At 42.4% G+C, this 70,955-nt stretch overlaps 4 protein-coding genes, 1 long non-coding RNA gene and 1 pseudogene across 5 annotated transcripts; 1 reads left to right on the top strand and 5 right to left on the bottom strand.

The window, feature by feature from the left end:
• LOC128439702 (bromodomain adjacent to zinc finger domain protein 2B-like) overlaps positions 1–12,360 on the bottom strand; it is a 14,341-nt pseudogene extending 1,981 nt beyond the window's left edge.
• A 9,675-nt stretch (positions 12,361–22,035) lies between these two features.
• LOC128439701 (bromodomain adjacent to zinc finger domain protein 2B-like) lies at positions 22,036–33,108 on the bottom strand. The gene is made up of 27 exons (XM_053422092.1): positions 33,028–33,108; positions 32,775–32,913; positions 32,119–32,179; positions 31,351–31,459; positions 31,086–31,187; positions 30,542–30,752; positions 29,919–30,011; positions 29,774–29,835; positions 29,450–29,515; positions 28,985–29,050; positions 28,621–28,671; positions 28,387–28,419; positions 27,470–27,535; positions 26,975–27,115; positions 26,275–26,526; positions 25,643–25,866; positions 25,120–25,194; positions 24,836–25,004; positions 24,654–24,716; positions 24,421–24,565; positions 24,195–24,340; positions 23,822–24,089; positions 23,498–23,653; positions 23,183–23,337; positions 22,854–23,029; positions 22,356–22,623; positions 22,036–22,155 (listed from the first exon to the last, which is right to left on the bottom strand). Exons 1-27 carry the CDS (start codon positions 33,106–33,108, stop codon positions 22,036–22,038), a joined length of 3,498 nt encoding a protein of 1,165 aa, XP_053278067.1.
• A 4,624-nt stretch (positions 33,109–37,732) lies between these two features.
• On the bottom strand, positions 37,733–38,949 carry LOC128440801 (reticulon-2-like). Its single transcript, XM_053423644.1, has 4 exons — positions 38,884–38,949; positions 38,744–38,790; positions 38,565–38,623; positions 37,733–38,440 (listed from the first exon to the last, which is right to left on the bottom strand). Exons 1-4 carry the CDS (start codon positions 38,939–38,941, stop codon positions 38,365–38,367), a joined length of 240 nt encoding a protein of 79 aa, XP_053279619.1. The 5' UTR covers positions 38,942–38,949; the 3' UTR covers positions 37,733–38,364.
• A 2,076-nt stretch (positions 38,950–41,025) lies between these two features.
• Positions 41,026–44,645, bottom strand: LOC128439700 (reticulon-1-A-like). The gene is made up of 6 exons (XM_053422091.1): positions 44,530–44,645; positions 43,852–43,990; positions 42,177–42,246; positions 42,037–42,083; positions 41,858–41,916; positions 41,026–41,733 (listed from the first exon to the last, which is right to left on the bottom strand). The coding sequence occupies exons 1-6, from the start codon at positions 44,643–44,645 to the stop codon at positions 41,658–41,660; spliced, it is 507 nt and encodes a 168-aa protein (XP_053278066.1). The 3' UTR covers positions 41,026–41,657.
• Positions 44,646–44,667: 22 nt separating this feature from the next.
• LOC128440619 (uncharacterized) lies at positions 44,668–45,368 on the top strand. Its single transcript, XR_008338547.1, has 2 exons — positions 44,668–44,844; positions 44,925–45,368. It is a non-coding gene; the product is annotated as an uncharacterized LOC128440619 (long non-coding RNA).
• Positions 45,369–52,910: 7,542 nt separating this feature from the next.
• LOC128439699 (bromodomain adjacent to zinc finger domain protein 2B) lies at positions 52,911–66,054 on the bottom strand. Its single transcript, XM_053422090.1, has 20 exons — positions 66,016–66,054; positions 64,932–64,997; positions 64,786–64,851; positions 64,594–64,659; positions 64,291–64,431; positions 63,586–63,834; positions 62,954–63,177; positions 62,493–62,519; positions 62,210–62,444; positions 62,027–62,089; positions 61,794–61,938; positions 61,568–61,713; positions 61,195–61,462; positions 60,871–61,026; positions 60,556–60,710; positions 60,227–60,402; positions 59,728–59,995; positions 56,898–57,050; positions 54,279–54,392; positions 52,911–53,027 (listed from the first exon to the last, which is right to left on the bottom strand). The coding sequence occupies exons 1-20, from the start codon at positions 66,052–66,054 to the stop codon at positions 52,911–52,913; spliced, it is 2,874 nt and encodes a 957-aa protein (XP_053278065.1).
• Between the last annotated feature and the right edge of the window lie 4,901 nt (positions 66,055–70,955).

Below are 70,955 nucleotides of genomic sequence, written 5' to 3'. Positions count from 1 at the left end.
ATCATAGAACGAATTCCACCTGGTGGTGTAAAGTACAAGCAGCTTCTTAGCAATAACATCGTTGACAATCTCCGAAGCCACCGTTGACCGACTTGCCTTGTTCCACAGCCCTGCGCATTTTGTGATAGCATTTCTGTAGATAGATTTCGTTTCCATCTTTGACATTAGCCACTTATCGACATCAGTGCATGAGATGAGGTTCAATGTGTGCGATGCGCATCTGTAATGCGGGGGTAAAACCACGTCATTGACATCGACAACATTATCTAGCATATCCCCAATGTTTGTAAAAGTCGCCTCATCCTCCTCCAAATGATCTTCAGTGTCTGACTCAGGTGGCTGGTACATTTGAAACGCCTTGACAAAATTAGAACCATTGTCAGTAACCGTTGCTGTCACTTTGAAAGATAGGCCATAGGATGAGTGGATGTTGTCTATTTCGGTTGCAATAATGTCATACGTATGTCGGCCCTTGAATCTCTGGCATGCCAGGGCTGATTTCCCACGTAGCATGTTGTTCGGATTAATCCAGTGTGCAGTTACACCTAAGAAGCTTTTATTGTAAGCAGTCCAGATGTCTGCTGTGGTAGAGACATGTTGTAAATCCTCAAATGTTTTTTTTTAGCTCGACCTGCATTTTCTCATATTCTCTGTCTAAATAGTTGGAAAACGTCTTCCTGCACATTTGCCTGGTCCCTGAGCCTCCATTTATCACTGGAATTTTGCTTATTAGTTGCCTGAAGGCAACTGACTCGACAGTTGACAGAGGATGCATGTCATCGACAACATACCTAGAAATTAATTTATTCAGCTCTGCCTGGCTTATCGGCTGCACTGCAGTCCGTGTAAAGTCTGGCCTTGGTTGTTTGCATGCAGTTGCGCCTTCAGCATTCGTAGGGCTGGGGTCTTTAGCTACTAGCTTTGTCGAAGCGTGTTGTTTCAAAAGGTGCTTCATAAGATTTGAATTGCTATTCTTAGATGTGGATAGCTTATTTCCACCTGCACATAATTTACAACTCACCACTACATTTTTGTCTTTAATCTCGACGAGCGAAAAGTAATGTCCATACTTCCAGGAGAGAAAGCTAATTCTATCCGCACCGGCCATGATGTGGTTTAATGCTCATTGATTGATTCGAGCTCTCACGGAGCGGACAGATTTAATAGACACACCTAATCTCTCGCTTCCGCTCCGACCATAAGACATAAACACCTGCCGTACAGCTGCGTCTTCATGACGGTAACAGCAGGACACAACAGGACGTCAGCTGTACGGTTTCCCTACCTTACGGACGGTTTATCCTCGTTTAACGCCCCTCGCCGAGCGGAATGAGGTACGAAGCTGGTTTAAGTCCCTTTGCTACATGTACCGCGGAACGGGAGTCGCTGTCACGTTAACCTGTCAAACTTGCCTACCGCGGTTCTTTGTTTGTTTAGCTGATTTTAAGGTGTTTTAACGGTTGTATTTGTATTTTTGTAAATGTTTGTTTACTTGTTGTCTTCTAGTTTTACGGTGTTTTCTACGGCGCCTCGATGTGATGTTTAAATAAAGAGCCGTGACTCATCACCAGTCACGGCAAGTGTTAAGTGTAATTGTAACTGCGTTACTTGATTAAAAAAAATACTTCGTTACATGCTTGTTATCGCTAAAAGTAGTGGAATTACAGTAACGCGTTACTTGGTACCGCGTTACTCCCAACACTGGAAATTACGTACGCCACCTTGGAACGTTCCGTCTGGAAAGCTAGAGCTGGAGCTGGAGCTGGGACCGGAGCTGGAACAGTACTCGGAGTGATGAAGGTGTCCAGACGATCCATGAGAAACTAACCTGGCTGTGAATGCTCTCCTGGCGCTCCGACATCCCCTGCATCTCGAGGTGAACTGCATTAAATTGTTCCTCCGTCTGCTGCAGTAATGGTGCCGGCAGGACAGTGCGCCCGGAACCGGAGTCAGCTGAATCCATTTTATTGGCCAGTTCGTACTGTAGGGAGTGCAGACAGGTGTGTGGATCCAATAGCACGACTCAGAGACACAAGAAGGTGCAGTTAACCAACTTTACTGTTGAATGTTGGTACACGTTAAGGCAGTCCAAACACGGGTACAAGAATCCAACAGGAGACAGGCAGCGGCAGAGTTCGTAATCCGTAAATCCAGCAGGGAGCAGACACCGGCAGAGTTCGTAATAGTTTCGGTCCAAGGTCGGTACACGGGAAGGCAGTCGATCACAGTGCAGAGTATCCGGCAGGGAAAAGGCAGAGACGTAACTCGTTAAGTAGGCAGTGATCGGTAACAGGAAAGCTATCAGGAGTAAATTCTGGAACGCTAAGAACATGGAGAAACAAAGACGAACTGGCAACGCAACACAGGAACACACAGACTAAATACACCGGGTGATGAGGACCAGGTGCAAACAATCAGGGAGGAGCTGACAATCACCCAGGTGGAACGCCGGGTTCACACCGGACGCGGAAGCGACGCCGAAGCGAGGCGTAAGCGCAGCGCCAATCCTCTGGCTCCCATCCACTCCCATGTTAAACCGCAGCGCTGAACACACCGGAGGCTGAAGCGTAGCGTTGTGCCGCGGCTGCCTAGCGCCGTGAAGCGATCGTTTCGGCGTCGAGTCTATTTTTTCCGCTTGACGCGAGCGTATCGCGACAGGAAACACACTGAAAAATGATTTTAAACGATATAGATGACATATTTTATATGATAAAAATGATCAAATATGCATCCCATACTTTGTATTCACGTTCTGTTGTCTTGGAGTTTTAATTTTACCACTTTTACCAACCACATTATTTAATGTCCCCCTCTGCCCATCCACTACAGCCACACAAGCAGTCATAAAGATAAAAAAGAGAGGGGGGGAGCTACGTATTCTCCACATAGGCTTGAGTGGAGAATACGTAATTTACCCTCGACACCCGACATTTACCGGAGCTAACAGCGGAGAAGTTCTTCAACATGGATGACATTAAATTAATCATTGAAGTGGAGAAGTAACTTGAGTTGTTGATTCTCAGCATATGTTGTATACAGACAACACCAAAAAAGACACATCTTGGGACGCTGTTGCAGTTAATGTTGGAGCAACAAGTAAGTATATGGTTGAAAAAAATGATTAAATGCCGTTTTTACTGCAGGCTGATAACAGCAGAAGTATGTGATATTATTAGTAATGCTTCGGCGTCGCTACCGCGTCCGGTGTGACCAGCCAAGCGCCGGCGCGCCAGGGATTAGCGCTTACGCCACGCTTCGGTGTCGCTTCCCCGTCCGGTGTGAACCCGGCGGAACACACACACGAGGGAGGGAGTGAGGAGTCTGAAACGAGAGGAGAGGTGAGTAAACAATAACAACACATAACAGAAGAATAAGTTATAAATATCCAGCCAACTTAACTTAATAATCAGGGCTGGAGATAAAACTATGCCAGTGTCTGGAGAGCGAAGCGCGAAAGGGAACCGAGGGGGTCGAGGAGGTGGACACCATCATCTGCGTACATTTCCAGATTAGAAAGAGAAAAACCTGTAACATGTCTTTCTCTTTAGTTCAAATTAAGGAATAAGTGATATTTTTCCTTTATTTAAATACTTCAAACAAAATGTGACCATGGATCGCCACATGGGATTTAATTTTATAGTTATAAATGTGTGTATAATTTTTTGTTATAACACATAAACATACCTGACTTGGACATTTCTAAAAGAGCTTGTCATTGCTGTAATGTACTGGTATGTAAAAATATATTTTTGCTCTGTTTATCAAAGAAAAAAATAAAACTAACATGTTCTTTTACATGCTATGCACATTTATATAATGAGGTCTATTCTATTCTGGATACCTGAACCTACAAAACACAAGGTTTATTGGAATTTTTCTATTACCTCCGTGAAGGAGGTTATTTTTTTCACCTGGGTCTGTTTGGTTGTTTTTGTGTTTGTTAATGGGATTATGCAAAAGAAGTTCATTCAATTTCCATGAAATTTTGTGGAGGTCTGGGATGAACCCATTCAATTTTTTGTGTGAATCCAGGATTTTTTAAACTTTCTTAAAGATACAAACCCGCTCACTGCATGAAATATTATACTGATAGCTGTTTTATGTTTTAAAATATTATTTAAAACATAAATAGCACCGAACAGTAGGAGACAGTGGGAGGCCCTATTGTATTTCGAAGGATTTGTATTTCCCTTCTTGGCTTTTCAGGGCCTAGACATGCTCAAATTCTTACCAAAGATTGCAGGAAACTCAAAAATTAGAAAAAGTTTTTGTTTTCTGGAGTAATTTGAAATGGGCGTGGCAAAATGGCTCAACAGCGCCATCTAAGGAAAAGCCCCTCAGTTAGTGTGAGCGGGATTTATCGTTCAGAAGGTTGGCGGTTCAATCCCCAATCTTCAAGTGTCCTTGACAAGATCCTGACCTAAATTTGGCAGAACTTCTACCATCTATTCATTGCACAATATCTTAAATTATGTACATAAAAAAAAAAAAAAAGATATTTAATTAAATTTATTAATAAATTAAATTGAAAAAAAAGATTAAATTAAATTAAATCAAATTACATTATCCTGCGCAGTCCACCTCTGTACATGAAGTGCACAGTCCTTTTCTGGGAAGGAGCTGCAGGTGTTGAGTTATTTTCATGAACTAAACAGTGTTGAACTTGAAGATACTGATCATGGAGTGTTTGTCCTTTCACATTGTACAATCGGCTTTATTGCAGCTCATACATATCAATTGTGTCACAGGTGAAGAGAAGGCCTCCGACACCAAAGAGGACAAGATTTTGAAAAGTTGAAAGTATCACAATGTGAGTTTTATTTTTCCCTCAGGAGCTCAGCCACTCGTTTTGCAAAGAACTCTTTCATCCTGATTCCTGCTCGTCCGATTGATGAATCGTCCTCATTGAATTTCTCAGAGTTGTCAAACACCAGGTTGACATCCATGATGAAGTTCCCGAAATGTAGGTACCTGCAAAGATTGGAAATGGTTTAAATGTAATTCAGAGGCAGCATTAAAATCAGAAAAGTAACTGAAATAAAGGATGTATGAATGTATGTCTAACACAATCGTACTGGTTGTTGTTGAGTTTATTTCGGATCGTAGAGAAGTCCATGGGCTTCTTAATGAGTGTACAAGGATGATTGGACATGTCATCACAGCTCACCTAACTAGATGACCAACAACAGTCCCCTGACCAAACCACAGTAAGATTCTTTAAATCTGGACTTTTTGAGGGATCTGCACACGCACATAAATACCAGTCCCGTTTTTTTCACGAAGATCCATAAATCATTCTCTGAGAAATGAGCAAAATGTTGCGAAACATCCTCTCTTGCAATGTTAAAGTAAAAAATCCACAACTTAATCTAATCTGATTGGTTCCTCCTTTGGTCACGTCCCACTCCCCCAATGTTTGCGCTTATAACAGTGAGATGAAATAAATGCGGTTTTCTATCCATGCAGTGAGAATGCGTTCATACCTACCGGCACATTTCAAGCCAATCTCTGTCGTATTAGGCCAGTTTGGCTCTTTTGGGACAGGGCCCACGGCTGTCAAGCTCGTCCCTGCCTCGCTTTCCTCCCCCCAAAGGTCGGTTATGATGCTTCAGACTCCGGAGTAATTGAGCGTTCTTCTGAAAGAGGGGACATAAAAACGACTGGTGAGGAGCCACGCGGAACAAATACCGTGCAGATTAATTAAATGGATGTGGACATGTGGAACAATAAAGATATCATCGGACAGTTGAACAGATTGCAGCTCGTTGATCTGCACTGCTTGTGGACTAGGAGATTGTATTAAATGAAAGACAAGAGAAAAGAGTCTCAGGTTTACTTTTGCCACGCAAATGTGACAGAACCATTTGCCGTCAGGAACTGTGGGGATCTTAGGCCTGTGGCAGTAGGTGTGGCAGCCTTTATCAGAGCCGTGACAAAGTTTTGATAGCGAGAGAAAAGAGGCATCACTAACCACTTTCTTGACGGGGCGGTCCCAGTCGATGGATTTCTTCAGCTGCTAAATACAGAGCGACAGCTGAGCCGAGCTGCGGACTTCTTCGAGGGCTTCGTGCCACAGGCTCATCCCAGGAGTCACCTCCTCCTCCCTGCTTTGAGGTTACAGAGAGTGAGTGGAAGTATTACAGGACAGCATTACATACACAAGCAGTGACTTCAGGGAAATCAGTGAGTAAAGATAAACTGTACATTGCACATTGAGGCTGTCGGTACTTCTTCGACTGGGATGCATCATGCAGAGGAAAAAACTACTTATCATACAGACACAGGCACAGTGATATTATTCTGTTTGGTCTGAGGGTTCATTTCTCTGTAGGTACCTTCGATCGATGTTCTCCTCCAGCTCTGACAGCCTCATGACAGCTATATCAAGAGGATTGTTAGGCCGCCTGGTTCCTCTTTGCCACGTGTTTTCGGGAGCTGGAGAAGAGAGGAGCTTGTCCTCTCGATAGACCAGATCCTCCCTCTTTGACTGGGGCTTAGGGTGCATCCAGCCCTGAGGGACACAGAGTTGATATATGGTGTTTGGTGATAAAGTAAGGACCCGAAATCCTATCTGAGCACATACTGGAGAAATAGTCTTGAAATTAATCTGGGATATTTATATTTGTATGAGCTGTAAGTAGACAAACGTTCAGGATTCTTTTACCTTGATCTGCAGACCGGCAAAGACGACTCTCCTCTCCAGAGCCTCCACCTGCTGCAGTAGGCGGATGTCCACCTCCATCGCCTGCTCCTCCACACACCAACTCGCCACGGTTTTCTCCCTCACCTCCTGTTTCTTCAGCTTCACCACATCAAACGCTGCTCCCATAGATACATACAAACAATAGAGCAAATGACTGTCTATGAAAAGCAACATATTTATACATATTAATTTGGGAGCAGGTGACATGAACATTTCAAATAACAGTATGTTTTGTATTAAAGATAATTAAAGTGAGCAGAGGAGTTGTGGACACACCATATTCACTGTTGGCATAGAGCTGGGTCAAATACTCCATATGTTCTTGGAGCTGTTTCTGTAGGACCTTCTCTCTGATGCCTCGACTGTGGAGCGCCTCCACCAGACTGTGTAGCTCCTGCACGTCTGACACTCGCCACCAACCATGCAGCATCTCTGCCAACCAAAGAGAGAAGTATTGTTAATTGCTTAATTTTAGGAGCATAAGAAGGTTGCAGAGCTGAGTGACAGTCATCACAGCATGTACTCCAGGACTGTCTGGGCAGTGATGATCTTTAGTCCAGCACATTTCACTTGTGCTTACTGGCAGTGAGCCATTCTTACCCTTAGGGATGGGCTGAGGTGTGGGGTAGTCCTTAGCTGCCTCCACAGCAGGAAACAAGGCACAAGGTGGCTTGTCACACAGGGCCTCTGGGTTCTCAAGCCTGTTGACTGTGTGGTTAGTCAGCTGGAGGTCAGGCTGGGGGCTGGAGGTTATCCAGGGGCTGCCTTTGAGCTGGGGGGAACACAGTGGATATGGCCCTGAAGAATCTGTTTCACCTGCAGGTCCCTGCAGAGTGGTTGCAGGCGGGGGGCTGTGGGATATCCCCGTCTGAGAGGAGGGATGTAAAGGATTACATGCAGTGGAAAGAATTTTAGCAGAGCTACTGTTCTGGTGTTTGTCAGAATGTGTGTTAAAAGATCGATCCTTTTTGACCACTCCCTTGAGGAAGATTTTGAGATCGTCTTTGCCCTTCTGGCTCTCTGGTGTTGGGCAGAGCACCCACTCCATCTCTTTCAGCTGCGCCTTCTTTATTCGGATCACCTGAGCCGTTTCCTGTTTCTCCTTCAACTCTTCATAGCCTGAGTAACATTTAAAAAATCAGCTCAAAGTGCATATCAAACATAACAAATCAAATGTATATTTCAGTATGAGTTTTCACCTTCGCTGCTCTCCATGCCCTCAACAAAGATGCCGCCACACTCTGGGAGAAGCCAGTAACGCCTCTTGTAGAGGTCCTGTCCAATCATCATGGAGCGCTGTGATTGAGAGGAGCATAGCAGCTCCTGTGTGATCTGACTCTGTTGCTAAAGAGACAGAAAACAGAGGTAGAATGGGATTTCTTTAATCCATCAACTAGCTCTTCCTGAGAAAATGAATGTGGGTAAAATTTACCATGCATAATTTCTCGATCTGCTTCTCGAGCTCCTCCATAGTGGCAGAGTTCACACTGTCGTCCTAGATGAAAAGATCTCATTAGTGGGAGGCCAGTGGACTGACTGACATTAACTAGAACAAACACTGAATGAGCCACTGGCAACAGTAAAAAAAAAGAAGAAGCATCATGCTGTTACTGACCTCCTCCTCACAAATCTCTGCTTTCGCCCCTTTCTCCCCTTCATGATCTTCTCCCTCCTCGTCATCTTCATCTCCTTGGTCCTCGCAGTCGTCATCGAAGGTGAGGCTGTTATCTCCGCCCACACTGCTGTCTCCCTTCTTAGTCCTCTTGGTGTAAATGCTCCTCAGTCTTTGAACGCAGAAATGTACAGAGGAAAAAAAAAAATATATATTTATTCACAAAAAGATTTGAAAAACTTTGCACAGAACCTTCTGGTAACAACTTGGAATGAGCATGTTCTCACTTGCGGAGCTTTCCCTGTACAGCCCGCTTCTCCTTCCTCAAGTTGTCCATGTGATCCATCTTCTTGTTGATCTCACTACAAAGTCACATTGAAAATCATGCTTCAATTCTTAGATTGATACATTTGCAGGCCACTGCAGCGGGCAGGAGATGCCTTTCAAAGTGTTGCTGGTACTAATGAAAGATTAATAAAGCATAGTTTGATGCAACCTTTTGAAACTATCCATCAGACCATGATTTGTCATATTCCTTTTGATACATCCGTTGTTTCTTCACAATTTGAGCCCTCATGAATAAAAGATGACTATTTTCTGCTCTCAGGCAAAGAGATTAACTGAAGCGCCAGGCACATAATAAACACTTGTTTAAACTGTGCACGCAATCAACTTTACAAAATAAAAATGGCTCATTCAACACAAATTTAACAACACTGTTTTTTCCTCCATCTTTTTGTTATATTGTGAATATAAAGTGAGATATGTGAGGATTAGAAGGAAATGGATCCCTCACCTGATCACAGCTTTACTGCAGCAGAGCTCATCACAAAGGAACAACAACATGGATGCCTTCTGAGACGGTCTGTGGGCCTGAAAAGCTTTAGTTCGTAGACTGAGGGCCAGAGCAGCTGACTTTGTCTGATCACAGTGAGCCTCCATGTAGATCTGCAGGATCTCAGACACATTGTCTCTGTTGATCTCCACATCAGTCAAGTTTTGCCCTAGACAGGTTTTGCTCTAAAAGAAAAAACATTGATAAGTTCAGTCAGTGTGTTTAATAAATGTTTCTCCACCTACTTAACGTGAAGTGTAAGTATTTGTGTATACTACAATGTCAAACAGAACAGGAACAGAACCCTAAAGTGCCAACATGTACTTTTACAGAATGTATTAAACTAGAGTGTCCCTGCTGTCAGGTCTTCCTTTAATATATTGAATACAAATACATCTCTACTTTTGAACTACTGCAGTGGTTTTGCGTCAGCTACAGAAATGGTGAAAGTCAATGTCTAAAGCAATTAAATGGGAAACCTGTAAAAAGTTACGTCTGATCACTATGAATGTGTGTGTGCATAAATACATGATTAACAAATCCTTTACAATTCAACAACTGTATAACTACTACACTGACAATGACAGACTCACCCTGTGACCTGCAGGTATCCCTGGATCCTGTACGGCTGAGGAGACCATGCCCACCAGCAGGTCTTCTACTTTCCCCATACTGCTCCCGGTGTTAAGGAAACCCTTTTGAATGACTCTTAAGTCGAGGTCGTTTACATTTTGTAATCCCAGGACCTTTCCAAAGGTGTGTACAAACTGCAGCACCGCCAGGCAGTCTGATAAGGTGCTTCCTTGCACTACCAGACCAGGGATTCTTGAGAGCACTGGAAGACTCTGAAGAAAAAAAATTGAAATAAAGCTAAATGTTATATTATACTTTGAAATGATTTGTAAATCTATCTGACCCAAGTATTTCTTCTTTCAGACTATTGGTAAAATGTGTTATAAATACAGTAGAACGTGTTATGCTTTCAGTAGCCACTTGGTGGCAGTACTCTGACTTATACCTGCCCTCTTAAATCAAACATAGATGCTTTCAGTGATATTAAGCATCTATTTTTGTATGTGACAGTAAAACAATGAAACCATAAATTTGTGACAACATATAATCTTCATGCATATAGCTCCTACAGTGATTATTCTGATTTATTTCCTATGTAAAAAAAACAACACATGCCTGGTTGAATTCTAAATCTCTCCACAAACATGTATGATGTATATTCCACAGATGCAGACTATCTGTGGTAATATGTACGCACTCTGATGTACGGACTCTCTGTGCGTGAGTACCTTAAGATCGGCCAAACACATATCTTCGTTTGGCTTCTTTAGAGCCTTTGCTTTTTCCAGCTCCAATCTCCTGATCTGGAGTTTCCTCTCCTTGTTCATCCGTTTCTCCTCCATCTGCTGTTGCTTCAGACGCTCTTTCTCCTGCAGCCAAGAGATCGTATTATTCCCATTGATATTGATATTGGTATAAAAACACAAACTAGGAACTAAATTACCACAGTGTTGAAATCCTTAAAAAAATGAACATTTCCCAGAGATTTAAAACTAGTGAGGAAACATCTGTGTGAATCAGCAGTTACTGACCTCTGCCTTCTTACGAATCACCTCAGCCTTAATGAGCATCATCTGCTGCTTGCGCCTTTCCGTCTCCTAGCCGAGCACAAACACATTATTTTCTTTCTGAAACGCAGTTTATATTATACTATAAAGACAAGGGTCACAGATGGAGATTTAAAACTAGTCAGTAAACCACTGTGTGAATCAGCAGTTACTGACCTCTGCCTTCTTACGAAGCTCCTCAGCTTTCATTAGGATCATCTGCTGCTTGCGCCTTTCCGTCTCCTAGCCGAGCACAAACACATTATTTTCTTTCTGAAGCGCAGTTTATATTATACTATAAAGACAAGGGTCACAGATGGATATTTAAAACTAGTGAGGAAACATCTGTGTGAATCAGCAGTTACCGACCTCTGCCTTATTACGGATCTCCTCAGCCTTCATTAGGATCATCTGCTGCCTGTGTCTCTCCGTGTCCTAGCCGAGCACAAACACATTATTTTCTTTCCTCAATACAGTTTCTATTATACTATGAAGACAAGAGTCACAGATGGAACACACTATGGAACACTTGACATGCACAGAAGAAGCGTCTGCATAAGTCAAACTGTCACAATGATGTCCTAATCAACATGCTGCATATTGCACAGTAGTTTAAGTGCAAGACATACACGGCATTTAAAGCAAATGGAACATAGTGATTAATAACATGCAATCAAGGGTAGTGATGCACACAGAAAGCATAAACTCAAAGTTACAAACAGCCATTATTAATCTGGCAAGTAGCAGACTGAAAGCTGGTACAGGCCAAGAGTTTCAGATCAGCATGCAGAACAATGAGTGCGTTTCAAATCAACAATGAAGGAATTTAAAGGATTAAATTGTATATCTGATTTATTTATTGTGAAAAGCTGTAAATAATACTACTTCACTCACAGCTGCTAAACTCTCCCCACAAACTAGATACATCACTGTATATTGACTTTTCCAAATGGGACGATAGATAAGTCTTGCTCACATGCTGTGGTGAAAAAGGTATTTTATCCAAAACAGAATTTAACAAGTAGTCAGTGTTCTTTAGGTGTATCATAAATCTTCTCATCCTTGCAGTGTTAATTTCGTTGACGAAAACGATAACGAAAATTATTCGTTGACGACCCTTTTCCCATGACGAAGACGAGACGAAGACGTAACGAAAACGGATCTCCGAAAATAAAAACTATGACGAAATCTATTTTAATTTTCGTTGACGAGACGAGACGAAACGAAAATGTTGGCGGTTGACGAAATCACAATACATATTTTTTCTAAACTTGCATGCACCTAACATCATTGGTTGAATGTTGCCGGCCATAGCGGTACTCCACGCCCTCTTCCAGACATGCCCAGACATGCAGGTGAAGCCCTAACGAGTTACGACTGATTCAACATTGTAATGATGGCCCAAGCACAACCGCAAGCGTCTGGAAGGAAAAAAAGAATGGATATTTGGACACACTTCAATTATATTGAAATGGAAAAGAAAACCCAATGCACCGTAATAACGGGAGAAAAATCATGCGGTTTTAAAATGAGTGGGAAGAACACGACGAACCTCAAAAGGCACCTGAAAGCCCACCATCCTGCAGTTCATGCCACGGTAAGTTCGCTACTAACTGTCAATGATAACTTTTAACAATTCGCCTTGTTTAGGAAAACGGGAACATTGCTACGCTGTTATTTAAGGAGCACGGGTGGACCCGCCAGGCTTTGTACGGGCCCTCGCCGCCCGGCCAATTAACAATAAACGAATAATATTTGCTAAGACCGATAATCCTGTCATCGGTTGCACCACGTATGAAATAATATATATGTTAACGAAATAAACCCAGATAGTTTGCGTACAATATTCTGTATTGACAAGAAACACCATCACCCCCACATAGGGGAGAGCGGGGTAATGTGGGACATCTTTTACATTTGCTCCCCTCTAGGCGGGCTAAAATGATATATCAGTAAAATTTACACATTTCCAATTAATTCAGGATGTGTTCTAGGAATGGAAATGATCAGAATGTCTTCAGGACAAAGGGCAGGGAAAATATTATTGTTTTTAAAAAAGTGGTCTTGTGTCCCACTTTACCCCAGCTACGGGGTAAAATGGTCCACTTGCTTTTTCCACTTTAAAACTACCAAAACAACACATGTTGTAATAGTTAAAATCCCGAAAGCTAGATTGACAACCACTAATATCGGACTAGTAACAGAATCATGGGGATTGGTCAATTAAGCACATTTATGATTAGTATGATTCATGTGATCTCTTGCACACCCTAGCATCCCTGCACATTGTTTCTCTGTCCAATTGGCAGGGGAAAGGGATATTGTTTTTCTCTGCGTATTCAAATACCAGTTCACAGCACTTAACTGGAGCAAGGCCATGGAACTGGTCAGCTAGTTGTTTCAAGTGTTTGGCTCCTCCTCCATCTCATCTGTGAATATTCTCTTTACCTCACCCCAGGCTACTGGTTTTACTTTCCCTTTCTCTTTTTTCTTTATGAATCTTTTGAGGGTTGTCTTGTCAATATTTCTATCCCTTCCAGCTTTTCTTATGGAATGAGACAGTGTCTCACTTTACCCCACAGCCACCGTTTTAGAAAAAACAACATCTCTTATCAATTCAGACTAATCTTCAGCTAGCATCAGTCACATGGTTTTATATGTTGGAAGTTCACCAACATGTATGATATAAGTTTTTCTACCTGATTCAATTTGTTTTGACACAATTGTTGATTAAGTTCAAAGCAAGAAAATTTACTTTTACATGCAAAAAAAAACATTTTTGTGAAAAAACATAATTTCCACAGCACCACCAGCTTCTCCTTCATGGCAAGGGGAGAATGGGAGGGGCTTGAAAACATAATGGTCAAATGACCACAAATGTGTTCCGTTGCCTAGATACAGGAGGTGTCTCACATTACCCGATGTCCCACATTACCCTGCTCTCCCGTACTATATGGACTTGTGCCCGCAGACAAAAGCGGACAAATTAACATAAACCCCCTATTAAAAAAAATCCCATACATCAATATTTCCCCAACCCCACTCTCCACTGTCAAATCTAGCCGTCTAGTTAAATCAGTTGGTTATCAGATTGCACAGCAATTCTTATGGAGGATATGTGGTTGATTTAGCTATAAAGCCAGGTACGCATAGTAGTTGTATTGTTCCATCACATCATTTAAATCTTTAAAATCTAGTTTTGATATTTTCTTATATTTTAATGATAACACTGTTAATTAAGCATTGCTGTAAATTGATTATTTGCATTTTATCAATTTGAATTCAGCTGTAGGCATGTACTATGAGATCTGTATATATCCTAGAGACTAATTGTATCCACAATTTTTTCACCTAGATCCCAGAAACAACAATACCGGAAAAACAGCATGATTCAGAGAGGATGGGGACCAGTATTCAAGCGTTCTTCTCCTCACAATTGAAATATAGAACCGACTCAGCCGAACAACAAATTAATGAAGAGGCGATTGCCCAGTGGATTGGACGCACAGGCCTACCTGCCCGCTCGGTTGAGGACGAAGATTTTGTCCAAATGATGCAGTCTATTGATAAGAGGTTGACCGTACCCAAAAAAGCAAAGATAACAAATTTAGTTGATAAACTTTACATTGCCGAAAGGGAGAAATTTCAAGACAGAATTGCCACAGCACGCAAAATCACAATTGGGCTTGACATATGGACAAAAAAAGGGCTCACAGCAGCATTCCTTGCCATTAGTGCATGCTATTATTGCACTCAGCAAAACAGGGCAACACACATACTGCTGAGGCTTGAGCAGATCTCCCACCCCCACACTGCAGAGTGTATAAAAACATGTGTGGACCGATGCACAGAGGACTGGGGAATATCCAAAGAAAAAATTCTGACTGTTATAACAGATAACGGGAGCAACATGGTTGCAGCCTTCAAAAACGAAGAGGATGACGAGCCCAGCTCTGAGGATGAGGAAGTCCAGAACAGTGATGAAGAATCTGAGGAGGGTGAAGAAGAGCAAAGGTAAATTATTTTAGTTTGTAGCTGTTTTAGTAGTAGGCTAGATATGTCTGTCATTGAGCTATATTTGGTTATTTATCTATGGCGTTATGATGATGTGTGTTAATACATTGCACAGTGTGATTGCATTGTGTTACTCATAGCAATTTAATTTCCCTTGGATGATTAATAAACTGCCTTTTTGACTTCTCTCTATTTTTGTCTGTCTCTCTTATCTAGGTACGGAGCCATAAAGAGGACACCCTGTGTGGTACATACGCTGCAACTCGTGGTGAACATGATCCACAAGGAACAAAGTGTTAAAAGACTCTTTGATAAAGTAAGAGGACTTGTCAGGCTATTCCGCAAGTCATCTGTAGCAACTGAGCAACTGCTCCAGCTGTGTGGACTAACTCTGGTCAAAGACTGCCTCACTAGATGGTCCAGCTCATACCAGATGATCTCCCGTCTTCTGGAAGTAAAGGACTCAACTGTCCAGGTTACTGATGGGATGGACTGGGACTGTCTCCTGCCCAGTGAGTGGCAGAAGCTGGCTGCTCTCAGAGACCTGCTCCTCCCCTTCGCAGAGCATACCAAGATGCTACAGAGTGACACCATGTCCCTATCCCTGGTGGTGCCTGCCCTCTTGGACCTGAGTGCTCACCTATCCCAGTTTCCCCAGGGCACTGGCTACAGGGACCTTGCTCACCTGGCACAAAAGATGAAGGCCAACATAGAGAAGCGCTTCAGTTGCTTCCTTGATCCCAATGATTCAAAGTTCTCGCCCCTCGCCACTGCTGCATGCTTCCTGGATTCAACTGTTTCACCTGAAACTCTCATTCAAAATGAGGACATGCAAATTCAAGAGCTTCTGAGAAGAGCAGAAGAATACATTGCTCAAACTCTATCACCACAGGAGGATGATGACCATGAGGAGGAAGAAGAGAGAAGGGAGGCACCAGAGACAGCCCCACCTTCAAAGCGTCCCAGATTCCGATTCCTCTCAAAAGCAAGCACAAGCCGGCCATTAAGACCAAAGCCCTGTGTCCGGCAAGAGCTACAAAAGTTCAAGGAGCAGCTTTCTCAGCCCATCGACGAAGAGAGTGCTATTGACTTTTGGGCTGCACAGGGTTCTACTGTGTACCAGACCCTAAAACCATTTGCCTTTGACCTTCTGGCAATGCCAGCATCTCAAGCATTTGCAGAGCGCGTTTTTAGTATTACAGGCGACCTCACTCGTGGTCGGCGAAATAGAGCAAGGCTCATTTTAGAGAGAAGTGCTTTCCTCAAACAAGAACAGAGATCAGTAGCCTCATTCTGCCGACTCGAGGTGGGGGGTTCATGTTGCTGTTGAGACTGCCCTATCTAATTGTTAAGTTGTTAAGTTGTTACACTGTTCTGTTTATGTCTTGTACACACACATCCATGCACACGTTCACAAACAAGCATACACGCACACACAACTTATTTTGTGTACGCACGCAGTCACGCACAAACATAAACGCTGTTCAAGCGCACAAGCACACGCAATCTCTGTTAAAAGTTTGAGATATGTGTTTTATGTTAATATGTGTTATGTTTTATGTCAGAAAATAAATAGACCGACTGTAGACAAAGAAAGACTGTTTTGTTTCTTTTTATTGGAAACGGAGATGCAGACAGAGATATGCCCATTTATGTGTTAGATAACTCATCCCTTCCTCCTACATACATCACATCCTCTAGACCTATGGTAGGAGGGATTTCTAATGGACAACCTAAGTACTGAAAGCTAGACTATTATGCAGTTGTAGACACAACACAGTGTCCCTGGGCCTGAGAAGGGAAGAAAAGGAGTTTAATGTGGCTATTAAATGTGACTAAAACTAGACTAAAATGTAATTAGTTTTCGTCGACTAAAACTAGACTAAAATGTAATTTGTTTTCGTCGACTAAAACTAGACTAAAATGTCATTTGTTTTCGTCGACTAAAACTAAGAAGGATAAAAATGACTAAAACTAGACTAAAACTAATATGCATTTTCGTCAAAAGACTAAGACTAAGACTAAATCAAAAATAGCTGCCAAAATTAACACTGCGCCGTATCCCAGGGTGACAAGAAACCCGAGAGGTATGAGCCCAATGGATGACCTGGGAACGAAGTAGAATCGACACAAACAACCGGTTCGGGGGACATCCGTCCGGCACCTGACCATTAACATTTGCCTGTCTGACCCTTTGTTCAATATCCCAGGTAACGGCCCCTATCACACAGGATGGAGGCAAGATATTAGAAGGAGATCTCGGGGCAGAACCAGGGTCAAACAAACGAGACAGTGCATCTGCTTTCGTATTGTTTGAACCGGGACGATATGACAGTGAGAAATTAAAGCGATTAAAAAATAAAGCCCACCTGGCCTGTCTGGAATTTAGTCGTTTGGCGGATCGGATGTACTCGAGATTCTTATGATCAGTCAAAACCAGGGACGGCTGTTCTGCCCCCTCCAACCAATGACGCCATTCTTCCAGAGCCACTTTAATAGCTAGTAACTCCCTATTCCCAACATCATAATTTCGCTCAGCGGGCGAAAGTTTCCGAGACAGAAAAGCGCAGGGATGGAGCTTCTTGTCCACTTCTGATCTTTGCGAGAGTATGGCCCCGACTCCTATGTCTGAGGCATCAACCTCAACCACGAACTGAAGATTAGGGTCCGGGAGCGTGAGGATCGGGGCAGTAGTAAATCTCTCCTTTAATTTTTTAAAGGCTCTCTCAGCCGGTAGTGACCACTGAAACCTTATGTTCGAGGAGGTCAGTTTATGCAATGGAGATGAAATAGTGCTAAAGTTCCTAATGAAACGTCTGTAAAAATTTGCAAAACCCAGAAAGCGTTGGAGATGTTTGCGAGAAGTGGGAGTAGCCCACTCAGTCACTGCGCTAACCTTCGCCGGATCCATCTGGAAGTTGTCTTGAGAGACGATGAACCCTAGGAAAGCGACAGAGGACACGTGAAATTCGCATTTTTCTGCCTTAACAAAAGGTTGGTGGGTGAGAAGACGCTGGAGAACCTGGTGAACATGCTGGACATGAGTCTCCCAATCCTGGGAGAAGATGAAAATATCGTCTAAATAAACAAAGACATATTGGTTCAACATATCACGAAGTATGTCGTTAACTAACGCCTGGAATACCGCTGGCGCATTAGATAAACCAAATGGCATTACTAGGTACTCATAGTGACCACTTGGGGTATTAAAGGCTGTCTTCCACTCATCCCCTTCTCTTATCCTCACCAAGTGATAGGCGTTCCTCAGGTCCAGCTTGGTGAAGACCTTAGCGTTCCTTCAAAGCTCAAACGCAGAGGAGATGAGGGGAAGAGGATATCGATTCTTGATGGTAATCTCATTTAATCCCCGATAATCAATACATGGGCGGAGCGTCTTATCCTTCTTGGCCACAAAGAAGAACCCAGCTCCAGCAGGAGATGAAGACGGCCGAATGAGTCCTGACGCCAGGGAGGAGTCAATATATTCTGTCATAGTTTTTACCTCCGGTGAAGACAAGGAATAGAGGCGCCCCCTAGGGGGTGAAGTACCTGGTAGCAGGTCAATGGCGCAGTCATAAGGTCGATGAGGTGGTAAAGAGGTAGCCCGTGTCTTGTTGAAGACCTCCTTGAGATCTAGATAACATGGGGGAACTCGGGAGAGATCTGGGAAATCAGCGTCCGATGAAATCGTGCGGGGAGAGGTGACCGCAGATCGAGACGCAGGAAGTTCTAGACACTTGGGAGAAGAAACATCAGAAGAGTGGAATACCTTGGATATAGACACAGTGCGAATGCAGGTTACAGAACAGTTTCTGTCCCAACTTGTTATTTCCCCTGTGACCCAGTTCATGTGGGGGTTGTGTTTAGAGAGCCGTGGAAAACCCAAAATGAGAGGGTGTGATGGAGAGTCGAAAAGGTAAAAACTCAAAACTTCAGAATGTTCCTCGGAAATAATCATCTGAATTGGATCAGTCCGGTGCGGTATTTTACATAATAAACGTCCATCTAGAGCGTGAGCCTCCAATAGCTTTGGAAGAGGAATTAATTTTAAATTTAATTTCTTCACTAACCTCCAGTCCATAAAATTCTCATCAGCCCCAGAGTCAGCCAGAAAGGATTACTGACAGTCTGAGAAGGTGTGATGAGTTTGGCTTGCATGAAAGGTCGAACAGAAGACACAGTAGTGTGACTCACCAGTGTATATCTTGCCGTTGCCTGGTCCTTCACTGGACAGTTTGAGAGGTAGTGACCCTTCTGCCCACAATAAATGCATCTACCCTCACGGAGTCGACGCTGACGCTCCTCTGGACTGAGCTTTGTGCGCCCAAGCTGCATTGGCTCCTCCGCACCAGCATAGGGCGCTGTTGCGCCGGCCATGGGTGTGAACCGCGCCGGAGCTTGCCAGGACTGCTGAGCTGAAGTCGACTGCCCCCTCTGGACAGGAGCAGAATATTCCGGTCTGGATCTCCCACGGTCCTGGAGACGTTTATCGATCTTAACCACCAAAGCAATGAGCGAGTCCACATCTTCTGGCAACTCACGGTTGATGAATTGAGCCGAGGAGCAGATGTGTGAATCTCTTGACCATTCAGCTGTCGCCCATCTCTCTGCTCTGCCAGAGAGGTACGAAATTACGTATGCCACCTTGGAACGTTCCGTCTGGAAAGCTGGCGCATTTAACTCAAAATGAAGCCCACACTGAACCAGAAATGACCGACAGTCGCCAGAGTCCCCGGAAAATCTTTCGGGACGAGAGAGACGTGGCGGGAAGTGAAGCTAGAGCTGAAGCTGGAGCTCGGACCGGAGCTGGAACAGCACTCGGAGTGATGAAGGTGTCCAGACGATCCATGAGCCTTTGGACCTGATTAGTCAAGAAACTAACCTGGCTGTGAATGCTCTCCTGGCGCTCCGACATCCCCTGCATCTCGAGGTGAACTGCATTAAATTGTTTCTCCGTCTGCTGCAGTAATGGTGCCGGCAGGACAGTGCGCCCGGAACCGGAGTCAGCTGAATCCATTTTATTGGCCAGTTCGTACTGTAGAGAGTGCAGACAGGTGTGTGGATCCAATAGCAAGACTCAGAGACACAAGAAGGTGCAGTTAACCAACTTTACTGTTGAATGTTGGTACACGTTAAGGTAGTCCAAACACGGGTACAAGAATCCAACAGGAGACAGGCAGCGGCAGAGTTCGTAATCCGTAAATCCAGCAGGGAGCAGACACCGGCAGAGTTCGTAATAGTTTCGGTCCAAGGTCGGTACACGGGAAGGCAGTCGATCACAGTGCAGAGTATCCGGCAGGGAAAAGGCAGAGACGTAACTCGTTAAGCAGGCAGTGATCGGTAACAGGAAAGCTATCAGGAGTAAATGCTGGAACGCTAAGAAAATGGAGAAACAAAGACGAACTGGCAATGCAACACAGGAACACACAAACTAAATACACCGGGTGATGAGGACCAGGTGCAAACAATCAGGGAGGAGCTGACAATCACCCAGGTGGAACACACACACGAGGGAGGGAGTGAGGAGTCTGAAACGAGAGGAGAGGTGAGTAAACAATAACAACACATAACAGAAGAATAAGTTATAAATATCCAGCCAACTTAACTAAATAATCAGGGCTGGACATAACACTATGCCAGTGTCTGGAGAGCGAAGCGCGAAATGGAACCGAGGGGGTCGAGGAGGTGGACACCATCATCTGCGTACATTTCCAGATAAGAAAAAGAAAAACCTGTAACATGTCTTCTCTTTAGTTCAAATTAAGGAATAAGTGATATTTTTCCTTTATTTAAATAGTTCAAACAAAATGTGACCATGGATCGCCACATGGGATTTCATTTTATAGTTATAAATGTGTGTATAATTTTTTGTTAGAACACATAAACATACCTGACATGCACATTTCTAAAAGAGCTTGTCATTGCTGTAATGTACTGGTATGTAAAAATATATTTTTGTTCTGTTTATCAAAGAATAAAATAAAACTAACATGTTCTTTTACATGTTGGCTTTGCACATTTATATAATGAGGTCTATTCTATTCTGGATACCTGAACCTACAAAACACAAGGTTTATTGGAATTTTTCTATTACCTCCGTGAAGGAGGTTATTTTTGGTTGTTTATTTTGTTTGTTAGTGGGATTATGCAAAAGAAGCTCAATCAATTTCCATGAAATTTGTGGAGGTCTGGGATGAACCCATTACATTTTTTGTGTGAATCCAGGATTTTTTTTTACTTTCTTAAAGATACAAACCCGCTCACTGCATGAAATGAAATACTAATAAGGCAGCTGTTTTATGTTTAAAAATATTATTTATTAGGGCCCGAGCACCGAACAGTAGGAGACAGTGGGAGGCCCTATTGAAATTGTAAGGATTATTAGGGCCTGAGCACCTCTGGTGGGAGGCCCTATTGTATTTCGAAGGATTTGTATTTCCCTTCTGGGCTTTTCAGGGCCTAGACATGCTCAAATTCTAACCAAAGATTGCAGGAAACTCAAAAACTCAAAAAAGTTTTTGTTTTCTGAAGTAATTTGAAGTGGGCGTGGCAAAATGTATCAACAGCGCCATCTAAGGAAAAGCCCCTCAGTTAGTGTGAGCGGGATTTATCATAACTCCTCATATGTAGTAAAGTAGAAAATACAATGGTTTTCTCTGAAATGTGAATCAAAAAAAGAATAGAACACAGACACACACAAGCACATAATAATGTGTCCATCTTCTTCCTGTGCTTAGTTTCTCATGGGAATGAGCAGGTAATCCAATCCTTAATGTAAATGTAAAGGCGTTGTGGCCCAGGGAGTAGCGTGGTCGTTCTCCAACAAGAAGGTTGGCGGTTCAATCCCCAATCTTCAAATGTCCTTGACAAGATCCTGACCTAAATTTGGCAGAACTTCTACCATCTATTCATTGCACAATATCTTAAATTATGTACATAAAAAAAAGAAAATGATATTTAATTAAATTGATTAATTAAATTAAATTGAAAAAATAGATTAAATTAAATTAAATTACATTATCCTGCGCAGTCCACCTCTGTGCATGAAGTGCACAGTCATTTTCTGGGCAGGAGCTGCAGGTGTTGAGTTATTTTCATGAACTAAACAGTGTTGCACTTGAAGATACTGATCATGGAGTGTTTTTCCTTTCACATTGCACAATCGGCTTTATTGCAGCTCATACATTTCAATTGTGTCACAGGTGAAGAGAAGGCCTCCGACATCAAAGATTTGCAGCCAATCTCTGTCGTATTAGGCCAGTTTGGCTCTTTTGGGACAGGGCCCACGGCTGTCAAACTCGTCCCTGCCTCGCTTTCCTCCCCCCAAAGCTCGGTTGTGATGCTTCCTACTGCGGAGTAATTGAGCGTTCTTCTGAAAGAGGGGACATAAAAACGACTGGTGAGGAGCCACGCGCAACAAATACCGTGCAGATTAATTAAATGGATGTGGACATGTGGAACAATGAAGATATCATTGGACAGTTGAACAGATTGCGGCTCGTTCATCTGCACTGCTTGTGGACTAGGAGATTGTATTAAATGAAAGACATTAGAAAAAAGTCTCAGGTTTACTTTTGCCACGCAAATGTGACAGAACCATTTGCCGTCAGGAACTGTGGGGATCTTAGGCCTGTGGCAGTAGGTGTGGCAGCCTTTATCAGAGCCGTGACAAAGTTTTGATAGCGAGAGAAAAGAGGCATCACTAACCACTTTCTTGACGGGGCGGTCCCAGTCGATGGATTTCTTCAGCTGCTGAATACAGAGTGACAGCTGAGCCGAGCTGCGGACTTCTTCGAGGGCTTCGTGCCACAGGCTCATCCCAGGAGTCACCTCCTCCTCCCTGCTTTGAGGTTACAGAGAGTGAGTGGAAGTATTACAGGACAGCAGTACATCCAAAGCAGTGACTTCAGGGAAATCAGTGAGTAAAGATAAACTGTACATTGCACATTGAGGCTGTCAGTACTTCTTCGACTGAGATGCATCATGCAGAGGAAAAAACTACTTATCATACAGACACAGGCACAGTGGTATTATTCTGTTTGGTCTGAGGGTTCATTTCTCTGTAGGTACCTTCGATCGATGTTCTCCTCCAGCTCTGACAGCCTCATGACAGCTATATCAAGAGGATTGTTAGGCCGCCTGGTTCCTCTTTGCCACGTGTTTTCGGGAGCTGGAGAAGAGAGGAGCTTGTCCTCTCGATAGACCAGATCCTCCCTCTTTGACTGGGGCTTAGGGTGCATCCAGCCCTGAGGGACACAGAGTTGAAATATGGTGTTTGGTGATAAAGTAAGGACCCGAAATCCTATCTGAGCACATACTGGAGAAATAGTCTTGAAATTAATCTGGGATATTTATATTTGTATGAGCTGTAAGTAGACAAACGTTCAGGATTATTTTACCTTGATCTGCAGACCGGCAAAGACGACTCTCCTCTCCAGAGCCTCCACCTGCTGCAGTAGGCGGATGTCCACCTCCATCGCCTGCTCCTCCACACACCAACTCGCCACGGTTTTCTCCCTCACCTCCTGTTTCTTCAGCTTCACCACATCAAACGCTGCTCCCATAGATACATACATACAATAGAGCAAATGACTGTCTATGAAAAGCAACATATTTATACATATTAATTTGGGAGCAGGTGACATGAACATTTCAAATAACAGTATGTTTTGTATTAAAGATAATTAAAGTGAGCAGAGGAGTTGTGGACACACCATATTCGCTGTTGGCATAGAGCTGGGTCAAATACTCCATATGTTCTTGGAGCTGTTTCTGTAGGACCTTCTCTCTGATGCCTCGACTGTGGAGCGCCTCCACCAGACTGTGTAGCTCCTGCACGTCTGACACTCGCCACCAACCGTGCAGCATCTCTGCCAACCAAAGAGAGAAGTATTGTTAATTGCTTAATTTTAGGAGCATAAGAAGGTTGCAGAGCTGAGTGACAGTCATCACAGCATGTACTCCAGGACTGTCTGGGCAGTGATGATCTTTAGTCCAGCACATTTCACTTGTGCTTACTGGCAGTGAGCCATTCTTACCCTTAGGGATGGGCTGAGGTGTGGGGTAGTCCTTAGCTGCCTCCACAGCAGGAAACAAGGCACAAGGTGGCTTGTCACACAGGGCCTCTGGGTTCTCAAGCTTGTTGACTGTGTGGTTAGTCAGCTGGAGGTCAGGCTGGGGGCTGGAGGTTATCCGGGGGCTGCCTTTGAGCTGGGGGGAACACAGCGGATATGGCCCTGAAGAATCTGTTTCACCTGCAGGTCCCTGCAGAGTGGTTGCACGCGGGGGGCTGTGGGATATCCCCGTCTGAGAGGAGGGATGTAAAGGATTACATGCAGTGGAAAGAATTTTAGCAGAGCCACTGTTCTGGTGTTTGTCAGAATGTGTGTTAAAAGATCGATCCTTTTTGACCACTCCCTTGAGGAAGATTTTGAGATGGTCTTTGCCCTTCTGGCTCTCTGGTGTTGGGCAGAGCACCCACTCCATCTCTTTCAGCTGCGCCTTCTTTATTCGGATCACCTGAGCCGTTTCCTGTTTCTCCTTCAACTCTTCATAGCCTGAGTAACATTTAAAAAATCAGCTCAAAGTGCATATCAAACATAACAAATCAGATGTATATTTCAGTATGAGTTTTCACCTTTGCTGCTCTCCATGCCCTCAACAAAGATGCCGCCACACTCTGGGAGAAGCCAGTAACGCCTCTTGTAGCGGTCCTGTCCAATCATCATGGAGCGCTGTGATTGAGAGGAGCGTAGCAGCTCCTGTGTGATCTGACTCTGTTGCTAAAGAGACAGAAAACAGAGGTAGAATGGGATTTCTTTAATCCATCAACTAGCTCTTCCTGAGAAAATGAATGTGGGTGAAATTTACCATGCATAATTTCTCGATCTGCTTCTCGAGCTCCTCCATACTGGCAGAGTTCACACAGTTGTCCTAGATGAAAAGATCTCATTAGTTGGAGGCCAGTGGACTGACTGACATTAACTATAACAAACGCTGAATGAGCCACTGGCAACAGTAAAAAAAAAAAGAAGCATCATGCTGTTACTGACCTCCTCCTCACAAATCTCTGCTTTCGCCCCTTTCTCCCCTTCATGATCTTCTCCCTCCTCGTCCTCTTCATCTCCTTGGTCCTCGCAGTCGTCATCGAAGGTGAGGCTGTTATCTCCGCCCACACTGCTGTCTCCCTTCTTAGTCCTCTTGGTGTAAATGCTCCTCAGTCTTTGAACGCAGAAATGTACAGAGGAAAAAAAAATGTTTTAATTTATTCACAAAAAGATTTGAAAAACTTTGCACAGAACCTTCTGGTAAAATCTTGGAATGAGCATGTTCTCACTTGCGGAGCTTTCCCTGTACAGCCCGCTTCTCCTTCCTCAAGTTGTCCATGTGATACATCTTCTTGTTGATCTCACTGCAAAGTCACATTGAAAATCATGCTTCAAGTCTCAGATTGATACATTTGCAGGCCACTGCAGCGGGCAGGAGATGCCTTTCAAATTGCTGCTGGTACTAATGAAAGATTAATAAAGCATAGTTTGATGCAACCTTTTGAAACTATCCATCAGACCATGATTTGTCATATTCCTTTTGATACATCTGTTGTTTCTTCACAATTTGAGCCCTCATGAATAAAAGATGACTATTTTCTGCTCTCAGGCAAAGAGATTAACTGAAGCTCCAGGCACATAATAAACACTTGTTTAAACTGTGCACGCAATCAACTTTACAAAATAAAAATGGCTCATTCAACACAAATTTAACAACACTTTTTTTTCCTCCATCATTTTGTTATATTGTGAATATAAGCAAAAAAATGAGGATTGAGATATGTGAGGATTAGAAGGAAATGGATCCCTCACCTGATCACAGCTTTACTGCAGCAGAGATCATCACAAAGGAACAACAACATGGATGCCTTCTGAGACGGACTGTGGGCCTGAAAAGCTTTAGTTCGTAGACTGAGGGCCAGAGCAGCTGACTTTGTCTGATCACAGTGAGCCTCCATGTAGATCTGCAGGATCTCAGACACATTGTCTCTGTTGATCTCCACATCAGTCAAGCGTTGCCCTAGACAGGTTTTGCTCTAAAAGAAAAAATATTGATAAGTTCAGTCAGTGTGTTTAATAAATGTTTCTTCACCTACTTAGCGTGAAGTGTAAGTATTTGTGTATACTACAATGTCAAACAGAACAGGAACAGAACCCTAAAGTGCCAACATGTACTTTTACAGAATGTATTAAACTAGAGTGTCCCTGCTGTCAGGTCTTCCTTTAATATATTGATTACAAATACATCTCTACTTTTGAACTACTGCAGTGGTTAAGCATCAGCTACAGAAATGGTGAAAGTCAATGTCTAAAGCAATTAAATGTGAAACCTGTAAAAAGTTACGTCTGATCACTATGAATGTGTGTGTGCATAAATACATGATTAACAAATCCTTTACAATTCAACAACTGTATAACTACTACACTGACAATGACAGACTCACCCTGTGACCTGCAGGTATCCCTGGATCCTGTACGGCTGAGGAGACCATGCCCACCAGCAGGTCTTCTACTTTCCCCATACTGCTCCCGGTGTTAAGGAAACCCTTTTGAATGACTCTTAAGTCGAGGTCGTTTACATTTTGTAATCCCAGGACCTTTCCAAAGGTGTGTACAAACTGCAGCACCGCCAGGCAGTCTGATAAGGTGCTTCCTTGCACTACCAGACCAGGGATTCTTGAGAGCACTGGAAGACTCTGAAGATAAAAAAGATAAATAATGCTCAATGTTATATTATACTTTGAAATGATTTGTAAATCTATCTGACCTAAGTATTTCTTCTTTCAGACTATTGGTAAAATGTGTTATAAATACAGTACATGCTTTCAGTAGCCACTTGGTGGCAGTACTCTGACTTATACCTGCCCTCTTTAATCAAACATAGATGCTTTCAGTGATATTAAGCATCTATTTTTGTATGTGACAGTAAAACAATGAAACCATAAATTTGTGAAAACATCTAATCTTCATGCATATAGCTCCTACAGAGATTATACTGATTTATTTGCTATGTAAAAACAACAACACATGCCTGGTTGAATTCTTAATCTCTCCACATATATGTATGATGTATATTCCACAGATGGAGACTATCTGTGGTAATATGTACGCACTCTGATGTACGGACTCTCTGTGCGTGAGTACCTTAAGATCGGCCAAACACATGTCCTCGTTTGGCTTCTTTAGAGCCTTTGCTTTTTCCAGCTCCAATCTCCTGATCTGGAGTTTCCTCTCCTTGTTCATCCGTTTCTCCTCCATCTGCTGTTGCTTCAGACGCTCTTTCTCCTGCAGCCAAGAGATTGTATTATTCCCATTGATATTGATATTGGTATAAAAACACAAACTAGGAACTAAATTACCACAGTGTTGAAATCCTTAAAAAAATTAACATTTCCCAGAGATTTAAAACTAGTGAGGAAACATCTTTGTGAATCAGCAGTTACTGACCTCTGCCTTCTTACGAATCACCTCAGCCTTAATGAGCATCATCTGCTGCTTGCGTCTTTCCGTCTCCTAGCCGAGCACAAACACATTATTTTCTTTCTGAAGCGCAGTTTATATTATACTATAAAGACAAGGGTCACAGATGGATATTTAAAACTAGTGAGGAAACATCTGTGTGAATCAGCAGTTACCGACCTCTGCCTTCTTACGGATCTCCTCAGCCTTCATCAGGATCATCTGCTGCCTGTGTCTCTCCGTCTCCTAGCCGAGCACAAACACATTATTTTCTTTCCTAAACACAGTTTCTATTATACTATGAAGACAAGAGTCACAGATGGAACACACTATGGAACACTTGACATGCACAGAAGAAGCGTCTGCATAAGTCAAACTGTCACAATGATGTCCTAATCAACATGCTGCATATTGCACAGTAGTTTAAGTGCAAGACATACACGGCATTTAAAGCAAATGGAACTTAGTGATTAATAAAAAGCAATCAAGGGTAGTGATGCACACAGAAAGCATAAACTCAAAGTTACAAACAGCCATTATTAATCTGGCAAGTAGCAGACTGAAAGCTGGTACAGGCCAAGAGTTTCAGATCAGCATGCAGAACAATGAGTGCGTTTCAAATCAACAATGATGGAATTTAAAGGATTAAATTGTATATCTGATTTATTTATTGTGAAAAGCTGTAAATAATACTACTTCACTCACAGCTGCTAAACTCTCCCCACAAACTAGATACATCACTGTATATTGACTTTTCCAAATGGGACGATAGATAAGTGTTGCTCACATGCTGTGGTGAAAAAGGTATTTCATCCAAAACAGAATTTAACAAGTAGTCAGTGTTCTTTAGGTGTATCATAAATCTTCTCATCCTTGTATAAATTCTGTGCAGTCCAGCCTTTTTCGATCATATCGTGGACTTAATGGATGTGTTTTCCCTGAGTGACAAATAGCGCGGATGTATGCAGTGCCCTGATTTGAAAAGCCATGCAGAGGGATGTAGTATGACTGCAACCAAACACTACACGCAACATACTGCTGGGATGGCAACCAATTACCACAACACATTCACAATATGTTGTTGAATGTACAGAAACTAACATACCCCACACCATATCTATTCTATGCCTCTCCACCCTTGGTAGGAAGAGTTGGCAAAGTATAAGGAGATAGAAAAATCAAAGGAGAAAACCAATGCAATAAAAATCCAGCCTATAGTTAAAAATACACCAAAGAACCCCAAATTAATTAATAATATTTTTAAATTATATATTGTGTGTTAATTCGTAAGAGACCATCTTCAAGTTATTCAAATCATTTGAGGGAAAAACACCTACCTGTTGCTTCAGCATAACAGCTCGCATTCTTTCCATCTCCTTTTCCTTTGGGGAAAAGAACAGATCATTTACCAAGGTAAGGAAAATCTGCTTTGCACTAACAAATAGAACAACAGTTCACATTCAGGTTACTTTAGTTGTACCCGCAAGAAAGATGCATCCGTTTGACAGACATCTTACAAACCACACAGACAGGACACAACAAAACATAATCAAACATAACAATAAAACATAAAAAAAATATTAAAATAAAATTATAGTAAGGGTCCATTTACACGGACTAAGAAGGAATCTGTAATATGTGATAACAGACGTAAAAGTGAAAAACACAATTTGCTCATAAACATCAGTTATTTACCTTTTTTTGTTTTTCAGCCTCCAGTTGTCTGGCATTGGCTGCTTCTTGTTGCTTCTGTCGTTTAGCCTGTGAATGCAAAAAGTTCAAGAAACAGAGTTGGATGATACACTCATTCCATAATTACAGTATTCCCAGAACAGAAAAGATAAATTAACTTTTAACCGGAGCAACAATGTTTGATAAATGAATCAACCGATCATTTCCTTGATTAGAGGTATAATATGAAACAAACGTGAGAAAAAAAAAACCATTAAGTGTTATACTTAATATTTTGTGTAATTTTGGTATTAGTTTGCTTAATGATGTCAATAGAAAATATTCCACACAAATCTAAATAGAGCAAGTGTCTCACTGGTAATATCAGATCTAACATATTGACACGCGGAGTGAAGAGATGATTATTCCCTCCCATTAAAACTCAAAGACAAAATGGCAGCTGTTTCTGCAATAACTTTTAGAACCAACCTCTAGAGTTTTCTTTGAACGGTGTTCCTTTTCCATTCGCATTTGCTGAATGCGCTCGATTCTCCTCTGGTAAAAGGATGAGGGCAAGATCAAATGAATTAACTGTTAAGTCATGCATGTTATAGAGAGGAGGAGGGGAGCAGGGTGTGGGGTGAGGAAGCACAGTGGGTCTATGCAAATCAGGAAGGTGCAGCATTTTGAAGGATAGCAACTTCCTTGTGGAATTTCAGAGCAGTTCAACTGTTTTCAGTTTAAAACCTTGAGAGTGTACAGTGTAAGATCTGCACGGAAAATTAAACAGAGCATGCAAAGAAAGATCCTTACCTGTTGGTCGAGAAGCTTGTTCAGCTCTTTCTTTATCCGGGTTTCTTCAGCCAATCGTATGGCTAGAAAACACAAACATGTTAGGTTCACACACACAATCTGATCCAATGTTAGAGAAGAGTCTGACGAGACGGTGGCTGTTTACCTTCTTGTTGCCTTGCCTCCTTGGCTGCTTGTGCCATGGCCTGCGCCTCCTGTTTTCTGATCAATTTGTTCTGAGCCAACAGTCGAGCCATTTCTGAAACATGATGGGATATAAACTATGAAATCATACTCCAAAGAGAATTGAAATGATTCGCAAAATATTGACCTGCAGACAACTCCAAAGTCCTGATTTCGAGAGGAAAAGCCTGAAGCATTTAACGACATGCTGTTTTTATTTACATGAAAAAACTGCAAAGACGGTTTAGGCTGGTCTTAACAGTAAGGAAAAAAGTTTAGAAAGAAAAGCCCCAAGGTCGATAAACCTTGCTCTATGTGTTTAATGTTAAAGGGAGCCTCTTTTAAGGTGGCTCTTACAAGGTGGGCAACTCTTACAACTGGATTTTGTGGTGCTGACACCAAAACATCCACCACTGACATTGTTTGAAGAAATGGTTTTGGAAGTAAACTCTATTGTAGCTGAGCTGGAAACATCTTAAAGTGATCTCACATATATGTTCAGGTGGCCAGATTTCCTCATGAAAAAACATAAGTGAAAATGTCAGATTCAGCTGGTTTTACCTATTTTACAGGTGACACTGAAACATTTCAAAGATGTACACTGACCTTGAGCCTTCAGCTTTCGGCGCACCCTGGCATCGCTGAGGTCTTGAAAGTTATTTTCTCCAATGTTTAGAGAATGATTATTCAATTGTTGTCCCCCAGCATCATCACCTGATGGCTGGTGCTCAGCCTCCAAGTGGCGGCTGGGGCGGGCATTCATGGCTATGATAAAGGCAGTGATCTCCTCCTCAGCCAGTAATAACCACTGAGGACCCTGAGAAATATTACAGAGACGAAGGAATTTAAAGAAAATGACAAAGACAAGATGGTCAGACTGACTTGTATCTACCGATTGCTTTCATTAACAAACGCAAGCTTTCAAGCTTAAGATTCATCATAAATGAACATTGATAGATATGTCTCAACAAATATGTGAATTCTTCTGCTTCCTACCTGCGACTATGTGGGTATATTGGCTCAATTTCTCTCAAACAGAAGTTTTTCATTGGAGTCATGTTTCTATCAGATCTCACACCATTTTACATTAAATGTATGTGTCTCATATATATATATATGTTGTGTAAAGTAAATAAAAGGGAACATTTACCTCTGGTCCTTCTCTGGCTTCATAGAAGGCACCAACTTTAATTTTTGGAATAAAGCTGAAGTTATCCCTTGAGATTTCAGTTATTCCATTCTGATGTAAGTACTGCAGACAAAAGAATTATGCATTTTAATTAAAGCATGGGAAGAACAGTGAGCTATATAACTGGTAACATGTTGTGATTTCCACTAGTGTGTGATAACATAAAGCTGCAGTGACTATATGCCATGGTTTAAGGTTTTATATTTTCCATAAATTGTTGGTTTACCTTCGTCACATAATGATAGCGACGCAGTATCTTCCCGCATGGTGCAAAGTAGACAACTTCCCCTTGAAGTCGACCTGCCACACTCCTGATGCGAGTCTCTCTCCGCCACCTGAGCAAACACAATTGCAAACCAAGTACAACATATAAATCATGAAATTAATATCATTAAAATATTGTTCCAGCTGTATTCAGTCATCATTAATATATATATAAATATATATATATATATTCAAAGAGAAAGATTTCTTGCAATAGTTATGTCTCCCAATTGAATAATGGTGTTCAAGGTCAGAACCCCAAACCAGCAGGGTAACAAGGAGGGAAATGATGTAATGGATGACTGTACAGCTGTCCACTTCTAGATGGACATGAGCCAAGAGGGGCAACCCCTCAGTCCTCAGGAGATCAACTGGAGAGCAGCCATGACTTAGGAAAAAAACACATGTAATCTGTTATCCCAGACAGAAATCGGGGCTGGAATACAGTCCAGTGGCCTGCTGATGAAAAACATCCCCATCAGATGAAAGGTTGCTCTGATCCCATGCTGCAGAATTTGCGGGCAGGGAGCAGCTAATGGCCAAAAGTTGGCCATAGGTGTCCTTTTATAAAAGGCCACTAGTCAGCCCTCAGTGAGCTGACATTAAACTATAAGTCCAATAGCAGAGACACAAACAGTGCAGCAAGTATGACAGCAAGAAGGACAAAGAGAACACGGTCAGACCATCCACACAATGTTAGTTTCATTTAACAAGAATTTCAATAGCTCACCCTAACTCAAGAGGCAACTTCAGAACCCCTTCATCTGTCACTCTGCTCCTCTTCCCTGCTCCTAAAAAAAGGAGACATGACTCAGCACCTTCAACCTGAGCAAATTACAGTACACAAATAGAGAAAAGAGCTACACTACTGAAAATCTATAATGTCCCTCAAAAGGAGACACTGATAGACAGACCGGTCGGTTTTGGATAGTTTTTTTGATGCTATTACTACAAAGAACAACTAAATGGAACAGAAAATAAACTCATTTATTTAAGAAAGTCACAATGTTCTCTGTTAGTAACAAAACATGTTCCATGACTCATCCAGTATCAGATTCAAAAAGCATCTGCCTGGGATATAAAAACAAAAGCTGCTGGAGATAAAAACATGATGTAACAAATGTCTTCCATTGAGATAATTTTAACCTGGAACTATTAACATAGATACTGTGAAAGTATGTTTTCATAAAAAAATAAAAAGTATAATTTTGCAAGAGGTAGGGAGACAAAAGTGTGTGTGTGTGTGTGTGTTTGTGTGTGTGTGTGTGGGGGGGGGGGGGGGGGATAAACATTGTGAGGAATCAATTGTGTCCTGAAGCAGAGATTTAACGATCTTAGTCAACTGTAATTTCAAGCTGTATCGTAGTTTATGGGTGTGTTTGTTACCTGGCAGTGGGGTAGGTGTGACGAATGAGGACGGGTCGCTCTGGTTGCTCAGAGCTCCTAAGCCGCTCAGTGTGTTGGGGGTGAGCAGACCACTGGGTGAACTAAGTGGCGTGATGACCTGCCAGTTGAGCAGCTCATTCTGTTGCAAGAGAGAACCAAACTACAGGAATTCATTTTCTGTACATGAGATAGAATTCAGAAATAAAATTAAACCAGCTACAATGCAGCAACATGAATACAAATTATAACTCACCAAACTTTCGCGGTGCAATGATATTTCTTCTGAGATTTCACTGCTCTCCTGTGAGAAGGGACTGCTGCTAATGGCTGACATGGCTGTATAACTGTAAACTGATCCACAGAGAGATGCTAAGTTTTTGGTTAACTGCCTTGAGTGAATTCACCACGACTTCATGCACAGGTGAACAAGTACATTTAAACATTCCTATGATGTAAAGAGATCACAAAGTAACAGCCTATTATCTTGACGTCATCATAGGCAAAGTATCCTAAGATCCTCGTATAATAAAGGGAAAAGATGTGTGTCATCAGAGCACTGACAGTGGGAGGCCCTTATTACAGCAACCTACCTGTTTTATATAACTAATTGTAATTTGGGGCAGTTTCATCATAGGCCTTGCAAAGTTTCAGCTTTGTGTTGTTTTAATGGTGCAGAACCAAGAATAATTGGCCAATAAACCAAAGACTGGTCACCTGACCTGTCTTATTTGCAGGCTGTGCATTTAAAGATCTTTCATGTCATAAAGCAGTATGATGAAACCAGTGATTCTGGATTACCACACAAACACATAATGCACCCAGCAGCTATTCTTGGAAGCTAAATATGTCTGTATATTCATTAGACTGAGAACACTCAGTGTCAATACGCCATCCATACAACTGATACATATCACAGTTGCATCATTCACACAAGCCTTTGATTTACCATCGACAGAGTCCTTTCATCTCTTCACTTTTCTCTCTTGCGTGTATTCACTTCACCCTCTAGGCAGGAACAAGAAGTGGAAATTAGAGTCAGCTTTGCTTTTTACTACAACACCATATTATATTACCACAGCTATCAGTTTGCTATTCTGGCAAAATCACAAAACATAGCCTGCTCTGTGAAGCTACAATATTAACTTATGAAGGTCCTAAATATCTAAAAGGGAAGGAAAATAAATAATGTCATTTGCGCAGCTCAACCTCTCTCTTTTATTCACACAAAGAAAATACAGGATAAAATATTGATCCATATCAAACATGACAATCACCATTCCATAAAGCTTTCCTCCCCCTCATTTAAGACCTACATGACAATCATGTAACTGCGAATTATGGATAACACGCTCAATGCCAGCACAATCTAAAAAGGTATATATACATATATACTGAAAATTACAAATCTGAAATTAGAAAATTATTAACCCAATTAAATTAACTCAGATAATTGATTTGAAATATCATAATACACTAATGTGTTCATTCGAAATGGCATATGATGAACTTTCTCTGCCCTAACAAGTCTTCAGAATTCTTCATTCTCGTTCTTTTTTTTATCCATTGCGTTGAAGAGCCACAGAAATAACAATAATAATAAGTGTATATCAAGTCCAAGCCTTGAATTAATGGTTACAGTTAGCATTGTGTCATGTTAACTTATTATAGGTATGTGTGTTTTGCATGTGTTGTATCAGGTTACCGGTAACAGCCATAATAAATCCTTGAAAGCTTCTACAACACCCTCACAAGAAAAGGAGGGAGCTCAGCTTTACAGATGATGGGGTTCGTGCGACCGTGCTCGTTTTTGCCGTCGCTGTTTCAACCCGGCTTGTCCACACAGTGCTGTACATGACCTGTCCCTTCCCAGGGTCGGTCACATAAAGAGCGGGAGACTTTCCCCCCTACTGTAGATCAAGAGTGGCCGTGTCCATGTCATGAATTTCATGGCAAAGTTTCATTATTCTTTGCTTCATAAAAATGAAGTGGGTAGGCCCGACTTTCACTTTCAGGTCACTGTTTAAAGTTGAGGAAGTACGAATGGAGTCAGAGGAGAGAGGACACAGGAGAGAACACTTTGGCGGGATTTGCCTAAGGTACAATAGATGAGAGTATTTTTGTGTATTTGTAAGCACCGGACACCCTACTCTAATTACAATAGTCTTTACTGTATTTACTTTCATTCTGGATTTATTCTGGATTTTACATCGACAGATTTTATGGGACGGGGGATATGTGTTTTGTTTCTTTTCTTGTTATGTGTTATGTTGTGTTTTTTGTCTCATCATGGGCAAATTCCAAACAACTGAGTTGTGTGGCAATAAATTATACATTCGAATGAATAAATAGATTTACAGGTATTTCTATCAAAGTGCTTGTTGACTGTATCTATCAATTAAAAAAAAAAAAAAAATCACACTAACCTTGTTTAACTTTGATTTTGATTGATTTTAAATAGTTAAATAATTTGTGAGTGTCAAATCTGCTGCTGCTCCCAGCGGCAGGGCTCCATTAGGTTGGATATCAAACCACCAATGCCCCAGAGAAATTCAAACACAAGCTGTTCATTTCATAGTTGCCCCACCAATATAATGAGTCAATACATTTGCTTGACCAGTCGACATTAACAGTGGAGACAGAAAGAAAACGTTTTTTTTTCTATATCACCTCCAGACCTGTGTCCACCAAGAGATACTGTATATCGAGACAAAGCCCAGGAACTCTGCTAATCCTAATCCGGCAGCAGGAGGCGACATTACTGTGACACAAAAGCAGCTGCAATTAGGTTGAGTAATAATACATAATCACTACAGATTTCTTTATCCATTAAATCTAAGTCTTTGTTTAAATTGACTGCATCTATATAGCGCTTTTTTAGTCACAGCAAACACTACAAGTCTTCCTCACCCATTTAAACATGCAGTACATTTATAAAGTGCAACTATCTGCTTTGCGTTTCAATTGATTTGAAATGTTAAGTCATTTGATTTCATTTCATTCACAAAAGCAATATAAAAACGTGGCAATCTAGATTTAGTTCTGATGAGTTTGACTTTGATAAAAACAGCCGCTCTGCTGAAATATGATTTCATGAGACAAGGGACAGAAACTCAGTGAGTGAATCTTTTCTATGTGCCAAGCTGTGTGGGCAGACAAGGGAATTTAATGTCATCGCTATCTTCATTCACATCACTGAAGGTCCCTTAGGAAGAAAGACAAAATAATAATCTGCATTAGTAGGGAAATCTGCCGTGCGTGCAGCTACTGTAGGTCCAACACTTAGCAGCACATGTCACGTGTTAGGATGTTAATGATCACGTCTGCTAACATAAAAGGCTTTCACTGCAGGACACCGGGGGATCGAACAATAATAATACCGCTTTAGAACAGATACATTTTGGAAAAAGCATTAAAAGCAACCGCTAAAAGGGGAAATGTATATCCTGAATAACTTGTATTAATCCTAAAATTGATCTACTTACAATGCAGGATAAGATACCCTCGTCATGTACTTTCACACAAGTATTGTACACGAACAAAAAAACAGCGTTGTCAGGGAGTCGATGTGCAGGTGAACGTGAGACGTGGTTTGTTATGGGAGGGGAAGTGACTGTCAGCAGCTGTAAATACTGTGAATCACACCATGCTCTGGAACCTGAAGTTAAAAAGGCACCTGCAGTGTTTCACTCCCTCATTCCTTCACACCTTTTCCTCCGAGGCTGCAGATCAACACGTCCAGAGGAACAGCCATCTGACTTTTTAACACAAACACACAAAAAAAAAACTGACTCGGCGACCTCCGATGCTCCGTCAGTGATGAACCGCCTGTCATGTCACCTGGTAGTACCATGTTTACGTTTTGAACTTGTGAAAAGAACTCACTCGTCTTTCTAAGTATTCATGCTTCAACTTTCACTTTGCACTCAGTGTCAGTGTGAACAACCGAGCAGTGACCACCCACCAGGGCGGCTGTTTCTGAGGGGAAGAGTGGTCGTTCTCCAACCTGAAGGTCGGCAGTTCGATCCCCAGTCAGACCCATCTGCATGCCGTTGATTCCTCGGGCAAGATGCTGGACCCTGAATGCCCCCCCCATAGAATAACAAAGTGCTGCGGATAGATGCACTGTATGAATGTGTGTGTGAATGGTGAATGTAAAACTGTACTGTAAAGCGCTTCAAGTGGTCATCAAGACTAGAAAAGCACGGTATAAATACATAACCATTTACCATTTACTTTCAGAAAGGGCTCTGGTTCCAGAAGTAAATTTTCTAATTCATTTTCTTCATCAACGTTTCAGTAGTAGTGATTTTCCACTCATTGGACACTCTTCCTCCTCTCTAAAAAAATGGTAGCTGGCCTGATTTTCATGCTTGTGATTAACATTTCCATGGTAATAGAAAGCTCAACCAATCAGGGACGTTGCTGTTACACCTGAGGATTCTGGGCAGTGTAGAACTTCTTTTTGTTGAATAAAACACTAACTAAAACATGTTTTTCTTAAAATGTAGTTGATATCATAAGAATCTGTGGCTTCTGGTAAGTATACCTTGGACGCTTAAAATATTATGGTTGATCATTAAGATCTCTATTCAGAAAATGACTTCCGTAACCACACTGTGGAGCTCTACAGACCAGATTCACACGACGAGCATTTCCCCCTGACTTCACGCTCTGGATGAGGGGTCAAATTATTGTTATGAACAGGATTGTGTTGCACTGCTGTGATCCAGGTTTATAAGTCATCTAAATACAGAAAATCTGACATCGTGTTTTCATTTCACTGCTTCCCACCCTGAGCATGAGGTCAAAGGAAAATGGCCGCCGTGTCCATACGGTCAATGAAGAAATGTGAGAAAACACGACCAGGAGAAAATGTAAATGAACAAGTGAGTGAAAGTGAATGTTGGTGCGGATGAGAAGAAACTGAAAGTTTTAGAAAATAAAGAAGAAATGCGACTTTAATTGCTCGTAGGTAATATTTCAGCAAGCGGTATTTCAGGAATTCCACGCACACAAACACATTCATACTTGCATACACACAGATAAACTGTCATGAGAATGAATATGCATCTACAAAAGTACATGTGCCGACACATGCATTCTTATTTGCCAGTTCTATGCTGCCATGAATAATAATGACCTGTTATTTTATCTCAACCCTTGAAAACTGACGTCCCTTTTCTCAGGCGTCAGTGTGGGAACTCCCTGTCTCTGGTCTTAGTACCTCATTTGGACTAAAGCTCAATCTAAGACACTTATTAGTCATTTTTACATTTTAAAAACGAGTGTTTCCAAAGATGGTCACACGGGACGAGCTGTGTCGTCTCTGACGTCAGCAGCAACAGTCTCATCCAGAATTCATTCACCTTGATTTCACCTTGATTCATTTTAACCCTACCCCAACCTACGACCCCATAACTTAAATACAGTTAGAGTATAAAGTACCATGCTCATCGTCATCGTCCTTTTAAGTAACATCCCTTCCCCCAGTCTCTGGAGCTCTGTTCTCTGAGCACAGACTGCTGGGTAAGACATCTGAGTGACAGCCTGTAACTCTGGGAGCTTGTCTGAAAGTTCTTGTTCATAGTGTCTACTGGAAATTGGGTTTGGTGCCACCAGGAGTTGGGTCGGGAGGAGGGCCACCGCCTTGGGCAATTCTTACAAAGCTGTGGAAGAGAAAGAGAGGAGAGTTCAGCTCTCACACTTTCACACTTGTACAACTACAAGTGTGGGTTTTCAGACAGATTCTGTTGATGGCACCGTTTTACCAGAAGATGGAGCCATACTCACATGTCCTTGATGTTGTCCACTTTAGCCTGGATATTTGCGAAGAACTTGTCCACTTGCTCCTGTGAGAGAACAGAAACAGCCAAAAATTTCGTTCAATTCAAACGGAGGGCAATTAAAAAAGAAAAAATGACGGACTAATTAAAGTTACGATAAAGATAATGAAGTGACGGAGGTATCACCTGGCGTTGTCTGTAGAAAAGTGGCAGGGAAAAGAGAGCAATCACACCTGGAGGAGAGAGAAAAGTAGAGAAGTTAAAAATGATATTGAGACTCAGTGGGTTAACTGATTGCAGATTTCCAGCAGGTAATGGTTCCTTACAGATGATGAACACAGTAAGGCCATTGCACAGAGCTCCCAGGAACGTCACGAGGTACATCAGGACCAGGAACTAGGACCAAGAGAAACAGAAACAGAGACTCAGCTGTAGAGAGTTAGTTTAACTCCCATCGATGATCCGTCCAAAGATCAAGAAAACGCTGCAGCCCTGAGACATGTGGTTCTCATTCTTTCAGGAAGCAGTAAATCAAGCTCGTGTTCGTCATGTTACTGCACCGTGTCAGACGGCCTCATACAACACTCAATAAAAAGATCCTTCACTGACTTCATTTACTTTTTGATGATGGAAAGTTGCTCCAAGTGAACAACTCCCAAAATAGTTTTATATCAGGGGCTTGGTGTGTGGGGGATCCAGTGTTGCCCTGATATGGGACAGCCCTGTCTCTGATGCAAAGAAGGAAAGGAAGGAAATCTGCCGTGCGTGCAGCTACTGTAGGTCCAACACTTAGCAGCACATGTCACGTGTTAGGATGTTAATGATCACGTCTGCTAACATAAAAGGCTTTCACTGCAGGACACCGGGGGATCGAACAATAATAATACCGCTTTAGAACAGATACATTTTGGAAAAAGCATTAAAAGCAACCGCTAAAAGGGGAAATGTATATCCTGAATAACTTGTATTAATCCTAAAATTGATCTACTTACAATGCAGGATAAGATACCCTCGTCATGTACTTTCACACAAGTATTGTACACGAACAAAAAAACAGCGTTGTCAGGGAGTCGATGTGCAGGTGAACGTGAGACGTGGTTTGTTATGGGAGGGGAAGTGACTGTCAGCAGCTGTAAATACTGTGAATCACACCATGCTCTGGAACCTGAAGTTAAAAAGGCACCTGCAGTGTTTCACTCCCTCATTCCTTCACACCTTTTCCTCCGAGGCTGCAGATCAACACGTCCAGAGGAACAGCCATCTGACTTTTTAACACAAACACACAAAAAAAAAACTGACTCGGCGACCTCCGATGCTCCGTCAGTGATGAACCGCCTGTCATGTCACCTGGTAGTACCATGTTTACGTTTTGAACTTGTGAAAAGAACTCACTCGTCTTTCTAAGTATTCATGCTTCAACTTTCACTTTGCACTCAGTGTCAGTGTGAACAACCGAGCAGTGACCACCCACCAGGGCGGCTGTTTCTGAGGGGAAGAGTGGTCGTTCTCCAACCTGAAGGTCGGCAGTTCGATCCCCAGTCAGACCCATCTGCATGCCGTTGATTCCTCGGGCAAGATGCTGGACCCTGAATGCCCCCCCCATAGAATAACAAAGTGCTGCGGATAGATGCACTGTATGAATGTGTGTGTGAATGGTGAATGTAAAACTGTACTGTAAAGCGCTTCAAGTGGTCATCAAGACTAGAAAAGCACGGTATAAATACATAACCATTTACCATTTACTTTCAGAAAGGGCTCTGGTTCCAGAAGTAAATTTTCTAATTCATTTTCTTCATCAACGTTTCAGTAGTAGTGATTTTCCACTCATTGGACACTCTTCCTCCTCTCTAAAAAAATGGTAGCTGGCCTGATTTTCATGCTTGTGATTAACATTTCCATGGTAATAGAAAGCTCAACCAATCAGGGACGTTGCTGTTACACCTGAGGATTCTGGGCAGTGTAGAACTTCTTTTTGTTGAATAAAACACTAACTAAAACATGTTTTTCTTAAAATGTAGTTGATATCATAAGAATCTGTGGCTTCTGGTAAGTATACCTTGGACGCTTAAAATATTATGGTTGATCATTAAGATCTCTATTCAGAAAATGACTTCCGTAACCACACTGTGGAGCTCTACAGACCAGATTCACACGACGAGCATTTCCCCCTGACTTCACGCTCTGGATGAGGGGTCAAATTATTGTTATGAACAGGATTGTGTTGCACTGCTGTGATCCAGGTTTATAAGTCATCTAAATACAGAAAATCTGACATCGTGTTTTCATTTCACTGCTTCCCACCCTGAGCATGAGGTCAAAGGAAAATGGCCGCCGTGTCCATACGGTCAATGAAGAAATGTGAGAAAACACGACCAGGAGAAAATGTAAATGAACAAGTGAGTGAAAGTGAATGTTGGTGCGGATGAGAAGAAACTGAAAGTTTTAGAAAATAAAGAAGAAATGCGACTTTAATTGCTCGTAGGTAATATTTCAGCAAGCGGTATTTCAGGAATTCCACGCACACAAACACATTCATACTTGCATACACACAGATAAACTGTCATGAGAATGAATATGCATCTACAAAAGTACATGTGCCGACACATGCATTCTTATTTGCCAGTTCTATGCTGCCATGAATAATAATGACCTGTTATTTTATCTCAACCCTTGAAAACTGACGTCCCTTTTCTCAGGCGTCAGTGTGGGAACTCCCTGTCTCTGGTCTTAGTACCTCATTTGGACTAAAGCTCAATCTAAGACACTTATTAGTCATTTTTACATTTTAAAAACGAGTGTTTCCAAAGATGGTCACACGGGACGAGCTGTGTCGTCTCTGACGTCAGCAGCAACAGTCTCATCCAGAATTCATTCACCTTGATTTCACCTTGATTCATTTTAACCCTACCCCAACCTACGACCCCATAACTTAAATACAGTTAGAGTATAAAGTACCATGCTCATCGTCATCGTCCTTTTAAGTAACATCCCTTCCCCCAGTCTCTGGAGCTCTGTTCTCTGAGCACAGACTGCTGGGTAAGACATCTGAGTGACAGCCTGTAACTCTGGGAGCTTGTCTGAAAGTTCTTGTTCATAGTGTCTACTGGAAATTGGGTTTGGTGCCACCAGGAGTTGGGTCGGGAGGAGGGCCACCGCCTTGGGCAATTCTTACAAAGCTGTGGAAGAGAAAGAGAGGAGAGTTCAGCTCTCACACTTTCACACTTGTACAACTACAAGTGTGGGTTTTCAGACAGATTCTGTTGATGGCACCGTTTTACCAGAAGATGGAGCCATACTCACATGTCCTTGATGTTGTCCACTTTAGCCTGGATATTTGCGAAGAACTTGTCCACTTGCTCCTGTGAGAGAACAGAAACAGCCAAAAATTTCGTTCAATTCAAACGGAGGGCAATTAAAAAAGAAAAAATGACGGACTAATTAAAGTTACGATAAAGATAATGAAGTGACGGAGGTATCACCTGGCGTTGTCTGTAGAAAAGTGGCAGGGAAAAGAGAGCAATCACACCTGGAGGAGAGAGAAAAGTAGAGAAGTTAAAAATGATATTGAGACTCAGTGGGTTAACTGATTGCAGATTTCCAGCAGGTAATGGTTCCTTACAGATGATGAACACAGTAAGGCCATTGCACAGGGCTCCCAGGAACGTCACGAGGTACATCAGGACCAGGAACTAGGACCAAGAGAAACAGAAACAGAGACTCAGCTGTAGAGAGTTAGTTTAACTCCCATCGATGATCCGTCCAAAGATCAAGAAAACGCTGCAGCCCTGAGACATGTGGTTCTCATTCTTTCAGGAAGCAGTAAATCAAGCTCGTGTTCGTCATGTTACTGCACCGTGTCAGACGGCCTCATACAACACTCAATAAAAAGATCCTTCACTGACTTCATTTACTTTTTGATGATGGAAAGTTGCTCCAAGTGAACAACTCCCAAAATAGTTTTATATCAGGGGCTTGGTGTGTGGGGGATCCAGTGTTGCCCTGATATGGGACAGCCCTGTCTCTGATGCAAAGAGACTCCAGGCCATCCCAGGCGTTTTTGTACACAGTCTCCAGTGTGTCATGGTACATACCGGACAGGTCAGGGGCCGGAGGTTCAGGGGCTCAGTTACCTCACACTGACTTGACTGATTCACTGTGAACTGCCTGTCTGCTCAAAAACTGCTGCTGCTCATTACTGTGAATATATTACAGGTCAATTGCTGCAATATAAAGTACAGTCACTTATATGATTCTTTATAAATAAACATGTATTTAGAATTGTATGTCAAATTCTTCATCACATTTCAAATTAACTTCACGACACAATCTGGAATATCTTGATTTTACAGGTTGGAGTCAAAAGGATCCTTCAGATATTTCACATAAATGAAATATTGACGCTGCAAGAAACTTTTTCCACATATCGCTGCGTCCTATAGGACTTTTCTTGTGATTAAATAGACTAAATGATTTTTTGACATTTAAACCGTTTTTTAAAATCATTTTGGTATAGCACTGTTACGTTTTTTATGCTATATAAAGTTTACTATTATTATGGACATGACTTTAATCTTATATTTATATACAAATGTATGAACATAGTGTAGGAATGATGTCAATATGAAGTCACAGTTACCAGTGCATGAATGGGGAACATACAGCACATGCACATGTATGCAAGTGTAGTAAGTCATTTTCACAGATCACATTGTTAAATGATGCCCAGCATATTACACCAATGACTATATAGAATAGTATAGATTTACTACATTATAAGTTTAATAAGAGTATATTGCTATCTTGATTACAAATGTGCACATTGAATATAATGGTCGGCATCATGGCATCACGATAATTTTTACAATTTGCCATTTTAATTTACAACAAAATGCAACTGCTACAATGAATGGCTGACTCTAAATCACCTGACCTACAGCCTTAATGTGTTTGAAAATAGAATTGTGCAGATGTCGTGTCATCACAAGTTCTTGACAATTACAGAACTTTAGGAATTAGATTCTAGGGACATAACATTAACAAAACAAGTTTTGCAACTCTGAGTTTGTGTACTGTGAGAGACGGTTGGCATGGCGATGATGGAGGGGGGAAGATGACAGATGATGGAGAGAAATAAAAGAAAGCAGAGACGGACTGATGCTTGAGTTAATGAGGGGGAGAGGCACTGGACAGAGGGAGGCAAATCATTAAAGACAGGTGATTAAGCGAGTAAATAAGTGCGGCATGCACAAACTAACACACACTGACACACACTGACACACACTGGCTTGGCTCACCTTGAGGGAGTCAAAAAGGTTTCCCACAAAAACGAGTCTCTTCAGAGTGTCAACAGCCGACAGCGTCATGACAATGGCTTTCTGCATATAGAGTTCAGCCTGTTCTCCACTGAAACTGATGTCCAGGTCCAGGTACGACCTGGGAGAAAAACGAGATGACAAAGAGACGACAGGAGAGGCTGAAAAAGATTGAAGTATAGACGATACACACAGACATTATTTCTGCTGCCTCTCGGTAGAATTGATCTCACATTCTTCCTGCACGGTTTAACAAATAATGATGATAAACAACACAGTGATTCATGATCATTGGCTGCAACGCTTCAAACCCAAAGACAAATCTCATCCTGTAGCTGCTTCAGTGTCAAGAGATCAAGAGCCGAAGCTTTTTTTAAATTGTGCTGGATCACCACCAGCTTTTTATAATCCCTTTAGGTAGTTCTACAGTTGTCTTGTTATTAAGGAGCACAAAACAAAAGACTACATAAAAAGCCGAACACAGACACATTGAAACAGCATATTTCTTATGAGCCTTATGTAGCAGGATGGGCCTTTAATTAGTACTGCAGTACCGGCCTATCACGGTTGGTTGCGCTGCCTATAAAGGTGAGTGGTTGTGCACTGGGAGCCCTCTTGCCTTGGAGCTCCAGACTGCCCCGCCTCCTGTTATCACCGCACCTGGCCGCCTCACCTGATCGCCTTTTTTTAGCTGGGCCGTGCAGCTCGCCGTTGTTTGGTATGTAGTAGTTGTTTGCGTCTGTGTACCTTCTAAACTTTGTACAAGTCCTCAACATTGGCTTCCATCCCTCAGGCAGTTCATTGGCCGGGTCTTCCTTCTCCCGTATCGGCCCCAATTGTAGGGCATGCGAGTGTTTTCCTCCTCTGCCGGTTGCAGCGGGGAGCGATCAGCTGATCGATCGAGTTGCACGTAATTGTGCTGCTCGACGCAAGTGATCCCCTTCCTCCCCTTTGATGTTCATTCAACTCCTGACGGTATGTGGATAAGATGACGCTAACTCAAGTTACCACAGTTGTTGTTCAGCTTCTAGAACAAATGTATTTTTCTATGGCAGGGTTGACGTGTGTGTGGGCGGTTTCTGCCAGCACGTTTCCCCCCCTCTTCACGCTGCTGTTGGCCGGCTGCTGTTTTGCCCACTGGCTTATATAGCCAACACATCCATCCTACTCTGCATCTCCTACTGTGCTGTACCTGCCACCGAGTATGGTGACTGCTGCCTCATCCTCAGTCTCATCTTAATCTATTCAGTTAACCGACTTCTAACTGATCTTATTGATGATATTATTTGTGTTTTGTGGTTTGCTTTGCATGTTTTTGGTTTAATTCGTTTTCTTAGTTATTTTGGTTTGGCTTAATTGCTTTACCTATTTATTTGGATTTATCAGTTTGGATAAATCTCCATTACTTTTGATTTAATTTCTTTGTTAGTTTTCTTTTGTTTGCATTTATTGAGTTTGTTTAAGTTGCGGGTTGAAGTGATTTAACCCTGATTTAAACCCCATTTAGTTATTTGTGTGTGTGTGTGTGTGTGTGTGTGTGTGTGTGTGTGTGTGTGTGTGTGTGTGTGTGTGTGTGTGTGTGTGTGTGTGTGTGTGTGTGTGTGTGTGTGTGTGTGTGTGTGTGTGTGTGTGTGTGTGTGTGTGTGTGTGTGTGTGTGTGTGTGTGTGTGTGTGTGTGTGTGTGTGTGTGTGTGTGTGTGTGTGTGTGTGTGTGTGTGTGTGTGTGTGTGTGCGCGCATTTTATTGCGAAGTCATGTTTAAAGATTGTATATATTAATTAAAAGGAATTGAAATTGTATGCTGGACCCAGTCTCAAGGTTTCATTAGTAACAAACTTGTGTGCTTTAACTTTAAGGTTAATCTAACTCTCCAGGTGAAATTCCTGGGGTAGCGTTGCTGGCAACTTGTCACTAGTTCAACTAAAACTTCATCTTATTGGTCCCTCGAACGTCGAATGCCACACTTATTTAAACACTGATTTAAATGTATAAACTTCAACATAACCCCAACTTTGCAAACAGAACCCCCCCCCAACCAAATAATAACCAATATTACTGGTGTGACTCCCTCCCAAGCACAGTCAGACAGCAAATGGTTTCCTCCACAGGTTTTTAATGAAGTCTTGTTCTCCACATCAAACCGTGAAAACTAAGTTATACACGGTAACAAAGACATAACATATAACGTTAGCTAGTTAGCAAACACAGTATCAACAATTACAATCAAGGTTAAAATAAATAACAGACAAAATACCTCGTTGGCTGCATGCTCTGAAAAGGAATCTTCTTATCTTTTCTTAATTAACAAACTCATGTGTGTAACTACATCTGCCTGCTTCTCCGTGTTTCTTCTTCGTCATTCTTCTCAAAACAAGCAGCTCAGCAGAGGCTTCAAAATAAAAGTCTTATCACTAATTACCCACATTACACACATATATACAAATACAAAATATACATTGTAAAACTTTTACAACATATTAAAATAAAATAGTGGCAACAGTTACAACTGGACTATTAATAATTCACAATAGGACAATAAAGAATAACATCTGTTATTCATATAGCACTTTTTACAGAGCTACAACGTGGTCTGTGGACGAGCCGGGGATCGAACCCACAACATTTCAATTGAAAGACAACCCACCTCATCTCCTGAGCCACAGACGCCTATACAACCCAATTAAATATCCACAAACAGTTGAAATGATCCTATAATAACGGTTGTTTGATTTAAAAATGTGGCAAAACACTGAGGTGTGCAGGAGACAATGCCAAGTAATGTTTCCTTAATTCTAGATAAGAATAAACATCTGTCAGGGGGGGGAAGATACACAGCCTGGAGGTGAGACTTCTGAGATGCAGGGTCTGACAAAGAAATCACGTGTGACTGAGGAGGTAAAAAAATCCTCCCAGTCTGCAGCTGCAGAATTGTCACAGACAGTAAAACACGTTGAGGAGGCAGTTCCCTCAGATGCCACAGAAAGCATTGATAACACCAGTGAGGGACAGGGTCAGTCAGGCAGTCAGGCTGCATGTGGAGACATGGAGGATGAGTCCGATATAGAGAGTGTATCTTCTGTTGGGACCCCAGCTAGGAGTACCTCTCTCTATACGCTGGAGGAGATAAACAGTTTCCTCGATGAAACCTTCGGCAGGGCTATTAAAGCAGATGAGTATTTTGAGGACACTGACAAACTAATTAGATCTGTGGCTGTATTAAAGAGACAGGTGGGCTTTGAACAGTTGGATGAAAGGAAAAGATACCGTTTAAAAAAACACTTAACAACATTGAGGAAAGATGCGAAGGGAAAAACCATGAGAAAGACGAGGAGCATGCTAAACTGACGTCATCACGTGGTGTTTTCTCCTTCAATGACTACTGTTCTTTTCCTGTTTACTTTTCTGCTGTTTTTTCATCACACCTGGATTTTCAGAACCACTGTTTTAACACCATTTATGAGTTCTGAAATACTGCAGTCTGCCCTAACCCTAACCCAGCCTAAGACCCAACCTCAGATGAGCCGGCTGCACCAAACTGGACCTTCTGATAAAGATGAGAGGGAGCAGCTGCATCAGGTCTACCAGACCGGTCAACTAGGTGTTGGAGGAAGCCTGTGCCGACCTCTCACAAACCAGGAGAGCCTTCTGCTGGGAAATAAAGATGTGTTTCTCTGTGGTTGTTTGTGTTTGTTCCCTCAGAGCTGAGCTAGTTGATGAGATTTATGTTCATCACGAGCCGATGACAGCGAGTGCGACTGTAGAGGATTATTACACCGAGATGAAATCCCACCGTCTGACTGCAGTAAAACCCTAGAGGCTCAAGGTGGAGCAACATTTGGAAAGGGTGTGGGTCCTGAGAAACACAGAGGATGTGGTATGTTATTTTTTCCTATCTTTATTCCACAGCTGTGTTTCAATTCGGAGATCAACATCTTTCGAAGGCTGCATGTCAAGACCAAATGAGGGAATTTGCTAGTACAGTTCAATCGCTGCTGGTCGGCATCGGATGTTAAAACTCTTAAGGTCCAACTTTAAAACTGTGTGCCGGATAATATTGTTAAAGGAAAGAAAACTTAAAATGCCAGAGGAAACAGCAGTTTTGGCCATTGAGTAAGTTTTCATCTCATATCAACAAAAACTGCTTCCCCTAGGTTTACGATGGCTGAAAGGGTCAACGGCCAATGGACAAGCTGGTGAGAAGAAGAGTAGACTGTCCCACTGAGGTGGTCAATAGACCAGGAGAAGTGCATTCAAGTTTAATTTGAAATGTCCTGTCACCACCAGGGGGCACTGTGTTTGTAGTACCAGATGTCTGTGTAGATGTTGTCAGGCCGGGACTCTTGTCAGACATGTAAAGTTCGGAGAAGATTGGGACGATGTACGTCCAAGATACAACAACTTCAAATTCTAATCAGCTCATCAATGAGTCCAAGTGAAATGTCAGGTAATTCCCTCCAGGCCACCATGTGCAAAAATCAAATCAGATGTTTATTGAAAGTGAATGTCTCATAATGTCCATCCACTGTCTTATTATTAACAGATGTTAATAATGTACGGTGAATTTGCACATCCACTGAACATTTGTACATTTGCACTTAACTTATTCCTACTGTATTATTCCACCTATAGTGTATTCATATTTTTAGATATTTATCCTGCTCTTAGTGTATTCATCATTCTTATATCATACCTTACCTCTTAATACTGTTCATATTCCATTTATATTTCCATGTATATTTCTAACTGTACTACATATTTATTTACATATTCCATCTCTGCACTTTAACTGCCATTTTTTTTGCTCTGCTGGTTAGATGCTAAACCGCATTTCGCTGTATATGTACTTGTACTGTGCAATGGTAATAAAATTGAATCTAATCTAATCTAATCTAATTCTTAGTTTGGTTTATTTGCAGGTGGCAGCCAACGTCGAGGGGCACTACCGCCCCCTGCTGGATCTCTTATTTCCCTTTGTGACAAATGCCTTCCTTTGTGTCCTGTTCCTGGCTCCGCCTCTGCACTACAGTAAATACATCAAAGACGCCATTACATCAGAGACAATCTGACATCAAAGCATCTGTACAATCATAGAAATTCCTCTTCTTTGTATCAGATGAATGATAGAAATGGTGGTGGTAATAGGAACCTTGAAGTGGTTCTTATTACCGAGTTGTGTGTCGCCACCCGCAAAGAAGTAGAAACAGTTAAACATATTCAGAGCAATCACCTGAAGCTCATATCTTAACAGTGCAGTCCACTGAGGAAAAAAAGATGATCATGACAAACAAGAACGATGACAAGTGTGAGAACCAGCAGCTGAGAAGTCTTCTGCAAACCATCGATGAACTGAGGGAGAAAGAGAATGAAGAGAAATTAAGAAAAGAGCTGGAGAAGATTAAACAGATGTTAATAATGTACGGTGAATGCATTTTGAAGCGGAATGCGTCCAAGCTAAGAGACACCTCAGACGCCTGCTTCCCAGTCTGTCTGCCGGCTACAAGCCAAGAGCAACCGGTGCTGGAGCCAACAGAATGCCCGGAGAGCCGCCAGGAGGAAGTCTCACACAAGCATGAAGCAGGGAAGTCCAGTAAAGAACTGACATGTATGGAGGAGAGGTCCAAACTGTCTCAGGACCAGTGCAGGGAGGCAGTGAAGGAAGCAGAAGACATCAAACAAATGAATAGTTTTCTGAAAAATGAAGACCAGATGCTCCTTGAAGAGCTGGAGACGATGAAGGTGATTGACCGACATGTCGTGGCCTCGCAGGCAACAGAAGAAATCACGCAGCTGAATCGGGAAAATCCAAGTCCGGAGCTCATTGGAGAGCGTGAGAGGATAACAGAGGAGGAGAACCCCCCACAGATGGTCAGGGACTGGTCATGTACCGAGGAACTCACTGAGGAACTGGAGAAAATGAATGAAATGAGAAGACAGGATGAAGCCGAGTATGAGAGGACACATTCCTCTGATTCCCCTTTCAGGTCAGATAACTGTGAAATAGCCGCTCCAGAGTTATATCAGCATCAGAAACTGGAAAAAGCCAATCAGCTGCTCCAGGAGTTGGTGGCAGATTACAAGGCCAACATGGTCACTCTCATGATCCAGGTCTCAGAGATGCAGAAGACTCTGCTGAGTCTTCAGATAGAGCGGGCGTCACTTCAGAAAAGCTTCTCAGAAGCTCAAGCTCAACTGAGGTCAGAGACCAAGTCAAATGTTGCCTTGCGCTCAAAAATCCAGCATCTTAGAGAATTATTAGAGCAGCAGCGCAGGCAGAGCACAGGAGAGCAGGAGGAGGACTCGAGCTCTTCACAGCTCAGCTCCCAAGAGCTGCCTCAGAAGAAGAAGAAGAAGAAGAAGACATTTTGGAGGAGGTTCATTGGCCTCTGTCTTTGTGGCCGAAAGGCTGGGAAATGTCAAAGCTGCATTTAGTGACTCTTATCTTGGTTATTATATATTTTTAAAATATTAATAATATTTTTGGTGTATAATGGTTGCAGCTAATGTGCACTATGATCACAACCAGACTGCTTCTCATACAATATGTCTACTCACATATTCTACCATTAATGACAATGAATCTGTCATTGATGCTCCCTTCATCTGTATCAGACGTTTTATCTTATGTATATGATTATATGCATATTTTTGTGTAGTTTTGTTGAGGGTTGAGGACAACGGATGTTGCATCTTGTTACGATCTATGAAACAATTTGTGATTGTGTTGAATGTGGGCTATACAAATACAATTTTAAATGTATAGTTACACCTGAATTAAAGAATGCTGATACATGTAAAACACAGTTTCTTCCTGCATTTCTTTAGCAGCTGATAAAGTTGTACTGGCACCATCAAGAACGAATCACACAAGATGCGATATTTTAATAAAATAAGACTCATGTTTATGCCTTATGCCTGGACATTGGGTCTGAGAGGCTTTACACCTCATCCAATTAGGCTAATTAAAAGTAAATGCATTGTACAGTGATGTAAAACCAGGTCCAGGTGCAAGATGCCCATGGAAAGACGGACAGCAGACCTCCAGTGGAGGGTGGTGCACGGGGCGAAAGCTACAAACAGTTACAGAGTGCACCTTGATCTGGAGCTGGGGGAGGGGTGTACCCTCTTTATCAAGCTGAAACACTTGAACATTATTTTTTTCAGTGCCTTCGGCTCGAAGCACTTTTTTAAGTTGTTGAAAGACTGTATTCAAGGCCTGGGAGGATTTTTTTTCATTTGTTTTGTTCATCATGGCTGGAAATATTCTGTAAAAGAGATTGGGAACTGAATATTGCCCTTTAATTTGAGAAACTGCAGTTTGTATGGATGTGTGCATGGGTGTGTGTATAACCATATATTGAAAAAGAAACTTTATGTATTATTTGGGCTTTACAACTGGTGGTGGATGTTAGAAGTGTACTTGTTTCCTGGGAATGTATAATAAATGGAGTTTGAAAAACCAAAAACCTCTTCTCTCCACACCTCCCCTCTCGTATCCGCTCCTGTCTTCTCTTCCTACTCTTCTCAACTCCTCTCCACTCTTCTCCCTTTTTCTCTGTCATCCTCTACTCTTGTATCCTCCTCTTTCATCTTCTCCCCTCTTCTCTTCCTCATCCTGAATCTACAGCGTGTCATTGTCACTCACTCCTGTAATGCATCACACATTTGAGATTATGAGTCTTACGTAGAAGAGGTAATATGCCTACCCTTACTCTGTAAAAGCTTTTGTAAATCAAACTAATGAACCTAAAAAAACAAAAACATAAGGCTGGTTCCCCTGTGGTTCCTCAGTACAGCAACCTCAAAAATGTCTCACCCCAAATGTTCCTAGTTAGTAGTATCATTTTTTTAAAGAAAAAACGAAAAATCACAAAATAGCTAAAAGTAGATATAAGAATGAATGTTACAAAATTTATCAAGACTAGACTGGTCATGTCAACTAGTATAGAAGTAATGTCACAGCCTAATGTGAAAATGTATTGGTAGTTAGCTAGCAACGCAAGCTAGCCAACACTAGCTAGTTAGTTAGCAAGCTGAATGTTGGCTAGCAAGATTGCACTGCATGTGCTTGCTAACCATCATTAATGAATCCAAATTCAAAACAAACTCCCCTAAATGTGGTGAATAACACGGTTTTAGGAAAAGTCAGTGAGTGAAATACATATGGGGATCGAACATAGTTCTAGTATTTTAAAAGCAAGGTAAAAATTACGTCAACAATTCTAGTGTAAGCTGAAGCTAGCAAGTTGCAGCTTGCTAGCTAGCAAGATTGCACAGGTTACTAACTAACGTTGATAAACCCAGGTTTACCACACAGTTGAAACACAGCTTCTTACATTTGAGGATAAACTTGCATAAGAAGTTTCACTGTAGATGTCAAGGCTCCCGTGTTGGCTTGGAAATGCATGTACTTGACCCTTCTATTGAGATTGCGAGTTATGTTTCTCGGTTATTATTCCCGAAGTCCACCAATCCGAAACTATACTTTTAAAGTCCATATCACCAGGTTGCCTCATCAAATTCCAACATCCAATACACCAGATAGGATGCCAAGAGCATGTTCTACAACATGGGATCATCCATTTCTATCTACAGTAAGAGCTGTTCACATGTAAAGGGTTTTTATAAACTTATCTTAATTCTGTGCTCAATAGTTTCATTTTATTACTATTTTACACATCATCCAATACAATCTTCCAGGATAACTGTTTCAATTTCCATGGAAGTGTTCACTTTTGCTCAGTTTCCATGACTTTTCCAAACCTTGAAAATGAAAAAATAAATTCCATGTTTTCCATGGTTTCCAGGTACCGTGGGAACCCTGTAGTATAGGAAACACAAACAACAGTGGAATAATAGGAGGGTTGGCAGAATGGAGGGGTGCAGCCATGAGTTATTCTTCAACTCATGTCAGTGGACAGTGAGTCAGGCAGGTACGAAGAAAGTGATTTACCTCGGAAAAAAACGTGTTTCCACACTTCATGTGACTCTGCTTGGAATTAAATCATTTTGCGTAAAATACAGAAAAATAGCAGAAGATCGAGATTATTTACCCGAGAAGTCATCAAGCGCAGTGGGGACATATTTGGTCGGGTATCCGTTCGTCGTGTAGCTGACCACCAGGCTGGTTTTGCCCAACGCTCCATCGCCGAGCAGGATGCACTTCAGCAACCGCTCCAAATCCAAATCAGTTATATCTTTTAATATGAAGGTGATCATCGGAGACAAATTGCATCAAGTATGAAAACCAACACAACCCAGAGTGGCTCTTTTCAGTGGAGCTGATTTCATCTACTTTACTTTATAACCATGACAATTTATTACATTTCATCTGTCGCTCATTTATATTCAGAATTATACCTGCTGTTTACCCAACTTCTGGAGCTGGGAAATGAAAGTAAGCAGTAACACTTGAGTGAATATTTCCCAATGAAGTGCTGAATTTTGTGGACTTCAGCTCCGCATTCAACACCATCTCCCCAGCTCTTCTCCAGGACAAGCTGACACAGCTGAGCGTGCCTGAGCCCACCTGCAGGTGGATCACTAACTTCCTGACCGACAGGAAGCAGCGCGTGAGGCTGGGGAAGCTTGTCTCTGACACCCGGACCATCAGCACTGGAGCCCCACAGGGCTGTGTGCTCTCTCCTCTCCTCTCCTCCCTCTACACGAACAACTGCACCTCCAGCCATCCCTCTGTAAAACTTCTGAAGTTTGCTGACGACACAACCCTTATTGGATTAATTTCCAAGGGGGACGAGGCCGCCTACAGAGAGGAAGTAAACAGCCTGGCTTCCTGGTGCAGCCAGAACCACCTGGAGCTGAACGCCTTAAAAACTGTAGAGATGGTAGCAGATTTCAGGAGGAGCCCAGCTCAAACCGTCCCTCTCACCATGTGCAACTCCCCAGTTAAAACAGTGGAGTCATTCAGATTCCTGGGGACAATCATCGCACAGGACCTGAGATGGGCGGAGAACATCACCTCCATCATCAAGAAGGCCCAGCAGAGGATGTTCTTCCTGCGGCAACTGAGGAAATTCAGCATGCCGCGGAAAGTGATGGTTGACTTCTACACAGCCATCATTGAGTCCATCCTCACCTCATCCATCACCGTCTGGTTCGCTGCCTCCACTGCCAAGGCCAAGGGCAGACTGCAGCGGATCATCCGGTCAGCTGAGAAGGTCATCGGCTGTGACCTGCCGGCTCTCCTAGACCTGTTCCACTCCAGGACCAGTAGGAGAAGTAATCACCTACTTTATTTTCAACAGAGACATAGGCATCCTGCTCAGTCTCATCAAAGCTAAAGAAATCATCCTCTTTGGTAGATGGCCGGCGCTGTGTTGTTGGGGTTTCCCCTGGGTGCTCATCCTGCTCTGGGACATATTTTCTGCATTCTGCTACTAGACTTGCTTTTACCAGGTCCTTCCTCTCCTGGTCACGCAGCCAACGTAACTTGAACTTGGGTAGGGTTGCAGCAGCCAGTAGAGCATCATTATCCTCAAGAACACGTGCAAATCTTGTTTTGATTGCCTGAAATACATGACACAAAAGACATAACAAGAGTATCAAAACAAGTCTTAAAAACAAGTGTTTTTTACAATATGCGTATTTGGCATATAGCATAAATCTGACTACAGAGCAGTCACTATTACATTGACCTGCACTTATAAATACGTCATATTATCTAGACGCAAATAAATGCAACTGAGCCATTGATTGGATAAATATAAATGCAAAATAAAATAGCAGCTCTTACCTGAACAATTGCCTCTGGTAGGCCATCAAGGATTGCAAGGTGTTTTTTTAATTCCAGAGTCCTAGACATCAATGTCTCCAGAGTCGGCAAGAGTGTTCCGTAAAAACAATTGTCCTCTCCTTGCAGAATGTCAAGAGCCAGAGTGAGTGGCTTCATCACAACACAATACTCTTTAAGGACCTGATGTTCCCTTTCACTGATGCATTTCATCTGAAGTTGGGAGGATATTGAATTCAATTCGGCCACAGGTATATCAGAAATTCGAGCTACCGCATCATAGAACGAATTCCACCTGGTGGTGCAAGGTACAAGCAGCTTCTTAGCAATAACATCGTTGACAATCTCCGAAGCCACCGTTGACCGACTTGCCTTGTTCCACAGCCCTGCGCATTTTGTGATAGCATTTCTGTAGATAGATTTCGTTTCCATCTTTGACATTAGCCACTTATCGACATCAGTGCATGAGATGAGGTTCAATGTGTGCGATGCGCATCTGTAATGCGGGGGTAAAACCACGTCATTGACATCGACAACATTATCTAGCATATCCCCAATGTTTGTAAAAGTCGCCTCATCCTCCTCCAAATGATCTTCAGTGTCTGACTCAGGTGGCTGGTACATTTGAAACGCCTTGACAAAATTAGAGCCATTGTCAGTAACCGTTGCTGTCACTTTGAAAGATAGGCCATAGGATGAGTGGATGTTGTCTATTTCGGTTGCAATAATGTCATACGTATGTCGGCCCTTGAATCTCTGGCATGCCAGGGCTGATTTCCCACCTGGCATGTTGTTCGGATTAATCCAGTGTGCAGTTACACCTAGGAAGCTTTTATTGTAAGCAGTCCAGATGTCTGCTGTGGTAGAGACATGTTGTAAATCCTCAAATGTTTTTTTTTAGCTCGACCTGCATTTTCTCATATTCTCTGTCTAAATAGCTGGAAAACGTCTTCCTGCACATTTGCCTGGTCCCTGAGCCTCCATTTATCACTGGAATTTTGCTTATTAGTTGCCTGAAGGCAACTGACTCGACAGTTGACAGAGGATGCATGTCATCGACAACATACCTAGAAATTAATTTATTCAGCTCTGCCTGGCTTATCGGCTGCACTGCAGTCCGTGTAAAGTCTAGCCTTGGTTGTTTGCATGCAGTTGCGCCTTCAGCATTCGTAGGGCTGGGGTCTTTAGCTACTAGCTTTGTCGAAGCGTGTTGTTTCAAAAGGTGCTTCATAAGATTTGAATTGCTATTCTTAGATGTGGATAACTTATTTCCACCTGCACATAATTTACAACTCACCACTACATTTTTGTCTTTAATCTCGACGAGCGAAAAGTAATGTCCATACTTCCAGGAGAGAAAGCTAATTCTATCCGCACCGGCCATGATGTGGTTTAATGCTCATTGATTGATTCGAGCTCTCACGGAGCGGACAGATTTAATAGACACACCTAATCTCTCGCTTCCGCTCCGACCATAAGACATAAACACCTGCCGTACAGCTGCGTCTTCATGACGGTAACAGCAGGACACAACAGGACGTCAGCTGTACGGTTTCCCTACCTTACGGACGGTTTATCCTCGTTTAACGCCCCTCGCCGCGCGGAATGAGGTACGAAGCTGGTTTAAGTCCCTTTGCTACATGTACCGCGGAACGGGAGTCGCTGTCACGTTAACCTGTCAAACTTGCCTACCGCGGTTCTTTGTTTGTTTAGCTGATTTTAAGGTGTTTTAACGGTTGTATTTGTATTTTTGTAAATGTTTGTTTACTTGTTGTCTTCTAGTTTTACGGTGTTTTCTACTGCGCCTCGATGTGATGTTTAAATAAAGAGCCGTGACTCATCACCAGTCACGGCAAGTGTTCATTTTTCACAAAAGAGAGTAACGCGAGTAACGAGCTCATTTAAATTTCAGTAATTGTAACTGCGTTACTTGATTAAAAAAAATACTTCGTTACATGCTTGTTATCGCTAAAAGTAGTGGAATTACAGTAACGCGTTACTTGGTACCGCGTTACTCCCAACACTGGAAATTACGTACGCCACCTTGGAACGTTCCGTCTGGAAAGCTGGCGCATTTAACTCGAAATGAAGCCCACACTGAACCAGAAATGACCGACAGTCGCCAGTGTCCCCGGAAAATCTTTCGGGACGAGAGAGACGTGGCGGGACAGCAGGCGGAGAAGCAGCGGGAAGTGAAGCTAGAGCTGGAGCTGGAGCTGGGACCGGAGCTGGAACAGTACTCGGAGTGATGAAGGTGTCCAGACGATCCATGAGAAACTAACCTGGCTGTGAATGCTCTCCTGGTGCTCCGACATCCCCTGCATCTCGAGGTGAACTGCATTAAATTGTTCCTCCATCTGCTGCAGTAATGGTGCCGGCAGGACAGTGCGCCCGGAACCGGAGTCGGCTGAATCCATTTTATTGGCCAGTTCGTACTGTAGGGAGTGCAGACAGGTGTGTGGATCCAATAGCACGACTCAGAGACACAAGAAGGTGCAGTTAACCAACTTTACTGTTGAATGTTGGTACACGTTAAGGCAGTCCAAACACAGGTACAAGAATCCAACAGGAGACAGGCAGCGGCAGAGTTCGTAATCCGTAAATCCAGCAGGGAGCAGACACCGGCAGAGTTCGTAATAGTTTCGGTCCAAGGTCGGTACACGGGAAGGCAGTCGATCACAGTGCAGAGTATCCGGCAGGGAAAAGGCAGAGACGTAACTCGTTAAGCAGGCAGTGATCGGTAACAGGAAAGCTATCAGGAGTAAATGCTGGAACGCTAAGAACATGGAGAAACAAAGACGAACTGGCAACGCAACACAGGAACACACAGACTAAATACACCGGGTGATGAGGACCAGGTGCAAACAATCAGGGAGGAGCTGACAATCACCCAGGTGGAACGCCGGGTTCACACCGGACGCGGAAGCGACGCCGAAGCGAGGCGTAAGCGCAGCGCCAATCCTCTGGCTCCCATCCACTCCCATGTTAAACCGCAGCGCTGAACACACCGGAGGCTGAAGCGTAGCGTTGTGCCGCGGCTGCCTAGCGCCGTGAAGCGATCGTTTCGGCGTCGAGTCTATTTTTTCCGCTTGATGCGAGCGTATCGCGACAGGAAACACACTGAAAAATGATTTTAAACGATATAGATGACATATTTTATATGATATAAATGATCAAATATGCATCCCATACTTTGTATTCACGTTCTGTTGTCTTGGAGTTTTAATTTTACCACTTTTACCAACCACATTATTTAATGTCCCCCTCTGCCCATCCACTACAGCCACACAAGCAGTCATAAAGATAAAAAAGAGAGGGGGGGAGCTACATATTCTCCACATAGGCTTGAGTGGAGAATACGTTTCCGGTGTGAACCCGGCGGAACACACACACGAGGGAGGGAGTGAGGAGTCTGAAACGAGAGGAGAGGTGAGTAAACAATAACAACACATAACAGAAGAATAAGTTATAAATATCCAGCCAACTTAACTTAATAATCAGGGCTGGACATAACACTATGCAAGTGTCTGGAGAGCGAAGCGCGAAAGGGAACCGAGGGGGTCGAGGAGGTGGACACCATCATCTGCGTACATTTCCAGATTAGAAAGAGAAAAACCTGTAACATGTCTTTCTCTTTAATCTGTGGAGACACTTGAAGATCCCCAATCTTCAAGTGTCCTTGACAAGATCCTGACCTAAATTTGGCAGAACTTCTACCATCTATTCATTGCACAATATCTTAAATTATGTACATAAAAAAAAAAAAAAAGATATTTAATTAAATTTATTAATAAATTAAATTGAAAAAAAAGATTAAATTAAATTAAATCAAATTACATTATCCTGCGCAGTCCACCTCTGTACATGAAGTGCACAGTCCTTTTCTGGGCAGGAGCTGCAGGTGTTGAGTTATTTTCATGAACTAAACAGTGTTGAACTTGAAGATACTGATCATGGAGTGTTTGTCCTTTCACATTGTACAATCGGCTTTATTGCAGCTCATACATATCAATTGTGTCACAGGTGAAGAGAAGGCCTCCGACACCAAAGAGGACAAGCTTTTGAAAAGTTGAAAGTATCACAATGTGAGTTTTATTTTTCCCTCAGGAGCTCAGCCACTCGTTTTGCAAAGAACTCTTTCATCCTGATTCCTGCTCGTCCGATTGATGAATCGTCCTCATTGAATTTCTCAGAGTTGTCAAACACCAGGTTGACATCCATGATGAAGTTCCCGAAATATAGGTACCTGCAAAGATTGGAAATTGTTTAAATGTAATTCAGAGGCAGCATTAAAATCAGAAAAGTAACTGAAATAAAGGATGTATGAATGTATGTCTAACACAATCGTACTGGTTGTTGTTGAGTTTATTTCGGATCGTAGAGAAGTCCATGGGCTTCTTAATGAGTGTACAAGGATGATTGGACATGTCATCACAGCTCACCTAACTAGATGACCAACAACAGTCCCCTGACCAAACCACAGTAAGATTCTTTAAATCTGGACTTTTTGAGGGATCTGCACACGCACATAAATACCAGTCCCGTTTTTTTCACGAAGATCCATAAATCATTCTCTGAGAAATGAGCAAAAATGTTGCGAAACATCCTCTCTTGCAATGTTAAAGTAAAAAATCCGCAACTTAATCTAATCTGATTGGTTCCTCCTTTGGTCACGTCCCACTCCCCCAATGTTTGCGCTTATAACAGTGAGATGAAATAAATGCGGTTTTCTATCCATGCAGTGAGAATGCGTTCATACCTACCGGCACATTTCAAGCCAATCTCTGTCGTATTAGGCCAGTTTGGCTCTTTTGGGACAGGGCCCACGGCTGTCAAGCTCGTCCCTGCCTCGCTTTCCTCCCCCCAAAGGTCGGTTATGATGCTTCAGACTCCGGAGTAATTGAGCGTTCTTCTGAAAGAGGGGACATAAAAACGACTGGTGAGGAGCCACGCGGAACAAATACCGTGCAGATTAATTAAATGGATGTGGACATGTGGAACAATGAAGATATCATCGGACAGTTGAACAGATTGCAGCTCGTTGATCTGCACTGCTTGTGGACTAGGAGATTGTATTAAATGAAAGACAAGAGAAAAGAGTCTCAGGTTTACTTTTGCCACGCAAATGTGACAGAACCATTTGCCGTCAGGAACTGTGGGGATCTTAGGCCTGTGGCAGTAGGTGTGGCAGCCTTTATCAGAGCCGTGACAAAGTTTTGATAGCGAGAGAAAAGAGGCATCACTAACCACTTTCTTGACGGGGCGGTCCCAGTCGATGGATTTCTTCAGCTGCTGAATACAGAGCGACAGCTGAGCCGAGCTGCGGACTTCTTCAAGGGCTTCGTGCCACAGGCTCATCCCAGGAGTCACCTCCTCCTCCCTGCTTTGAGGTTACAGAGAGTGAGTGGAAGTATTACAGGACAGCATTACATACACAAGCAGTGACTTCAGGGAAATCAGTGAGTAAGGAAAAACTGTACATTGCACATTGAGGCTGTCGGTACTTCTTCGACTGGGATGCATCATGCAGAGGAAAAAAATACTTATCATACAGACACAGGCACAGTGATATTATTCTGTTTGGTCTGAGGGTTCATTTCTCTGTATGTACCTTCGATCGATGTTCTCCTCCAGCTCTGACAGCCTCATGACAGCTATATCAAGAGGATTGTTAGGCCGCCTGGTTCCTCTTTGCCACGTGTTCTCGGGAGCTGGAGAAGAGAGGAGCTTGTCCTCTCGATAGACCAGATCCTCCCTCTTTGACTGGGGCTTAGGGTGCATCCAGCCCTGAGGGACACAGAGTTGATATATGGTGTTTGGTGATAAAGTAAGGACCCGAAATCCTATCTGAGCACATACTGGAGAAATAGTCTTGAAATTAATCTGGGATATTTATATTTGTATGAGCTGTAAGTAGACAGACGTTCAGGATTCTTTTACCTTGATCTGCAGACCGGCAAAGACGACTCTCCTCTCCAGAGCCTCCACCTGCTGCAGTAGGCGGATGTCCACCTCCATCGCCTGCTCCTCCACACACCAACTCGCCACGGTTTTCTCCCTCACCTCCTGTTTCTTCAGCTTCACCACATCAAACGCTGCTCCCATAGATACATACAAACAATAGAGCAAATGACTGTCTATGAAAAGCAACATATTTATACATATTAATTTGGGAGCAGGTGACATGAACATTTCAAATAACAGTATGTTTTGTATTAAAGATAATTAAAGTGAGCAGAGGAGTTGTGGACACACCATATTCGCTGTTGGCATAGAGCTGGGTCAAATACTCCATATGTTCTTGGAGCTGTTTCTGTAGGACCTTCTCTCTGACGCCTCGACTGTGGAGCGCCTCCACCAGACTGTGTAGCTCCTGCACGTCTGACACTCGCCACCAACCGTGCAGCATCTCTGCCAACCAAAGAGAGAAGTATTGTTAATTGCTTAATTTTAGGAGCATAAGAAGGTTGCAGAGCTGAGTGACAGTCATCACAGCATGTACTCCAGGACTGTCTGGGCAGTGATGATCTTTAGTCCAGCACATTTCACTTGTGCTTACTGGCAGTGAGCCATTCTTACCCTTAGGGATGGGCTGAGGTGTGGGGTAGTCCTTAGCTGCCTCCACAGCAGGAAACAAGGCACAAGGTGGCTTGTCACACAGGGCCTCTGGGTTCTCAAGCTTGTTGACTGTGTGGTTAGTCAGCTGGAGGTCAGGCTGGGGGCTGGAGGTTATCCAGGGGCTTCCTTTGAGCTGGGGGGAACACAGCGGATATGGCCCTGAAGAATCTGTTTCACCTGCAGGTCCCTGCAGAGTGGTTGCAGGCGGGGGGCTGTGGGATATCCCCGTCTGAGAGGAGGGATGTAAAGGATAACATGCAGTGGAAAGAATTTTAGCAGAGCCACTGTTCTGGTGTTTGTCAGAATGTGTGTTAAAAGATCGATCCTTTTTGACCACTCCCTTTAGGAAGATTTTGAGATGGTCTTTGCCCTTCTGGCTCTCTGGTGTTGGGCAGAGCACCCACTCCATCTCTTTCAGCTGCGCCTTCTTTATTCGGATCACCTGAGCCGTTTCCTGTTTCTCCTTCAACTCTTCATAGCCTGAGTAACATTTAAAAAATCAGCTCAAAGTGCATATCAAACATAACAAATCAAATGTATATTTCAGTATGAGTTTTCACCTTCGCTGCTCTCCATGCCCTCAACAAAAATGCTGCCACACTCTGGGAGAAGCCAGTAACGCCTCTTGAAGCGGTCCTGTCCAATCATCATGGAGCGCTGTGATTGAGAGGAGCATAGCAGCTCCTGTGTGATCTGACTCTGTTGCTAAAGAGACAGAAAACAGAGGTAGAATGGGATTTCTTTAATCCATCAACTAGCTCTTCCTGAGAAAATGAATGTGGGTAAAATTTACCATGCATAATTTCTCGATCTGCTTCTCGAGCTCCTCCATAGTGGCGGTGTTCACACTGTCGTCCTAGATGAAAAGATCTCATTAGTGGGAGGCCAGTGGACTGACTGACATTAACTATAACAAACGCTGAATGAGCCACTGGCAACAGTAAAAAAAAAGAAGAAGCATCATGCTGTTACTGACCTCCTCCTCACAAATCTCTGCTTTCGCCCCTTTCTCCCCTTCATAATCTTCTCCCTCCTCGTCATCTTCATCTCCTTGGTCCTCGCAGTCGTCATCGAAGGTGAGGCTGTAATCTCCGCCCACACTGCTGTCTCCCTTCTTAGTCCTCTTGGTGTAAATGCTCCTCAGTCTTTGAACGCAGAAATGTACAGAGGAAAAAAAATATATATATTTATTCACAAAAAGATTTGAAAAACTTTGCACAGAACCTTCTGGTAACAACTTGGAATGAGCATGTTCTCACTTGCGGAGCATCTTCTTGTTGATCTCACTGCAAAGTCACATTGAAAATCATGCTTCAATTCTTAGATTGATACATTTGCAGGCCACTGCAGCGGGCAGGAGATGCCTTTCAAAGTGTTGCTGGTACTAATGAAAGATTAATAAAGCATAGTTTGATGCAACCTTTTGAAACTATCCATCAGACCATGATTTGTCATATTCCTTTTGATACATCCGTTGTTTCTTCACAATTTGAGCCCTCATGAATAAAAGATGACTATTTTCTGCTCTCAGGCAAAGAGATTAACTGAAGCTCCAGGCACATAATAAACACTTGTTTAAACTGTGCACGCAATCAACTTTACAAAATAAAAATGTCTCATTCAACACAAATTTAACAACACTTTTTTTTCCTCCATCTTTTTGTTATATTGTAAAAATATAGTGAGATATGTGAGGATTAGAAGGAAATGGATCCCTCACCTGATCACAGCTTTACTGCAGCAGAGCTCATCACAAAGGAACAACAACATGGATGCCTTCTGAGACGGACTGTGGGCCTGAAAAGCTTTAGTTCGTAGACTGAGGGCCAGAGCAGCTGACTTTGTCTGATCACAGTGAGCCTCCATGTAGATCTGCAGGATCTCAGACACATTGTCTCTGTTGATCTCCACATCAGTCAAGTTTTGCCCTAGACAGGTTTTGCTCTAAAAGAAAAAACATTGATAAGTTCAGTCAGTGTGTTTAATAAATGTTTCTCCACCTACTTAACGTGAAGTGTAAGTATTTGTGTATACTACAATGTCAAACAGAACAGGAACAGAACCCTAAAGTGCCAACATGTACTTTTACAGAATGTATTAAACTAGAGTGTCCCTGCTGTCAGGTCTTCCTTTAATATATTGAATACAAATACATCTCTACTTTTGAACTACTGCAGTGGTTTTGCGTCAGCTATAGAAATGGTGAAAGTCAATGTCTAAAGCAATTAAATGGGAAACCTGTAAAAAGTTACGTCTGATCACTATGAATGTGTGTGTGCATAAATACATGATTAACAAATCCTTTACAATTCAACAACTGTATAACTACTACACTGACAATGACAGACTCACCCTCTGACCTGCAGGTATCCCTGGATCCTGTACGGCTGAGGAGACCATGCCCACCAGCAGGTCTTCTACTTTCCCCATACTGCTCCCGGTGTTAAGGAAACCCTTTTGAATGACTCTTAAGTCGAGGTCGTTTACATTTTGTAATCCCAGGACCTTTCCAAAGGTGTGTACAAACTGCAGCACCACCAGGTCTGATAAGGTGCTTCCTTGCACTACCAGACCAGGGATTCTTGAGAGCACTGGAAGACTCTGAAGAAAAAAAATTGAAATAAAGCTAAATGTTATATTATACTTTGAAATGATTTGTAAATCTATCTGACCTAAGTATTTCTTCTTTCAGACTATTGGTAAAATTTGTTATAAATACAGTAGAACGTGTTATGCTTTCAGTAGCCACTTGGTGGCAGTACTCTGACTTATACCTGCCCTCTTTAATCAAACATCGATGCTTTCAGTGATATTAAGCATCTATTTTTGTATGTGACAGTAAAACAATGAAACCATAAATTTGTGACAACATCTAATCTTCATGCATATAGCTCCTACAGTGATTATTCTGATTTATTTCCTATGTAAAAAAAACAACACATGCCTGGTTGAATTCTTAATCTCTCCACAAACATGTATGATGTATATTCCACAGACGCAGACTATCTGTGGTAATATGTACGCACTCTGATGTACGGACTCTCTGTGCGTGAGTACCTTAAGATCGGCCAAACACATGTCCTCGTTTGGCTTCTTTAGAGCCTTTGCTTTTTCCAGCTCCAATCTCCTGATCTGGAGTTTCCTCTCCTTGTTCATCCGTTTCTCCTCCATCTGCTGTTGCTTCAGACGCTCTTTCTCCTGCAGCCAAGAGATCGTATTATTCCCATTGATATTGATATTGGTATAAAAACACAAACTAGGAACTAAATTACCACAGTGTTGAAATCCTTAAAAAAATGAACATTTCCCAGAGATTTAAAACTAGTGAGGAAACATCTGTGTGAATCAGCAGTTACTGACCTCTGCCTTCTTACGAATCACCTCAGCCTTAATGAGCATCATCTGCTGCTTGCGCCTTTCCGTCTCCTAGCCGAGCACAAACACATTATTTTCTTTCTGAAACGCAGTTTATATTATACTATAAAGACAAGGGTCACAGATGGAGATTTAAAACTAGTCAGTAAACCACTGTGTGAATCAGCAGTTACTGACCTCTGCCTTCTTACGAAGCTCCTCAGCCTTCATTAGGATCATCTGCTGCTTGCGCCTTTCCATCTCCTAGCCGAGCACAAACACATTATTTAAAACGAGATTTAAAACTAGTGAGGAAACATCTGTGTGAATCAGCAGTTACCGACCTCTGCCTTATTACGGATCTCCTCAGCCTTCATTAGGATCATCTGCTGCCTGTGTCTCTCCGTCTCCTAGCCGAGCACAAACACATTATTTTCTTTCCTCAATACATGATGTCCTAATCAACATGCTGCATATTGCACAGTAGTTTAAGTGCAAGACATACACGGCATTTAAAGCAAATGGAACATAGTGATTAATAAAATGCAATCAAGGGTAGTGATGCACACAGAAAGCATAAACTCAAAGTTACAAACAGCCATTATTAATCTGGCAAGTAGCAGACTGAAAGCTGGTACAGGCCAAGAGTTTCAGATCAGCATGCAGAACAATGAGTGCGTTTCAAATCAACAATGATGGAATTTAAAGGATTAAATTGTATATCTGATTTATTTATTGTGAAAAGCTGTAAATAATACTACTTCACTCACAGCTGCTAAACTCTCCCCACAAACTAGATACATCACTGTATATTGACTTTTCCAAATGGGACGATAGATAAGTCTTGCTCACATGCTGTGGTGAAAAAGGTATTTTATCCAAAACAGAATTTAACAAGTAGTCAGTGTTCTTTAGGTGTATCATAAATCTTCTCATCCTTGCAGTGTTAATTTCGTTGACGAAAACGATAACGAAAATTATTCGTTAACGACCCTTTTCCCATGACGAAGACGAGACGAAGACGTAACGAAAACGGATCTCCGAAAATAAAAACTATGACGAAATCTATTTTAATTTTCGTTGACGAGACGAGACGAAACGAAAATGTTGGCGGTTTTCGAAATCACAATACATATTTTTTCTAAACTTGCATGCACCTAACATCATTGGTTGAATGTTGCCGGCCGTAGCGGTACTCCACGCCCTCTTCCAGACATGCCCAGACATGCAGGTGAAGCCCTAACGAGTTACGACTGATTCAACATTGTAATGATGGCCCAAGCACAACCGCAAGCGTCTGGAAGGAAAAAAAGAATGGATATTTGGACACACTTCAATTATATTGAAATGGAAAAGAAAACCCAATGCACCATAATAACGGGAGAAAAATCATGCGGTTTTAAAATGAGTGGGAAGAACACGACGAACCTCAAAAGGCACCTGAAAGCCCACCATCCTGCAGTTCATGCCACGGTAAGTTCGCTACTAACTGTCAATGATAATTTTTAACAATTCGCCTTGTTTAGGAAAACAGGGGAACATTGCTACGCTGTTATTTAAGGAGCACGGGTGGACCCGCCAGGCTTTGTACGGGCGCTCGCTGCCCGGCCAATTAACAATAAACGAATAATATTTGCTAAGACCGATAATCCTGTCATCGGTCGCACCACGTATGAAATAATATATATGTTAACGAAATAAACCCAGATAGTTTGCGTACAATATTCTGTATTGACAAGAAACACCATCACCCCCACATAGTAATGTGGGACATCTTTTACATGTGCTCCCCTCTAGGCGGGCTAAAATGATATATCAGTCAAATTTACACATTTTCAATTAATTCAGGATGTGTTCTAGGAATGGAAATGATCAGAATGTCTTCAGGACAAAGGGCAGGGAAAATATTATTGTTTTTAAAAAAGTGGTCTTGTGTCCCACTTTACCCCAGCTACGGGGTAAAATGGTCCACTTGCTTTTTCCACTTTAAAACTACCAAAACAACACATGTTGTAATAGTTAAAATCCCGAAAGCTAGATTGACAACCACTAATATCGGACTAGTAACAGAATCATGGGGATTGGTCAATTAAGCACATTTATGATTAGTATGATTCATGTGATCTCTTGCACACCCTAGCATCCCTGCACATTGTTTCTCTTTCCAATTGGCAGGGGAAAGGGATATTGTTTTTCTCTGCGTATTCAAATACCAGTTCACAGCACTTAACTGGAGCAAGGCCATGGAACTGGTCAGCTAGTTGTTTCAAGTGTTTGGCTCCTCCTCCATCTCATCTGTGAATATTCTCTTTACCTCACCCCAGGCTACTGGTTTTACTTTCCCTTTCTCTTTTTTCTTTATGAATCTTTTGAGGGTTGTCTTGTCAATATTTCTATCCCTTCCAGCTTTTCTTATGGAATGAGACAGTGTCTCACTTTACCCCACAGCCACCGTTTTAGAAAAAACAACATCTCTTATCAATTCAGACTAATCTTCAGCTAGCATCAGTCACATGGTTTTATATGTTGGAAGTTCACCAACATGTATGATATAAGTTTTTCTACCTGATTCAATTTGTTTTGACACAATTGTTGATTAAGTTCAAAGCAAGAAAATTTACTTTTACATGCAAAAAAAAAACATTTTTGTGAAAAAACATAATTTCCACAGCACCAGCACCAGCTTCTCCTTCATGGCAAGGGGAGAATGGGAGGGGCTTGAAAACATAATGGTCAAATGACCACAAATGTGTTCCGTTGCCTAGATACAGGAGGTGTCTCACATTACCCGATGTCCCACATTACCCTGCTCTCCCGTACTATATGGACTTGTGCCCGCAGACAAAAGCGGACAAATTAACATAAACCCCCTATTAAAAAAAATCCCATACATCAATATTTCCCCAACCCCACTCTCCACTGTCAAATCTAGCCGTCTAGTTAAATCAGTTGGTTATCAGATTGCACAGCAATTCTTATGGAGGATATGTGGTTGATTTAGCTATAAGGCCAGGTACGCATAGTAGTTGTATTGTGCCATCACATCATTTAAATCTTTAAAATCTAGTTTTGATATTTTCTTATATTTTAATGATAACACTGTTAATTAAGCATTGCTGTAAATTGATTATTTGCATTTTATCAATTTGAATTCAGCTGTAGGCATGTACTATGAGATCTGTATATATCCTAGAGACTAATTGTATCCACAATTTTTTCACCTAGATCCCAGAAACAACAATACCGGAAAAACAGCATGATTCAGAGAGGATGGGGACCAGTATTCAAGCGTTCTTCTCCTCACAATTGAAATATAGAACCGACTCAGCCGAACAACAAATTAAAGAAGAGGCGATTGCCCAGTGGATTGGACACACAGGCCTACCTGCCCGCTCGGTTGAGGACGAAGATTTTGTCCAAATGATGCAGACTATTGATAAGAGGTTGACCGTACCCAAAAAAGCAAAGATAACAAATTTAGTTGATAAACTTTACATTGCCGAAAGGGAGAAATTTCAAGACAGAATTGCCACAGCATGCAAAATCACAATTGGGCTTGACATATGGACAAAAAAGGGCTCACAGCAGCATTCCTTGCCATTAGTGCATGCTATTATTGCACTCAGCAAAACAGGGCAACACACATACTGCTGAGGCTTGAGCAGATCTCCCACCCCCACACTGCAGAGTGTATAAAAACATGTGTGGACCGATGCACAGAGGACTGGGGAATATCCAAAGAAAAAATTCTGACTGTTATAACAGATAACGGGAGCAACATGGTTGCAGCCTTCAAAAACGAAGAGGATGACGAGCCCAGCTCTGAGGATGAGGAAGTCCAGAACAGTGATGAAGAATCTGAGGAGGGTGAAGAAGAGCAAAGGTAAATTATTTTAGTTTGTAGCTGTTTTAGTAGTAGGCTAGATATGTCTGTCATTGAGCTATATTTGGTTATTTATCTATGGCGTTATGATGATGTGTGTTAATACATTGCACAGTGTGATTGCATTGTGTTACTCATAGCAATTTAATTTCCCTTGGATGATTAATAAACTGCCTTTTTGACTTCTCTCTATTTTTGTCTGTCTCTCTTATCTAGGTAGGGAGCCATAAAGAGGACACCCTGTGTGGTACATACGCTGCAACTCGTGGTGAACATGATCCACAAGGAACAAAGTGTTAAAAGACTCTTTGATAAAGTAAGAGGACTTGTCAGGCTATTCCGCAAGTCATCTGTAGCAACTGAGCAACTGCTCCAGCTGTGTGGACTAACTCTGGTCAAAGACTGCCTCACTAGATGGTCCAGCTCATACCAGATGATCTCCCGTCTTCTGGAAGTAAAGGACTCAACTGTCCAGGTTACTGATGGGATGGACTGGGACTGTCTCCTGCCCAGTGAGTGGCAGAAGCTGGCTGCTCTCAGAGACCTGCTCCTCCCCTTCGCAGAGCATACCAAGATGCTACAGAGTGACACCATGTCCCTATCCCTGGTGGTGCCTGCCCTCTTGGACCTGAGTGCTCACCTATCCCAGTTTACCCAGGGCACTGGCTACAGGGACCTTGCTCACCTGGCACAAAAGATGAAGGCCAACATAGAGAAGCGCTTCAGCTGCTTCCTTGATCCCAATGATTCAAAGTTCTCGCCCCTCGCCACTGCTGCATGCTTCCTGGATCCAACTGTTTCACCTGAAACTCTCATTCAAAATGAGGACATGCAAATTCAAGAGCTTCTGAGAAGAGCAGAAGAATACATTGCTCAAACTCTATCACCACAGGAGGATGATGACCATGAGGAGGAAGAAGAGAGAAGGGAGGCACCAGAGACAGCCCCACCTTCAAAGCGTCCCAGATTCCGATTCCTCTCAAAAGCAAGCACAAGCCGGCCATTAAGACCAAAGCCCTGTGTCCGGCAAGAGCTACAAAAGTTCAAGGAGCAGCTTTCTCAGCCCATCGACGAAGAGAGGGCTATTGACTTTTGGGCTGCACAGGGTTCTACTGTGTACCAGACCCTAAAACCATTTGCCTTTGACCTTCTGGCAATGCCAGCATCTCAAGCATTTGCAGAGCGCGTTTTTAGTATTACAGGCGACCTCACTCGTGGTCGGCGAAATAGAGCAAGGCTCATTTTAGAGAGAAGTGCTTTCCTCAAACTGAACAGAGATCAGTAGCCTCATTCTGCCGACTCGAGGTGGGGGGTTCATGTTGCTGTTGAGACTGCCCTATCTAATTGTTAAGTTGTTAAGTTGTTACACTGTTCTGTTTATGTCTTGTACACACACATCCATGCACACGTTCACAAACAAGCATACACGCACACACACACACAACTTATTTTGTGTACGCACGCAGTCACGCACAAACATAAACGCTGTTCAAGCGCACAAGCACACGCAATCTCTGTTAAAAGTTTGAGATATGTGTTTTATGTTAATATGTGTTATGTTTTATGTCAGAAAATAAATAGACCGACTGTAGACAAAGAAAGACTGTTTTGTTTCTTTTTATTGGAAACGGAGATGCAGACAGAGATATGCCCATTTATGTGTTAGATAACTCATCCCTTCCTCCTACATACATCACATCCTCTAGACCTATGGTAGGAGGGATTTCTAATGGACAACCTAAGTACTGAAAGCTAGACTATTATGCAGTTGTAGACACAACACAGTGTCCCTGGGCCTGAGAAGGGAAGAAAAGGAGTTTAATGTGGCTATTAAATGACTAAAATGTAATTAGTTTTCGTCGATTAAAACTAGACTAAAATGTAATTTGTTTTCGTCGACTAAAACTTGACTAAAATGTAATTTGTTTTCGTCGACTAAAACTAGACTAAAACTAAGAAGGATAAAAATGACTAAAACTAGACTAAAACTAATATGCATTTTCGTCAAAAGACTAAGACTAAGACTAAATCAAAAATAGCTGCCAAAATTAACACTGCGCCGTATCCCAGGGTGACAAGAAACCCGAGAGGTATGAGCCCAATGGATGACCTGGGAACGAAGTAGAATCGACACAAACAACCGGCTCGGGGGACATCCGTCCGGTACCTGACCATTAACATTTGCCTGTCTGACCCTTTGTACAATATCCCAGGTAACGGCCCCTATCACACAGGATGGAGGCAAGATATTAGAAGGAGATCTCGGGGCAGAACCAGGGTCAAACAAACGAGACAGTGCATCTGCTTTCGTATTGTTTGAACCGGGACGATGTGACAGTGAGAAATTAAAGCGATTAAAAAATAAAGCCCACCTGGCCTGTCTGGAATTTAGTCGTTTGGCGGATCGGATGTACTCGAGATTCTTATGATCAGTCAAAACCAGGGACGGCTGTTCTGCCCCCTCCAACCAATGACGCCATTCTTC

Source organism: Pleuronectes platessa, chromosome 5, assembly GCF_947347685.1.
Source record: "Pleuronectes platessa chromosome 5, fPlePla1.1, whole genome shotgun sequence".
NCBI classification, from domain to species: domain Eukaryota; kingdom Metazoa; phylum Chordata; class Actinopteri; order Pleuronectiformes; family Pleuronectidae; genus Pleuronectes; species Pleuronectes platessa.
The sequence above is the reverse complement of the archived record's forward strand: the minus strand, read 5'-3'. Positions and strand labels throughout refer to the sequence as shown.

Bases quoted from the DNA above. Each gene is read 5' to 3' on its own strand.
- LOC128439699 (XM_053422090.1), bottom strand. From the start codon at position 66,054: ATGAACTGCAGGATGGTGGGCTTTCAGGTGCCTTTTGAG. The intron at 64,852-64,931 runs GTCGGTAACTGC...GTGCTCGGCTAG, and splicing joins AGATCCGTAATAAGGCAGAG to GAGATGGAAAGGCGCAAGCA. The intron at 63,178-63,585 runs GTGAGTCTGTCA...TTTTTCTTTTAG, and splicing joins GGATACCTGCAGGTCAGAGG to AGCAAAACCTGTCTAGGGCA.
- LOC128439701 (XM_053422092.1), bottom strand. From the start codon at position 33,108: ATGTCAGCCATTAGCAGCAGTCCCTTCTCACAGGAGAGCAGTGAAATC. The intron at 29,836-29,918 runs GTAAACAGCCAC...TGTGTTTTCTAG, and splicing joins GGAGGCAAGGCAACAAGAAG to CCATACGATTGGCTGAAGAA. The intron at 23,338-23,497 runs GTGTGTCCACAA...CTATGGGAGCAG, and splicing joins CTATGCCAACAGCGAATATG to CGTTTGATGTGGTGAAGCTG.
- LOC128440801 (XM_053423644.1), bottom strand. From the start codon at position 38,941: ATGTACCTCGTGACGTTCCTGGGAGCTCTGTGCAATGGCCTTACTGTG. The intron at 38,624-38,743 runs GTGATACCTCCG...GTTCTCTCACAG, and splicing joins TTTTCTACAGACAACGCCAG to GAGCAAGTGGACAAGTTCTT. The intron at 38,441-38,564 runs GTGAGTATGGCT...TCTCTTCCACAG, and splicing joins GTGGACAACATCAAGGACAT to CTTTGTAAGAATTGCCCAAG.
- LOC128439700 (XM_053422091.1), bottom strand. From the start codon at position 44,645: ATGTTGAGGACTTGTACAAAGTTTAGAAGGTACACAGACGCAAACAAC. The intron at 43,991-44,529 runs GTGCGGTGATAA...TTTTTCTCCCAG, and splicing joins CGATCAGGTGAGGCGGCCAG to GTCGTACCTGGACCTGGACA. The intron at 42,084-42,176 runs GTAAGGAACCAT...TCTCTCCTCCAG, and splicing joins CCTTACTGTGTTCATCATCT to GTGTGATTGCTCTCTTTTCC.